This window comes from Carcharodon carcharias, chromosome 6, assembly GCF_017639515.1.
Source record: "Carcharodon carcharias isolate sCarCar2 chromosome 6, sCarCar2.pri, whole genome shotgun sequence".
In the NCBI taxonomy this organism is placed as follows: domain Eukaryota; kingdom Metazoa; phylum Chordata; class Chondrichthyes; order Lamniformes; family Lamnidae; genus Carcharodon; species Carcharodon carcharias.
This window is the reverse complement of record NC_054472.1, coordinates 100090295-100162383: the sequence shown is the minus strand read 5'-3', so window position 1 is coordinate 100162383 and position 72089 is coordinate 100090295. Positions and strand designations below refer to the sequence as shown.

General features: G+C 42.3%; 1 protein-coding gene across 1 annotated transcript; it reads right to left on the bottom strand.

Annotated features, from left to right (window-relative positions):
* Positions 1 to 22860: 22860 nt before the first annotated feature.
* On the bottom strand, positions 22861 to 50287 carry LOC121279218 (epidermal retinol dehydrogenase 2-like). Its single transcript, XM_041190257.1, has 6 exons — positions 49884 to 50287; positions 45944 to 46075; positions 38240 to 38339; positions 36277 to 36421; positions 32175 to 32300; positions 22861 to 22954 (listed from the first exon to the last, which is right to left on the bottom strand). Exons 1-6 carry the CDS (start codon positions 50202 to 50204, stop codon positions 22861 to 22863), a joined length of 918 nt encoding a protein of 305 aa, XP_041046191.1. The 5' UTR covers positions 50205 to 50287.
* Positions 50288 to 72089: the final 21802 nt, after the last annotated feature.

Below are 72089 nucleotides of genomic sequence, written 5' to 3'. Positions count from 1 at the left end.
TTTATCTCACATCTTGGTACTTGCCTGCTTGCTGGGCTCTGATCATTCTGCTGTTCTGCCTCTGAACTGCTTCGAGTCCATGCTCCTTACCTCCAGATTCTCCAATCTGTGGATTAAAAAAGAAAGAAGTTGTATTTATGAAGTGCTTTCACATCCTTCAGACGTCTCTAAGTATTTTTTATAGTCAATGAGTTACTTGGTAATTTTGCATTTAAAACTGCAGCTGCCGTTTGTAACACTACTCGTTTAAAGAGCTCTATGGCCAATAGGTGGGGTGCTTGAGCTTTTAGGGAAAAGGTCGATGTTCAATTCTGACTTAACTCACAGTTAGTGATCTCCTTTGATGTTGCCCAGTGAGTCAGAATATGTGTAGAAGTATGTAAGAGATGGGGTGAAAAATAAGCCATGTTAAGGATAGCGGTAAACAATCAAAATTTCTGCAGGGCTTCTTCTGCTCTCCCATGATAACTTAGCTGAAAGACTTGGAGAAGTGATATAAGTGGTTATTTTTCCATGTTTCCACTGATCTTGCCCTGAAATTATGATACAATATTAGGGAACTCATGGAAATTCTGTTCCCTATTCTACATAGCAGATTCTTAGAAACTTAAGGCCAACAGGATAAGCAAATGTTAGGAAAGTGCTTTCAGATTGGCTCCTGGGCCAATCAGAAACTTATGGCTGATATTTTTGTCTAAAATATAGGCATATTTAATCAATGAAATTAATATCACAACATCAACTTGCACCTATATAGCCTTTTTAAAGTAGCGAAATGTCTGAAAGTGCTTCACAGGAGTGTTATCAAACAAAATTTGACATCCACCTATATGGGAGATATTAGGGCAGTTGGCCCAAAGCTTGGTCAAAGAGGTGAACTTTAAGGACCATCTTAAATGAAAGAAGAGAGGTAAAAAGGCAGAAAGGTTTAGGGAGGGAAATCCAGAACTTAGGGCTTGGCAGCTGAAGGCATGACCGCTAACTGTGGACCAATTAAAATGGGAGAGGCTGAAGGGGCCAGATTAAAGGAGTGCAGATATCTCAGAGGGTTGTAGGACTGGGGGAGATTAAAGACATAGGGAGGAGCGAGAGCATGGGGGGATCTGAAAACAAGGGTGAGAATTTTAAAAACGAGGCTTTGTCCAACCAGGAGTGAATGTAGGTCTGTGAATACAGTGATGATGGGTGAATGGGACTTGGGGCGAATTAGGATACAAGAATTTTAGAAGGTAATTTTCCAAGATTGTGCTGTCTGAAAGGAACTGTAATGGACATAAAACCGTGAGCATTGTGCAAGTTCTCCATTGTGCTGGCTACATTTTGTTCTCATATAAATGATTTGAATTTGGGCATTCATTTGAATTTGAAGCACTGCATTGAAATATGCTAATGAAATGAAGATAGAAAGTTTGAGAAACAGTGAAGAGAACAATAAAAGAGTTTAGAAAGACATAAGCAGGTTAGTGGAGCAGGCAGATGAAATTTAATATGAAATGTGAGGTAATACATTTTGATGGGAAAACCAAGAGTAGGAGTAAGAAGTGTCTATAATTCAGGGATTATAAACCAGGGATCATAAGTGTGGAGCAGGCTTGATGGAACAGCTGGTCTTTTCCTGCCCATCATTTCTTATGCTCATAAGAAATGGGAGCATGCACACAATGGAAAGACCATGGTGCAGTAGATCTGGGATGAAAATACAAAATACTTTGTAAGTGTGATTGATAGATAAAAAAAAGAACAATATCTTGTTTTTAAATATGAACAATGTACAAAAGCAAGTGGGAAATTTGTACAGAGCAATGCTTTGGCTTGAGTTGGTAGTTTTCTGCACCCCATTATGGAAAGGATACAGAAGTGATAGAGATCCTGCAATGTAGGCCAATGTAGGTGATACCAGGGATGAGGGACTACAGTTATGTGGAGATAACATATTTGGATTACTTTCATTGGATGAGAGATGGTTAAGAGGGGATTTAACAGTTTTGTAAAACTATGAATTGGGTTTGATAGGGTAACTAAGAAAATGCTATTTCCTCTGGTTGGGGCATCAGTGATGATGGGTCATCAATTTAAAATTGTCACTGAAAAGAGAGGAGGAGGTTAGATAAACTATTTTATGCAGAGATTTGCTCGGGCATGAAATGCTTTGCCACAGGCAGTAGCAAAATTAGAAACGAGCCCTAATTTTCTGGGAGGAATGAATAGACATTTGAAGCAAGAAATGGGGATAAAGCGAGGCATTGGAGGCAATTTTTGCTTGCTCCAGTGAAGAGTCAGTACAAACATTTTGGACCAAACAGTTGCCTTCTTCATTATAAACCTCCCATTGCTTCTATGGTTCAATTCAAAAATCAACTTCCATTGGCAAGCCTACACTTCCTATGAACTGAATCTTTAATTTATGCACAAAATATTTGAAGTATCATGCACAAAATCACAGGGCAAACAGTGAATTCTTCCACTGCTGGGATATGCACTAGAATAATAGGACTTACTCACCAGGGCTGATTCCTTGACTGGTTACTCACAACAAGAAACTGCACCCACAGTTGAAGATGGTTGGGAAGTTTTAGGTCCAGAATCACTGTGTTTCCATCCATGGCATGCCCATGACGTTGTTGTTGTTTCCCTCCTTGGTTAGTTTCTACAGTGCATATTGTGGATAATCATACTCTAGCCACAGTGCTTCAGTAACAGAGGGAGGGAATATTGCATATGGTGGCAGGGATGCCACCTTTGTCCTGGTTACAGTTTATCTTGAATTTTGTTGCTGCACCCATTTAGATGAGTGATGAGTATTCCATTACACTCCTGATATGAGGCTTGTAGATGGTGGAAAGGCTTTGACAGGTCAGGAACTAAGCCACTCACATCAGAGTAAAACATTTTTGCATCTATACAGTGCCCTTCACAAACACTGAACGTCCCAAGCACATTACTGTCAATGAAATACAAAATGTCCAGCTTCTGGCCTGCTTTGTAGTCACGTTGTTGAAAATATTTTTTATTCATTTATGGGATGTGGGCATCGATGACTAAGCCAACATTTATTGCCCATCCCTAACTGCCCTTGAGAAGGTGACAGTGATCTGGTTTCTTGAACCGCTGCAGTCCATGTGGTGTAGGTACATCTACAGTGCCGTTAGGGAGGGGATTCCAGGATTTTGACCTGGACAGTGACAGTGAAGGAATGGTGATATACTTCCAAGTGAAGATGGTGTGTGGCTTGGAGGGGAACCTCCAGGTGGTGGTGTCCCCATGTGTCTGCTGCCCTTGTCCTTCTAGATGGTAGCTGTTGTGGGTTTAAAAGTTGCTGTCTTGAGGAGTCTTGGTGAGTTCCCCTAGTGCATCTTGTAGATGGTACACTGCTGCCACTGTGCATCGGTGGTGGAGGGAGTGAATATTTGTGGAATGGGTAACAATCAAGCGGGCTGCTTTGTCCTGGATGGTGTCGAGCTTCTTGAGTGTTGCTGTAGCTGCACTCCTCCAGAAAAGTGGAGAGTATTTCATCACACTCCTGACATGCCTTGTAGATGGTAGACAGGCTTTGGGGGGGGGGTCAGGAGGTGAGTTACTTGCCACAGGACTCCTAGCCTCTGACCTGCTCTTGTTGCCACAGTGTTTATATACCTAGCCAATGGTAACCCCCAGGATGTTGATAGTGGGGATTTGGTGATGGTAATGCCATTGGATATCAAGGGGGCGATGATTAGATTCTCTTTTGTTGGAGATGGTCATTGTGTGACACAAATGTTACTTGCCACTTGTCAGCCCAAGTCTGGGTAGTGTCCAGGTCTTGCTGCATCTGGACATGGACTGCTCCAGTATCTGTAGAATCGTGAATGGTGCTGAACATTGTGCAATCATCAGCGAACATCTCCATTTCTGACCTTATGATGGAAGGAAGGTCATTGCTGAAGTAGCTGAAGATGGTTGGGCCGAGGACACTACCCTGAGGAACTCCTGCAGTGATGTACTGGAGCTGAGATGATTGACTTCCAACAACCACAACGTCTTCCTTTATGTTGGGTATGACTCTAACCAGCAAAGAGGTTTCCCCCTGATTCCCATTGACTCCAGTTTTGCTAGGGCTCCTTGATGTCACACTCAGTCAAATGTTATCTTGATATCAAGCGCAGTTACTCTCACCTCTCCTCTTGAGTTCAGCTCTTCTGTCCATGTTTGAACCAAGGTTGTAATGAGGGCAGGAGCTCAGTGACCCTGGCAGAACCCAAATTGAGCATCAGTGAGCAGGTTATTGCTCAGCAAGTGCCATTTGAAAGCACTGTTGATGATCCCTTCCATCACTTTACTGGTGATGGAGAGTAGACTGGTGGGGCAGTGATTGCCTGAGATTGATTTGTCCTGTTTTTTGTGTAAAGAACGTACCTGGGCAAATTTCCATGTTGCCAGATAGATACTAGTGTTGTGGTTGTGCTGGAACAGCTTGTCTAAGGATGTGGCAAGTTCTGGAGCACAAGTCTTCAGTACTGTTGCAGGAATATTGTCAGGGCCCATAGCCTGGCAGTATCATGTGCCTTCCGTTTCTTCATATCATGTGGAGGGAATCAAATAGTCTGAAATGGGCATTTGTGATGCTGGGTACCTCTGGAGGAGGATATGGCTAAGTTCATTAAGCTTCCAATCAATAGTAACCCCAAGGATGTTGGTGGCTGGATACTCAGTAATGGTGATGCAGTTGAAGGTTTGGCCTTTTTTATGTTGAATATAGTAATTGCCTGACAGTAATGTCATGTGGACTTCGTTGGTCACTTCCCAGCACGATCCTGGCTTTGACCAAATAAATGGGCCTACATGGAGAAAATATTTTCTCTATGAAAACAACACAAATCAAGACAAGCACATGTATTAGAGGCATCAGGAATCCTAGAATAAAGGAGCATTTTATGTGATTGAACATTCCATAAATTGTGAAAGCTACATCCAGACGCCAAGCTGAGACGTCACCTTACATAGGAAATGTGATCTAACAATTGCCAGGAAAGGCAAAGCAACACTTCTGGCCTAAGTGAGAACTTCAACAACTGGAAAAGTATAAGAGGCACTTTGAAATATTATAGAATCAAAATACACAAATACTTGTAAAGTCTTGAACTTCAATCTGAGGTAGCAACTATAACTAAGTAGATAATTATTTATTTAAAAATGGTAATCAGACCACTGATTTTGGTGCCTACCCACATCCTGTATTATTGGGGACTTGAGGGTAACCTGGAAGGTTGGGCTTGTCACCCCTCAGTTTTTAAGTGCCACCCCCTGGCGAAAACACGTCCGGCGGTGGGGGCTGTAAAATCAAGCCCTATAAGTTTTTTTTCAATTCTACATTTAAATCTATTTTCAGGCATGATGGGCTAAGTGACCTTCTTCTGTTCTGTATTATTTTATGATATATACATTCTATATATGCATTCAGTATAGTTGCACATCTTCCATGTTATTCCACACAGTTCAGATTTATGTTATCCTAAGAGTAGGGATTGCAGACTGTGAAGAATAGCTGCTGTGGTGTGGAATAACAATCTAAACTAAAAGTTCTAGACCACTTTCTCTTGGCTTTAAAATACAAATATTCATCTCCTCTGTGAAAACTTGAGTTAAAGTATTTATTTGTATCTCTCCCATTCTGTCACTCCCAACACATCTTCCCCTTCATCTCTTTGTAGTCCTACCCCACCATGACTATTTTCATAATACTAATGTAATGTCATATGCCTTTTTATTGATTTTAAGTTTTATCTTGTCTTCTTCCATATTTTTCTTTTGGCCTTTCTGCTTTCACTTAATTCTTTGCATTTCCCTCTCTTGCATAAACATTTCCCATTGTTGGCCTACTACAGTTCTTTTTGCCAATATTACCTTCCAGTTATAATGGGCATGGCTTTTTTATTTTGCTAGTTATGCTGGGTTATGTTTTTTCCAAAGCAAGTACCCCTGTCCTTGACTTTCCTTTTATATTCTTACATTAAACCTAATCATATTATGGTTACAGCTTCCTACCTACTAACCTACTTAACAGGTTACAGTTTTCTCTTCTTCATTGTCCAGAACCAAGTTAAGTAGGTGGTTCCTTCCTTGTTGGAGTAACAACATATTAACTGGGAAATCAGCAATGATCCTGCTACAAGGAAGCTTTTCTTTTTTCACCACAAACATGTTCCTAACCCCAGTTTTGTTTTTGATGACTTAAAATCTCCTATAATTGTACCTAGTTTTATTTATGCTTTTCAACTTTGTCTAAACATTCTTTTTCACTTTTCAGCCATCTACTGTAGGCATTCTCTTCGTTAAATACACAAGAATTAATTTTGGACCATCTCTTGATTTCAATCTTTACTCTCTAGTACTATAATATCTAGGTCTCGGATGAATAACCATACCACCAACCACACCCCCCCCCCCTCATTTTTTTCCTTCCCTATCTGTCCTGAAGTTTAATACCCTCCTCCTCCTTCAAGTACCAACCATGGACTTCCATTGGATTGGTTCATGATTGTGTTTGGCAACCATGGACTTCCATTGGATTGGTCCATGATCGTGCTTGGCAGCCATGGACTTCCATTGGATTGGTCCATGATTGTGCTTGGCAGCCAAGGACTTCCATTGCATTGGTCCATGATTGTGCTTGGCAACCATGGACTTCCACTGGATTGATCCATGATTGTTCTTGGCAACCATGGACTTCCATTGCATTGGTCCACGTTTGTACTTGACAATGTACTGCAGTGGTTTTCCATTGCCTTCTGAGTATGGGTGACCAGGAAACTCTCCTTCTTGTATTGCCTGCCATCAGGCATATTAATTTACAGGCTGATAAACAACCTGTTTGGGTACCTTATGAAGGCACCTTCTGTTGCCATCAAGTCCTGAAATGGGTCTTAAACTCAGAGCTTCTGGCCCAGGGGCAGGGATGCTACCACTGCACCACAGGATCTCCTCTTATACCCTAGTACATTTAATTCTGAGGGAGTGACCAGTGGGTCAGTGGTAGTGATCCTGCCTGTAAGTTAAAGTGTTGGGTTTGGGCACCAATCTAGACAGCCCCGGTGAGCTAGCTTTGAATATTGGTGTGATAACCAGCAGGGGAATTTGCACCCAGTAACTGTGAGTTTCCACCCACCTCACATCGTCCCACCAAACAATTGGACATGGTAAGGTAGCTCCGAGAGATGTGAAAGTAAAAGCCAATGTGAATTTCCCAGTGCTTACAACAAAACAAGAAGATTTGAGATTTCTGGGTATGAGTGGATTTTACTGGAAGTTTATACTCAACCTTAGCAGTGTGATTGCTCTGTTGACTGAACTACTAAAAAAGAACAAGAAGCTTCAACGGGCACAGGAGTGTCAGAATACATTTGACAGTTTGAAAACTGGATTGACCACGACACCTTTGGTAGTACCCAATTATGCCAAGCAGTTTAAGTTGGTGATTAATGCATTTGATGTAGGTATTGATGCTACAAGAAGATGAAACTGGAATTGAGAAACAGATGGGAAATTTTTCACAAAAGTTGGATGTACCTCAGAGAAGATATTCGACCATCGAAAATGAGACTCTAGGTCTGGTGTTAGTGTTGCAGATTTTCAAGGTTAATGTCGCAAGCAATTCATCAAAACAGTTATTTATACAAACCACAATCCTTTAAAATTTCTGAATAAATTTCAAGGCCGAAGTGCAAGACTATTCAGATGGAAATTACTGCAACTGTTTACAGATCATACATGTGGCTAGATGAGAAAATCTAATTGCAGATGCATTGTTGAGAGTTTAAAGCTCAAAGAAAATTGAACGTTTAAAACCTGGACACTGGACTGAAATGGCCTCTGTTGATACAAAAGATTTGTATATATATTTATGCTAATGCATGCACCCGGTAATGTAACAGTTTGTGTGTATAGGTAAGTATAGTAAGTAATGTAAGATAGGATGAGAAAATGAAGCTGTTTTTTATAATTATGGTGGTTCACCTTTCCATAAAGATGGAGGTGTCACAAAACTATCATATCTTTCACAATAGTATCATGAGATATTATAAGATAGGCTTATGTGTGGTTATGTGGGTGGTTGATTTAATTGAATTGGAGTCAGATAGACTGCAAGGTTGAAATTAGCAAAACAGTTGGGTATAAAAAGGGTATTTGAAATGCCATTGAGTTAGCTAGAGTACAAGATTCAGTAGATAAGGTGTGAATGAAATTTGCATTTTAAGATAAGTGGGGAGTTGTTTGATTTTCAAAGAGATGGCAAGATGTTTACAACTAACAAGGTCTATAGGGCAAGGTTATTATGCTTATTTTTCTCAAGAGGAAAATGACTATATTGACAACATGAAAGATTTTTATATTATGGGAAAAGTAAATTTCCAAAGACATGTAGAACAATGGGATTTTATGCATTAAAGAGAGGGAAACATATATAAAGAAGGATGGAAAGCTTTCCTTTATCCTTTCTTAAATGTGGGGGCCAAAATTGCATGCAGTATTTCAAATGCGGGCTCACCAAAACCCTGTATAATTGTAGAAAGACTTCTTTATTCCTGTACTCCAATCCCCTTGCAATAAAGGCCACCGTGCCATGCCTTCCTAATTGCTTACTTTATCTGCATTCCAATTTTCTGTGTTTCTTGTATGAGCACACCCAAGTCTCTTTAAACATCGACACCTACAAGAATCACACCTTTTAAAAAACAGTCTGCTTTTCTATTCTTATGACCAAAGTGAATAATTACAAACTTCCCTACATTATACTCCATCTTCCATCTTGTTGCCCACTCACTTAACTTGTTCTCATCCCTTTACAGCTGCTGTGTCCTACTGCACAGCTCACCTTTCCACCTTGATTGGTATCATCAGCAAACTAAGATACATTGCTCTCTGTCTCTTCATCTAAATCATTGATATAGATTGTAAATAGCTGAGGTCCCTGCACTGATCCTTGTGACACTCCACTAAACACCGCCTGCCAACTTGAAAAAACTTCATTTACGCCAACTCTCTGCTTTCTATCCATCAACCAATCCTCTATCCATGATAATATATTACCCCAAATCCATGAGTACTTATCTTGCCCATTAACCTTTTGACTGGCACCTTATTGAATGCCTTTTGGAAATCCAGGTAAACTAAATCTACTAGTTCCCCTTTATCAATCCTATTAGTTACCCTCAAAAACGATAATAAACTTGTCAATTTCTCTTTAGTAAAACCATATTGACTTGTTGTAATCATACTATGCTTTTCTAAATGCATTTTAAAGACTTCCTTAGTAGTAGATTCCAGCAGTTTCCCAACAACTGATGTTAGGCTAACTGACCTGTAGTTCCCTGTTTTCTCCCTCCTTCCTTTCTTGAAAAGTGATATAAGATTTGTCAACTTCCAACCTGATGGAATCATTGCCAAATCTAAGGAATTTTGGAAAATCATAGCTAGTGCAGCCACTATCTCTGCAGTTATCTCTTTTAGAACTCTAAGTCTTAGGTCATCAGGTCGCAGGGATTTGTCAGATTTTAGTCCCTGCAGTTTCTCTGATACATTTTCTCTGCTGAGATTAATTTCCTTAATTTTCTTACTCTTTTTAGCCTCTAGTTTACCATCTATTTCTGGTATGAAACTTGTGTCTTTACTGTGAAGACAGCCACAAAATATTTGTTTAATGCCTCTGCCATTTCCTCATTCCTCATGATAATTTCTTCTGTTTCTGCTTCTAAGGGACCAACATTTACTTTAGCTACTCTCTTCTTTTTTATATACTTATAAAAGCTCTAACAATCTGTTTTTATATTTCTAGATAGATTACTCTCATATTCTATTTTTTCCCTTTATATCGAATTTTTGGTGGCCCTTTTCTGGTTTCTGAAACACTCCCAATCTTCAGACCTGCTACTGTTTTTTTTTGCAACCTTGTAAGCCTCTACCTTTCATTTAATTCTCTCCAAGTGAGCCATGGATGAGTCTTTAAAGCTGAGTTCTTATTTTTCGATGGAATGGTTTTTTTGTTGAACATTTTGAATTGTTTCTTTAAATGTTTCCCACTATTCTTTCCTTTTAGTCTACTTAGCCAGATTTCCCTTCATGCCTATGTAATTGGCTTTGTTTAAGTTTCAGTTTCTTATTAGTGATTGGAGAATGTCATCTTCAAATTTAACATGAAATTCAATGGTATTATGATCACTATTTCCCAGTGGCTCTTTTACTATGACATTACTAATTAACCTTGTTTCATAATGCAATACTACAGCTAAGATAGCTTTATACTTTGTGCATTCAGGTTTAATTTCCTTTATTTTACTTCTATTCCCTGAAATGACCTTATTCACTGAATATAATTTTTTATTAAACTCTCTGGTCCCTTCCTGTTCCACTCTGCTGTCTTCACCCACACCACTATACTGTTCTGATGCCTTTCACTGTGGATTTCTAATGCCCCCCACTCACCCTCCTGGTGTTGGTTTAAAGCTCTGTCCACAGCCCTAGCCATACAATTGGCCAGGACACTTGTCCTAGCCTGGTTCAAGTGGTGCCCATCCAATGGAATAGCTTACTCTTCCCTGAGTGCTAATGCCAATGCTCCATGAATCGAAACCTCTTTTTCCTACACTGCTCTTTGAGCCATGCAGTTAATTCTGTAATCTGCTTGACCTTATGCCAATTGGCACATAGCTCAGATAATAATCCAGAGATGATTACCTTTGATATTCTGCATTTTAATTTGGACCATAGCTCCTCAAATTCTCTTTGCAGAACATCATTTCTGGTTCTACCTATGCTGTTGCTTCCTGACAACTAGATCTGACCCCTCCCACTCCAAGTTTCTCTTCAGCCGTGATGAGTTGTCCTCAACTCTGGCACCAGACAGGCAACTCAACCTTCAGAGCTCCCGGTCGTGGCTGCAGAGAACAGTATCCATTCCCCTGGCTATACTGTCTCTTATCAATACCACATTCCTTTTCAGGAAGATCCAACCCAGGAGCCATGGGAATGGTCCTGGCAATTGGGAGGAGCAAAAGAGGCCATTTTGATGGAGGGGAGGTGCATGTGGTCAGAGGGAGAGGTCATCAAGTGATTGGGAGAGAGGTCAGCAATTGATCGACAGGAAAGGTCTGAGATCAGCAAGTGATCAAGGAGGGGTCAGAGCTCAGAAATTGATTGAAGGAGAGTTCAGAGGACAGCGTGTGACTGGGGTGAGGTGGGGGGAGGTGGTGGTGGACTGTTGTGTGTGTGGCGGGGAAGACATCAGAGCTCAACAAGTGACCAAGAGGCGACTGGGGAGAGGTCAGCAAGTGATCGAGGGAGCATCAGCTAGTGATCAGGGGGAGGTCAGATATCAGCAAGTAATTGGGGAGGGGTTAGAGGTCAGCAAGTGATCATTGGAGTAAAGTTGGTGGGGTAGGTCAGAAAGTGAATGGCAGTAGAGGACAGAAGCTTACAAGTGATTGGGAGTGGGGAGAAGTTGGCAATTGGGAGGGCTGCGAGTGGGGCAAGATTGATGATCAGAGGTGGGTGGGGGAGGTTGGCAATTGGGACTGGGTGTGGTTGAAAGCTTCTTTGAGGGGAGGAGGGGAGTTCTGAAAAAGTTAAGTTACATAGCGCAGCTTGTCACTCCCACCTCCCACACCTGGGGATTGCACTGTGGGAGGCTGCTCTAAATATGCAAATCAATTCACCCACCACTCCACTGCAGGACCCATAAATGCTCCAATATTTGCAGTTGCAAGGTGGGAGGTGAATGCATTTGCTAGTGTCATGCTTGGTGTATTTATCTGTTTGACCACTAACCACATCGCTTCACCCTATCGCCAACCTTCTGCTGTTCATTGTGGGGTGTTGATATCGAGGTCAATGAATCCCAAAAATATAAAATTACAAAATCAAAATGGACTAATTAGCTAAATGCAAATTTATACTTATATGTGATCAAAGTCAATCGTCAGGCACAACAGCGTGAGCTGAAATCAGCATTAATAAATTTCACTGGCTTTGCTATTTGTCAAAATTGTAAAAGGTCCACTAGGCAGCCTTCACACATATCAGAAATAAAGATGATATGGATGTTAAAACTGCCTATCATTAAAAGACAAGAAACTCAGAATTCATCTATCAACAACAAGAGCAAAACCTTGCATTTATGTAGTCCCTTTATTGTAATAAAGTGTTCTAAGACACTTAACAAGAGCTTCATTAATAAAAACATTGTTGACACTGTGCCACAGAAGGAAATATCAGGGAGAGTGAACAAAAGCTTGATCAGAGAGATACCTTTTTAGGACCATCTTAATAGAGAGAAAGGTAGGGGGGATTTAAGGATGGAATTCCAGAGCTTACAGCCTAGGCAACTGAAAGCAGCGATTAAAATCAGACATGAACAAGATGTGAGAATTGGAGGAATTTTGAAGACTTCAAGGGAGAGGCAAGGCCATGGTTGGGGAGTGGGGCATTTAAAAACAAGGATTGCGATATTAAAATTGAGGCAGTGTTGGAACAGGAGTCAGTGTAGGTCAGCAAGAACAGGCTGATGGGTGAATGAGACTTGTGATTTAAGATATGGATGGCTAGGTCTTGGATGATCACAGGAGAGCATTAGAATAGTCAAGTCTAAAGGCAACACATGTTTGGATGAGGATAGCAGCAGCAGATATTCTGAAGCATGGTCAAAATTGGGCAATGTTACGCAGGTGGAAGTAGGCAAAATCAGTGCAGGAGCAGATGTGGTCAGAAGCTCATTGGGGTCAAACAGAACACTAAGGTTGCGAATGGTTTGGCTCAGCTTCAGACAGGCAGGGATCTAAATAATGGTCAGGACAGAGAGTTTATGAAAGGGATTGAAGACAATGGCTTCAGCTTTTCCAATACATAGCTGAAGCACATCCCTGCTCATTCAATATTGGATGTCAGAATGATAAATCAGGGATAACAGATGGATAAAGAGAAGTCGTGATAGCATAGAGCTGAATGTTGTTAGCTTACACATGGAACCTGATGGTGTGTTTTTGGGATGATATTGCTGACGGTCTACATGTAGATGAGGAACAGAATGGGGACAAGGGTTGACCCTTGGGGGACTCCAGAAGTGTAGGAGTGGAAGAGAAGCCATTGTAAGGGATTCTCTGGCTAAAATTCACAAGATAAGAAGAGAACCAGACAAGGGCACTTTTACCCAGCTGGACAACACATGAGAGGAATTGAAAGATGGTATGGTCAGTTGTGTTGAAGGCTGAAAATAGATCCAGCAGGATGAGGAGCGAAAGCTTACCATGGTCAAAGTCACATGGAATGTCATTTGTTCCTTTGATAAGGGCTGTTTCTGTACCATGGTGGGACAGAAACTTGGTTTGAACAATTCTAATATGAAATGTAAAGTTGGGGATGGATTTGGGAGGCAACAACATGTTCAAGGGGCCAGATTTTCATGGAGTCAGGAAAACTCTGTGAACCTTTAAAAATGGTGGGCTGGATCAGAATGTAGATGATCTTCCCCCATTTCCAACAGACCCAATTTTTGCTGGCAAGGGGAAGGGCAGAGCATGATTCATACAGATGGGAAACTCAAACTCAGAACCATTTGAACAGTGCTGAGTTCAAACAGACCCCAATCTGGCTGTTCCAAGGGCCTTAACTCGCAGTATGGGGTGCACAAATTGGTGTAGTAGACATAAACAGACTTTTACCGCCATTCAAGAGCATTTTAAAAAATATCTGACCATGGGATGTGGACATCGCTGGCTAGGCCAGCATTTATTGCCCATCCCTAATTGCTTTTGTTCAGAGGGCATTTAAGGGTCAACCTCGTTGCTGCGGGTCTAAAGTCACAAGTAAACCAGACCAGGTAAGGACGGCAGATTTCCTTCCCAAAAGGACATTAATGAACCAGATGGGTTTTTACAACAATCAGCAATGGACTTTTAATTTCAGATTTTTATTGAATGCATATTTCACCTCTGCCATGGTGGGATTTGAACTTGGGTTCGCAAAGCATTAATCTGGGTCTCTGGAATACTAGTTCAGTGATAATACTGCTATGCCACCACCTCCCCGTTAAGTATCATGATCTTAAGTTTTCAATTCCCCACTCTTTAAACATGAAAAAAAATAGGCCGAAATTGTCAGAGTAAAGAAACACCATCTGCTGGACTGCTTTGATTGACAGGCCATCTGGTGTAGGTTAGAAAAACATAACCATCTATTCACAGTTTCAATAGAGTTCTATGTTGACATTTCACAAGGGCTATTACTATATTATTATGAATGCTTGGCTGAGTTTCAAAATCTACAATTATCTCAACATGGTGTCCTGAGTTCGAAGTTTGACAATTTAAAGAGACAATTAAAGGATTAGTTGTCTTTGATGTTTTTATAAGAGGTTGAACACTTAAGGAGATTTAAAAGCTTTACATGGCTTTTGTAAATGGGAGGTTTTTCACTATAATCCTGTCTGAGTGAGAGCTGTATTAGATTGTTAAAAGTTTTTCGTCTCCATATGGCTCCTGAGGTCTGTTCATGATGAATACTGAGTGAGTGGTAATAGAGATGGCATGGGGGAATGAGGGGCCATGGGTGGGGATGGAAGGGCTAGAGGGCCTAACAGATTTGTCATGAAATCACTGATCTTTGTGTCCCTGGGTGTTAAATTAGCACTCTGTGGGGATTGTAACATTTAAGGTACAGGATGTTTCAATGCTTGTTACATTGGTTTCAACCTCTGGCAATGTTCTGATAGGTCACCAGACCAGTTCAAGGGTCAGTGAACAGCTTTTCTTGAGGTGGTCAGTTTTGGGCGAGTCAGCTTGAATTGTCACAGACAGAGGGTCATGAATAGGTCCTGTTGAGTAAGTTAAAAGAATGGAGCAAAGAAATTGGCTCCAAATTAAAGAGAAAGCTATAGTTAGAAAACTAACTCCATACTGTGGGCCACTGGGACAGAAACACCCCTTTGGAGCACTGGTGTTCTGCTTTGCAGGGCCATAGAGCTGAAAGTGTGCTTGAAAGATAGTGTTGAGTGTACTCAGGAATCCAGGAAGAAGGAATCTCAGAAGATGAAATTGAAACCCTATGAGGTAGGCCATTGGTAAAGCCAAGTGGGAGCAACATTTAGAGAGGATTTCAAGGAGAGGTCTTTGAAGGTGAAGCTGGGAACCCCTTGTGAGACAAAGTTTCAATGATATTGTTTGACTTGGTGTTTACTAACACCTGGGTGGGTTCTTGAGAAATCCATGGTCTCTGTGTTTGTTGCATCTATCATTTACATTGTAGCATGGTATGTTTGACCACCGTTCATCTGTTAATTCACATGTAGCTCATGCTTACTGAATGTTAAGAGTAGAAGATGGATATTGTAAATTGTTTTATCTTTCTGAACATGTCAAGTTTGTTTTTGTTTTTTCAAAACTTGTGGAATCTTGTGGCTTTATTCCAAAAGCATGTGTCTTGAATTCTAACCTTTATCTACTTTTAACAAAACATTTTTGGCCCCTGACCAGGTCTGCCCCCCATATCCTGGGTTCTGGCCAAAGATCATAACAGCTTCTAAAACAACTGGGATGAAGACCCATAGGCCTGCTAACCAGGCCGCCTTGGCACTTGTCGACCTGTGGCTACCACAAACTGCTTCTGAGGTCAGCGGGCTCATCACCTCCGCATATCAAAAATTGGGTCAAACGGGCCCTTTAAATTGAGGCAAATCTGCCAAGTTGGGAAGTTTTCTGATTCAAGATACCTACCTCAGTAGCAAAAATCTGGCCCAGGGACTTTGAAGAAGGAAGGGAGATTAAAGATGGGGCAGTAGTTTTCAAGCAGTGAGACAAGGGTAGCTTTTTGAAAAAAGGGTTGATAACAGCAGTTGTGAAGGGAAGGGGGAAGAGTGTCTGAAGTGAACCATAAACAATAGCTGTTAACGTGGGGCCCAGAAGGGAAGTCATCAATAACACCAAGATAATATTATGCACTCTCACCATTACTCTTTTATTATTGAACTTGTTAAAATTTTGACGATCTGCTCCGTCACTGGATTAATGGGTAAAGGCCTATTTAACCTAGCATCAGGAGGTTTCATGTTCTATCCCCAGGGAAATACTTTTTTAAAATTCATTTACAGGATGTGGGCCTGCTGGCCGGGCCAACATTTATTACCCATCCCAAATTGCTCTTGGGAACGTGGTGGTGAGCTGCCTTCTTGAACATCTGCAGTCTATGTGCTGTAGGTACACCCACAGTGCTGTTAGGGAGGGAGTTCCAGGATTTTGACCCAGCAACAGTGAAGGAATGGCAATATATTTCCAAGTCAGGATGGTGAGTGGCTTGGAGTGGAACTTCCAGATGGTGGTGTTCCCATGTATCTGCTGCCCTTGTCCTTCTAGATGGTAGCAATTGTGGGTTTGTAGGGTGCTGCTTAAGGAGCCTTGGTGAGTTTCTGCAGTGCATCTTGTAGATTGTACACACTGCTGCTACTGTTTGTTGGTAGGGGAGGAAACAAATGCTTGTGGAAGGGATTCCATTTAAGCAGGCTGCTTTGTTCTGGATAGTGTCAAGCTTCTAGAGTGTTGTTGGAGCTGCACTCACCAGACAAATGGTGAGTATTCTGTCATGCTCCTGACTTGTGCCTTGTAGGTGGACAGGCTTTGGGGAGTCAGGAGGCGATTACTCGTCTCAGGATTCCTAGCCTCTGACTTGCTCTTGTAGCCGCAGTATTTATATGGCTAGCCCAGTTCAGTTTCTGGTCAATGACAACCAGAATGTTGATAGTGGGGGATTCAGTGATGGTAGTGCCATTGAATGCCAAGGGATGATGGTTAGATTCTCTCTTGTTGTAGATGTTCATTGCCAGTCACTTGTGTGATGTGAATGATACTTGCCACTTGTCAGCCCAAGCCTGGATATTGCCCAGGTCTTGCAGCATTTGGATTTGGGCTGCTTCAGTATCTGAGGAGTCGCGAATGGTGCTGAACATTGTACAATCATCAATCAACATCCCCACTTCTGATCTTATGATGGAAGGAAGGTCATTGAAGAAGCAGCTGAAGATAGATGGTTTGAGGACAGTTCACTGAGGAACTTCTGCACTGATTTCCTGGAACTGACATGATTGACCTCCAACAACCACAACCATCCTCCTTTGTGCTAGGTATGACTCCAACCAATGGAGAGTTTTCCCCGACTCCCATTGACACCAGTTTTGCTAGGGCTCCTTGGTGCCACACTCTGTCAAATGATGTCTTGACATCAAGGGCAGTCACTCTCACCTCATTTCTGGAGTTCAGCATTTTGTACATGTTGGAACCAAGGCTGTAATGTGGTCAGAAGCTGAATAACCTGGTAGAACCCAAACTAAGCAAGTGCTGCTTGAAAGCACTGTTGATTACCCCTTCCATCATTTTAATGATGATCAAGAGCAGAAACATAGAAACTAGGAGCTGGAGCAGGCCATTCAGCCCTTCAAGCCTGCTCCACCATTCATTAAGATCATGGCTGATCATCCAACTCAATAGCCTGCTCCTGCTTTCTCCCCTTACCCTTTGATCACTTTCGCCCAAGAGCTATATCTAACTCCTTCTTGAAAACATACAATGTTTTGGTCTCAACTACTTTCTATGGTAACGAATTCCACAGGCTCACCACTCTCTAGGTGAAGAAATTTCTCCTCATCTCAGTCCTGAATGGTCTACCCCATATCCTCAGACTGTGACCCCTGGTTCTGGACTCCCCCACCATCGGGGACATCCTTCCTGCATCTACCCCATCTAATCCTGTTAGAATTTTATAGGTTTCTATGAGATCCCCCCTCATTCTTCTGAACTCCAGTGAATATAATCCTAATCCACTCAATCTCTCCTCATATCTCAGTCCCGCCATCCCAGGAATCAAGCAGGTAAACCTTTGCTGCACTCCCCCTATAGTGAGTACATCCTTCCTCAGATAAGGAGAGCAAAACTGCACACAATATTCAGGTGTGGTCTCACCAAGGCCCTGTACAATTGCAGTAAGACGTCCCTGTTCCTGTACTCGAATCCTCTGGCTATGAAGGCCAACATACCATTTGCCTTCTTTAACGCCTGCTGCACCTGCATGCTTACCTTCAGCGACTGGTGTACAAGGACACTCAGGTCTCATTGCACATTCCCCTCTCTCAATTTATAGCCATTCAGATAATAATCTGCCTTCCTGTTTTTGCTACCAAAATGGATAACCTCATAGTTATCCACATTGTACTGCATCTGCCATGCATTTGCCCATTCACTCAGCTTGTCCAAATCACACTGAAGCAACTCTGCATCCTCCTCACAGCTCACCCTCCCACCCAGCTTTGTGTCATCTGCAAATTTGGATTTTAATTTAATTCCCACATCTAAATCATTAATATGTATTGTGAATAACTGGGGTCCCAGCACCAATCCTCACAGTACCCCACTAGTCACTGTTTGCCATTCAAAAAAGACCTGTTTATTCCTACTCTTTTTTTCCTGTCTGCCAACCAGTTTTCTATCCATGTCAATACACTACCCCCAATCCCATGCACTTTAATTTTACAGGCCAATCTCTATGTGGGACTTTGTCGAAAGCCTTCAGAAAGTTCAAATAAACCACATCCACTGGCTTCACCTCATCAACTCTACTAGTTACATTCTCAAAAAATTCCAGTAGATTTGTCAAGCATGAGTTCCGTTTCATAAATCCATACTGACTCTGTCCAATTCTGTCACTGTTTTCCACATGCTCAGCTATTAAATCTTTTATAATGGACTCTAGAATTTTCCCCACTACTGACATCAGGCTGACTGGTCTATAATTCCCTGTTTTCTTTCTGCCTCCCTTTTTAAATAGTGGGGTAACATTAGCTACCCTCCAATCTGTAGGAACTGTTCCAGAGTCTATAGAATCTCAGAAGATGATCACCAATGCATCCACTATTTCTAGGGCCAATTCCTTAAGTACTCTGAGATGTAGATTATCAGGCCCTGAGGATTTATCAGCCTTCAATCCCAACAATTTCCCCAACACCATGCTAATACTGATTTCTTTCAGTTCCTCCCTCTCACTAAACCCTATGTTCCCCAACATTTCTGGTATGTTATTTGTGTCCTCCTTTGTGAAAACAGAACCAAGGTATGTATTTAATTGGTCAGCCATTTTTTTGTTCTCCATTATAAATTCCCCTGTTTCTGGCTGTAAGGGACCTACATTTGTCTTCACCAATCTTTGTCTCCTCACATACCTATAGAAACTTCTACAGTCAGTTTTTATGTTTCCTGCAAGCTTACTCTCGTACTCTATTTTCCCCTTCTTAATCAATCCCTTGGTCCTCCTTTGCTGAATTCTAAACTGCTCCCAATCCTCAGGTTTGTTTTTTCTGGCCAATTTGTATGTCTCTATTCTTTGCATCTAATACTATCTCTATCTTCCCTTGTAAGCCATAGTTTGGCCACCTTTCCTGTTTTACATTTGCGCCAGACAGAAATAAACAATTGTTGCAGTTCTCCCATGCGCTCTTTTAACGTTTGCCATTGCCTATCCACTGTTATCACTTTAAGTAATGTTTCCTAATCCATCATAGCCAACTCATGCCTCATACCATCGAAGTTTCCTTTATTAAGATTCAGGACCCAAGTCTCAGAATCAACTACGTCACTCTCCATCCTGATGAAGAATTCTATCATATTATGGTCGCTCATCCCCAAGGGGCCTCGCACAACTAGATTGCCAATTATTCCTTTCACAATACCCAGTCAAGGATGGCCTGTTCTCTAATTGGTTCCTCAATGTGTTGGTCCAGAAAAAAATCCCGTATACACTCCAGGAATTCCTCCTCTACGGTATTGTTACTGATTTGATTTGCCCAATCTATATGCATATTAAAGTCACCCATAATTACAGATGTTCCTTTATTACATGCGTCTCTAAATTCCTGTTTAATGTCATTCCCAACATCACCACTACAGTTTGGGGGTCAAAAAACAACCCCCACTAAACGTTTTTTGCCCCTTAGTGTTTCTCAGCTCTACCCACACAGATTCCACATCGTCGGAGCTAATATCTTGCCTCACTATTGCGTTAATTTCCTCTTTAACCAGCAATGCAACTCCACCGCCTTTTCCTTTTCGTCTGTCCTTCCTAAATACTGAATACCCCATGATGTTCAAGTTCCCATCACTGGTCACCCTGCAGCCATGTCTCTGCAATCCCAACTATATCATACCTGTTTACATCTATTTGCGGGATTCATTCATCCACTTTATTGCGAACGCTCCTCGCGTTAAGGCACAAAGCCTTAAGGCTTGTCTTTTTAACATTACTTGTCCCATCCTCACTATATTTCACCAAGGCCCTGTTTGATTCTTGCCCTTGATTTCTCTATCACTCTTCTTATTCCACTTTCTGTCTTTTGTTCTTCTTTGATTCCCCTTCCTCTGACTCCTTGCATAGGTTCCCATCCCCCTCTGCTGGGGATGAGGTGGTAATTGGCCAGGTTGATTGGTGTATGGACATACCTGGGCAATTTTTCACATTGCCAGGTAGATGTCATGTTTTAGCTGTACTGGAACAGTTTGGCTAGGGGCGCATGGAGCATAAGTCTTCAGTACTATTGCCAGAATATTAAATTAACTACAGCCAAGTTACAGTTGCAGCCAAGGGAAAATGGGTCAAGCCTCAGTAGCATTCAGGTAGGGGGGAGAATTTTTTAAATTCTGAATGCTATCAGTGAACTCTTGCATGAAACTGCAAATAAGTTTGCATACCTGGCAAAACAGGGTCAGGCTTGATTGAACATTCTGCTGAAAGCACTGCAAGCTCATTGTTAAAAAATTGTCACTTAAGTGATGCATTAGAGGGGAGCTGTCATCCATGCCGAAATGTTCATTTATTTGCCTTCAAGTGAGGATGACATTAAGAAAAAAACCAAAACTGAATTATACTTAATACTGATTAGATAACCTTACATTGCTTAAGTGAAGGCTTATTTTGATTCGCCTGAATGTAAAGAGTCTTTTTGGTATTTGAATCTTCAGCTATTATTCAATACTACATGTGGCTACAGCAGTTAATTTAGCAATTAACATTTTTATTATTCTTTAACGAGTTAAATGCCAATCTGGATTCAGCAAACAATGTGGAGCTTCAGAAGTGAAAATAAATGTTGGATATACTTAGCAGGTCAGGCAACATCTGTGCACAGAGAGAAAGAGTTAACATTTCAGGGTGATGACCTTTCATCAGTTCTGAAACGTTAACTGTTTCTTTCTCCATACATGCTTCATGACTTGCTGAGTATTTCCAGCAATTTGTTTATATTTCAGATTTCCACTGTCCACAGTACTTTACCTTTGAGGTGGAGTTTTTGATTGCTTTAGAGCAAGGATTAAATTGTATATGGTCAAACTAAGAAAACTGATACTGGCATTAATTTAGAGTCTATTGTGTTGAAACATCTGAAATCATTTTTTGAATGCAATAGGTAAACATAGAATGGAGTCTTGGGAGGCTGCATTCTGCTTTTATCTTTCAACAAGCTGTTCTTATATAGCATTTTTAATGTAACAAAACATCCCCAAGGCACTTCACAGAAAGGTTATATAAAGTAACATTTGACACCAAGCCAAATAAGGCATATGGTCAAAAGGTTGGCCAAAGAGATAGGCTTTAAGAAGCATGTTAAAATGGGGAGAGAAAGGGAGAGAGGTGGCGATGTTTTAGGGAGGAATTGCAGAGCCTAGGGCATTGGCTGTGAAGGCACAGCCACCAACGGCTGAAAAGGCCAGAATTAGATTAGCGCAGATATCTCAGAGGGTTGTGGAGCTAGAAGAGATGACAGAGATAGGGGGATCAAGGCCATGAAGAGATTTGAAAACAAGGATGAAAATTTTCAAATTGAGATATTGCTTAACTGGGAGCCATCTAGATCTGCAAGCAGAGGGATGATAGGTGAACAGGACTTGGTGAGAGTAAGGACATGAATAGCAGAGTTTTAAATGATCTCAGGTTTACTGAAGGTAGAATGTGGGAGGCCAGTGAAGAATGTGCTGAAATAGTCAAGTTCAGAGGTAACAGAGATGGATAACAGTTTCTACAGCAGATGAGCTGAAGCAGGGACAGTTCAGGTGATGTTAAGGAGATGGACATAGATGGCCTTCATGATGGTACAAATATGTGGTCAGTATCTTATCCTGGGTCAAATATAATGCACTACATTTACTAACGCTGACTTTGCCAGTCATTTTAATCCTCTCCTGTGGTAAACTGTTGTATCTTTTTTCTCTGAAAACTCATTAAGATCAACATCTGATTTAAAAAAACAATTCTCACCACCTGCACACCCTTTGTTGGGATGGGCACGGAAAACAAAGCAACGCAGGAAAGCTGCTCGCCATTTCAGTTTATCTCTGACTTTTCTGCTAACTTTTAACATGCATCTCTGCCATCATCATCATTGAACAATGGAAACCCTCTTCCTAGCGGTCTACTATTTGGCAGACTAGCCAATGAGTTACAGTTACTGCTACTCAACAGTTTATAGTCAAATTGTGAATTTTAGAAATGGTTTTCTAAACATGTCCCGAATTCAAAATTCCTCACATTTTTATTTCATCAGTTTCCAAGATAATTAAAATGAGCGTATCATGCGTTTGCTGCTGAATTTGTCACACCTTTTATTGCCTGGAATAGAAGCATTAAATTTTTTGCAAGCTTGAAATTATCAATAGAAAGTAACTTCACCATGTAAATAATATTGCAACCTGATACTGATGTCTTGATCATAGCAAGATAAAGTGGCACTGCATAATGTATTACATTGCATGTTATTTTTGTAATAAAGTACATTTAAAACAGTTGTTATTATTAACGATGTAAATCATTTTAATCCTTTTTAACTCGGCCCCTGAAGTTTTCCATGATACCGAAAACACCGAAATAGTTTCGAAGAAGAATTCCAAGTTTCGTAGGAAGCAAACTATTAAGAGAAAAAGAAGACTGGTGACTTTAATCAGATTTTGTTAGAGCAACAACTAGCAAAGAAAAAGTAAAAATGTTCATGTCTAGCTTGCTATATATATTTACCAAAACTGTAATTAAAGCAGTACATAAATGACTGGAGAAATTAATTTAGCAACATCTGTCCTAAAAACATAGAAAATAGGAGGAGTAGGTCATTTGGCCCTTCGAGCTTGCTCCACTATTTAATATGGCCATGGCTGATCCTCTCTTTTCAACGCCATACTCCCACTCTCTCCTCATACCCCTTGATGCCTTTAGAGTCCAGAAATCTATTTCCTTCTTAAATATATTTAGTGACTTGGCTTCCACAGCTTCTGTGGTAGAGAATTCCACAGGTTCACCACCCTCTGAGTGAAAAAGCTTCTCCTCATCTCAGTCCTAAATGGTCTATTCCTTATCCTGAGACCCCTTGTTCTAGACCACCCAGCCAAAGGAAATATCATTCCTGCATCTAGTCTGTCCATCCTTGTCAGAATTTTATATGTTTCAATGAGATCCCCTCTCACTCATCCAAACTCCAGTGAATACAGGCCTAGTCGGCCCAATCTCTCCTCATATGACCGTCCTGCCATCCCAGGTATCCGTCTGGTGAACGTTTGCTGCACTCTCTCTATGGCAAATATATCTTTTCTTAGGTAAAGAGGCCAAAATTGCACACAATACTCCAGTTGTAGTCTCAACAAGGCCCTGTACAGCTGCAGTATCCGTAGCTGCAGGAGCATCCTTGCTCCTGTACTCAAGCCCTCTCGCAATGAAGGCCAACATACCGTTTGCCTTCTTAACTGCTTGCTGCACCTGCCATATTTGCTTTCAGTGACTGGTGTACAAGAGCACCCAGGTCCCTCTGTACATCTACATTTCCCAATCTATCACTATTTAAATACTACTCTGCCATTCTGTTTTCCTACAAGTGGATAATTTCACACTTTCCAACGTTTTACTGTATCTGCCATGTATTTGCTGACTCACTCAATCTGTCTAAATTACCTTGAAGCCTCTTACACTCCTCACATTCCCACCAAGTTTCATGTTGTCAGCAAACTTGGGAATATTACATTTGGTTCCCTCATCCAAATCATTGATATATATTGTGAATAGCTGGGGCTCAAGCACTGGTCCCTGCAGTACCCCACTAGTCACCACCTGTCACTCTGAAAAATATCAGTTTATTCTTACTCTGTTTCCTATCTGTTAACCAATTTTCAAACCATGCCAATATATTACCCCAATCCCATGTGCTTTAATTTTACACGCTAACCTCTTAGATGGAACTTTATCAGAAGTTTTCTGAGAATCCAAATATACCGCATTCACCGGTTCTCCCTTACCTATTCTGCTAGTTACATCCTCACAAAACTCCAGTAGGTTTGTGAAACATGATTTTCCTTTCATAAATCTATGCTGACTTTGTCTAATACCGTTGATGTTTTCTAAGTGTCCTGTTATCACATCCTTTATAATAGATTCGAGCATTTTCCCTACCTACTGATGTTTGGCTAACTGGTCTGAAGTTCTTTGTTTTCTTCCTCCCTCCTTTTTTAAATAGTAGGGTTACATTTGATACCCTCCAATCAACCAGGACATGTTTTAATAGCAGTCAGTCTTTAATTTAATCTTGACTTTGATTACTAACTATTTTGGAGTTGGGTCCTAACAATATTGGATTCTACTAGGTCTTGCTAGAGACTCATGTTTTTAATGGTTTTGGCGAAATATCAATGTTAGTTTCGTTAGTATGTGGCACTGTTTACAATCAAAAGGTTGCAACTCCATTTTGAATCTCTCCAGATTTCTGACCTGTCACAGTGCTGGAAAGACACTAATCAAGGTCACAAATGACATCTTCTGTGACCACAGTACATTATTGTTCCCTGTCCGCTCTGTAGCCTTTAACATGGTCAACCACATTATTATACTTCAACACCTCTCCTTCCTTGTATAGCTTGGTCAGTTCCACTTTTACCTATTCATTCCGGAGCATCATGAATATCTATCTTTAAACCCCTCCTCCTCTCCCTCGGTGACCTCTCCACCACCATTCTCAATACCTCCATTGCCCCTGTTATCACATTGCTTGCCTCATATCCATTCCTTAATGAGCTGTAATTTCCTCGTGCTAAGGGTTGGAAGATCCATGCCATCATCTTTAGACCTTGCTGCAAACTCCATACACTTGCTAACAATTTTATTGCCCTCCCTAGTGAAACAGACCATTCACAACTGTGACGTTGGATTCAAACCAGAGCTGAACTTCTGACTCCACACCCTCTCCATCACAAGGATTTTCTGCTTCCACCATAATAAGATAACCAGTCTCTGCTCCAATTTCCACTTAACGGTTTGTGAAACCTCATTCATGCCTTATTCATCTCTAGATTCAACTTTGTGAACACTGTCCATCATGACCTCCTGCCCTCCAGCCTCTGTAGACTTTAGCTGATCCAAAACTCTACTACCCGTATCTTCCCCATACCAAGGGCTGAATTTTATTTGAATGGAGCAGGTTGTGGTTGAGCACTGGAAGCAGGTGGCACTTCCACATAAGTGACGTGTGATGGGCTGGCCAATTAGCAGCCTGGAGAAACAGGGCCCTTCCACTTGTTGAGTGGGGGTGGGCAACAAGGCACCAATGGCAGCATCACCTGACTAAAAGGCAGGTGCTGGTGGCATTTTTAAAGGGCTGCCAGCCCTGTATACATTGCTGCCTTGTTGCGAAGAATTAACTCAGCAGTGCTAAAGGCCCCTGTAGCTCAAATGTGGAATCTTCCACTCCTATTGCTCAAATGAAGACCAACAAAGCAGGGTAGGAGACTGCTGCCACCAAGGCAGAGGGAAGTGACCCCAAGCTTTAGCGATGTCTCCCTGCACGTTCTCCTCCAGGCTGCAATGGCAAGGCAGGAGGCCCTCTTTCCAAGAGATATCTAGAAGAGAACCTCCCACCTGAACAAGCAACCCTGGATGGGATTGCAGAGGAGGTCAGCAGCTGTGGGGTCACTCCCTGAACCTGGGTGCAGTGCCATAAGCAGGTAAACGACCTCCTTTATTCATGCCAGGGTGAGTCCTCCTTACCACTCTCCTCTTTGGGGCTTGCACATGGCAACATGGGATAGTGTGCTACATGTGAAGGGAGTAACAACCCAGGCAGTGGAAAGTGGCTGTGGCAGCAGCAAAACTTTTCAATTGCATGGCTGCATCTCGGAGACAGCCAGCAGTCTGTCTTTGCTGACCCCCACCACATCCCATAAGGAGATGGCATTCATGAGCTCTCATCATAGGCCAAAGAGCTGTGACCTGCATAAAATATCTGTGCTAATCTTCATGGGAAAACTAACAATGTTCCTCCTTCTGCTTGCAAGAGAAATCGGCCCACAATAAAAAAAAAATAGTGGGTGAGGGTGGAGGCAACCAGACATTTGTGCTTTGACCCCAACAGAGGTGTTAGCCCTGGAGCTGGCTCACAGTCAGGGGCGTGGCAGCGCAATTGCCAATAGCAAAACAGGAGTGTCATCACAGAAAAATGATTTGCTTGAGTGCAAGACAAAAGAGTGAATCTGGACAACATGTGATAGATACAAAAATAGGTGGGAGGGCATGTTGCGATGAGAACCTAAGGAATCTGCAAGGGGATATAGATAGGTTGAGTGAATGGGCAAAAACTTGGCAGATGGAGTTTAATGTAGGAAAGTGCAAGGTCAAGCACTTTGGTAGGAAAAATCAAAAGGTACACTATTATTTACATGGACAGAGGCTCCAAAAAAGTGCAGCAAGTAATTAAGAAAGCAAATGGAATTTTGGCCCATGTTGCCAGGGGGTTGGAGTTTAAGGGAAGTCTTGTTACAACTGTGCAGGGTGTTGGTGAGGCTGTACCTGGAGTGCTGCGTACAGTTTTGGTCCCCGTATTTAAAAAATGATATACTGGCATTGGACGCAGTTCAAAAAAGATTCACTAGGGTGATTGCTGGAATGAAGGGGTTGACTTATCAAGAATGTCTAAACAGGTTAGGCCTTTACTCATTAAAGTTTAGAAGAATGAGGGTGATCTTATTGAAACATGCAAGATTCTGAGGGGGCTTGACAGGGTAGACACTGAGAAGATGTTTCCACTAGTGGGGGATTCTTGAACTAGGGGACATAGTTACAGAATAAGGGGACACTCATTTAAAACTGAGATGCGAAGGCATTTCTTCTCAGAATGTCTGGAATTCTCTACTCCAGAGAGAGTTGTGGAGGCTAGATCACTGAAAGTATTTAAAGAGGAGGTAGATAGATTTTTGAAATATCAAGGAATGGAGGGTTATGAGGAGCTGGCACGAAAGAGGAGTTGAGGCCTGGGGCAGATCGGCCATGACCTTATTGAATGGCAGGGCAGGCTCGAGGGGCCAAATGGCCTACTGCTGTTCCTATTTCTTATGTTCTTATGACACATGAACACTGCATCTATATTATTGGACATGTGGAGTTCTTAATCAAGCGTGTTTGGGATGAGGAGATGTGAAGACCTTAACTCCTAAATGTTTGTATTCTCTCATGGTCTCAGTATTCCCGAAGGACACTCAGCTGCAGAGAGCAGGGTCCTGCAGTCCACCTCTGAGGTGGAGGAGGGATCCTCGGAGGGTGCAGTGTCATTGCCCCATACCCTCTCAGAGTCTTGCATCAATGGATATTGCTTGTGATTAGATTCAGGGTCATGACCTGGTGAGCACAGTAGACACGCCCGAGCAGCTGATGAACAGTGTGACAGTCAAGGTCACAGACAGTTGGAGAACTATAAGAGGTCAGGCCCAAACTGAGCCCCAGGAAGATGAACTGCCTCTGTACTCAGGAACACAGCACTTGCTGGACATGAAGTGAGGTGAGGGAATACCTGGCAAGCTTCCAGAGGCTACTCATACCAATGCACTAACAAAGTCGTCCATTCAGGCCATGTGTGTGGCCATGTCTCAGGAGTGAGAGTGCATGGCTTCCTCCATTGTGGGGTTGGCAACCTTTACGAGAACCCGATCCAACAGACCAGTCAGTGGAAGCTGGAAATGTGTACAAAACTGCAAGCTATTGTCTCGTCCATGAGTTCGCTGCAGCCATGGCATGGTGAGAGGTGGATGATCCACCTGGAGCTTACACCAAATTTTTGTCCTTCTCAAGTCAGCAAGGAGGTACAAAGAGGTCTTTCAAGTGTGGAGGAGCAGCCCAGCTCGCCCACCTCCACCCCGCCCCCAACCTCCCACCCCCCAACACAGGCCGCACTGAGTGCTGCCGCTTGTGTTTCATGCTGGGGGGGGCCTTAATTGGCTTGCCAGCGTGAAACTGCTTTCTGGCTTTCCAACTGCCCCCAGTACAGCACTGACGAGCCCGCAAGCCAAGGGCAAAATTCTGTCCATAGCCCTCTTTAACATAGCATTGGTCACCTCCTTGATGGGCCACAGCCTTGGAGGTGTCACATATATTGCCAGTGGATCTCTGAAAAAATTTGGATGGGTAGAATTTGAGAGCCATGGTGATTTTCAGGGTCACCGGCACTGGGGGTCCCCCGAACACCATGGGTCTCAATTTGTCCTGAAGCATGGTGCATAGATCAATGACTGCCTCCCTGTAGAGCCTCAGTCTGCACTGACCTGCAGCTCTGACATTTGCAGTTAGCTGAGCAGTGTACAATAGAATCTCTCCTGCTGCCAGGCCCTTTTGTACCTGGCCAGCTGCTGTCACTGCCCTGCCATGCGCATCCAGAGGCTGACCTTCAGTTGCTGCTTTGGAGCCACCAGTGCCTGGCCCTCTCTCCGTCTTCACTGCTCCTTCTTCTTACAAGGTGGTCTCGAAGACTGAGTGGATCAGTTCCATGTCAGGTGGTCTCTTCCTTCCCTTACACTATCTTTGCAGCCCATCTCCACCCAGAACGTTCCCCTTGCTACTCCTTTGGGAATAAGTGTCATCGACCCTTTGTGCCCATTGTAGAACAACACCCACCAGCTCCTGCTGGCATGACCCTGATCCATTGGTAATGGCACTCTTAGAGGCCCTTCACTGTTGTCTGGCAAAAGCCTCTGGAGTTTAGGACTAAGCAGCTGATGGCATAGTCATCAGCAATGGATGATATATAAGTGGCCAGAGGTGGAGGAGCACTGAAATCTCGGAGGCTAGGACTGTAGAGCTAGAAGTTACAGAAACAGGGAGGGGTAAGGCCACATAGGGATTTGAAAATAAGGATACGAATTTTAAATATCGCAGTCGGACCAGGATGTAGGTTAGCAAACATAGGAGTGATAGGTGAACAGTTTTGATGCGAGTTAGGTCAAAAAGAATAAATCAGGTAACTTCTGATCATTCAGCCTAATATTGATTATGGGTAAGCTTCACAAAATTATAATACATAATAACATTAAAATTAGTTGTTTGGTAGTACAGAACTTGAGTATTGTTGAAAAGAGAGACATGTCTAAGCTTTTCATCTTGCACTCATCAGGGCACTTGTAAGAATACCAATATAAGGGGAAGACAACAATTTATACTGTATGTGAGGAGAATGCTGGATTGGCTGGCAAATGTTGTTGTGATGGAGAATGCACTACTGATGTTGACTGACAGTTAACTGCCAAGCATTGTTTGAAATTTAAACCAGGTAGCTTAATCCCAGTTGGCCAAGGCATTGCCCTGAGGCATTGTTGAACATTAGAAACCATTTCTGACTGTGTGGAGCCAAGCTCCACAGTGATTCTCCTGCCCCCGGCATAGATACTAGCACATTAGAACATATAATGACAGTTTAAGAGAAGTACACAACTAGAAGTTGTAGCAGGGGCTGAATAAAGAGGGTGGAAGGCTGGGAGCAACAAGATATGTCTAGTCTTTATACAAAACACTGATGTCCTACTAAACTGGCTTCAGACAGGAATTAATGTGAAAGCAAAATATACTTTTCACATTTTTAAAATCTACTGCAAACAACCTGCAGCAGCTGGCAGAGAATGCACAATGATGCATCTCCTACCTGCGCAACTCATGGGAATTCAAAGAAGCAGGGTGAATGCAAACATCAGTCAACTGAAGAGTGCAACAAAATGAAATAGGTGTTGAACAACTTGCTCAAGAAGTATGTGCCTGACTTCACTGAGACTATGGGTTCTCACTTACATAAATGTCACTGGAGTATTTGACAGACTGGATATCAGTTGGAAGGTGCGTTAATGAGAAAAGCTATACTGACAGCTCCTTTACAGATCATTAGTTAGCCAGCTGGGGCGAGTAGTGCCAGCAGGCATCTCAAAGGAGTTGCTGGAGATGGCTCCAGCTGCTGCAGAAACATCTCATATGCCTTCCAGCCAGATGTCCAAGGTGACCATTATCCCAACAGCATCACACCACCCAGCACAACTTGCCCCCCATCACAGTTGTTTCTCCCACTCAAGGGCACTTTGACACAGCCTTAGATTACAGAGTAAAACAAGCATTCTTCACCAGAGGAAACACTGGTGTAGAGCTGAGAGCACATAATTAGTGCAAGCAACACAAAACAAGTATTTTTAACATTTCCAGTCCGTGCAACCTTTCTTCAGAACTGAAGAGAAGTGGAAATGCGATGAAATTTATGCTGTATAAGGGGGTGGGGTAGGTGGAGCTGGATAGAAGGCCAGCAATAGGTGGGGACAAATGAGGGATTGATGAAGATGCCATGGAGCAAAGGACAAAGGGAATGTTAATGGTAGTGGTTAGTGCTAAAAAAGATGCTGATAGCGGCATATAGCTAAGAAAGCAGTTTGTGATAATAGCAGAACAAGAGTAGCATTGTGTGAGAGAACAACATGGAACAAGTAACAGATGGCCCTGTAGGGGATGGGGTGAGGGGAGGGGGCGGTGGTGGGGGGGTAAAAAAAGGATAGAAAATGGGATAGAATTGGGGATAAAAAAGAGATGAAACCACTGGCCAAATGAATAAAAATAAAAATAAGTGGATAAAAAATAAAATGAATGTAGAAAAAAGGAGATTAAACAAAGGGGGTGAGGATGGGAGGAGAGTATTCATTGTTGAATTCAATGTTAAGTCCAGAAGGCTGTAAAGTGCTTAATTGGAAGATGAGGTGCTGCTCCTCCAGTTGCGTTGGGCATCACTGGAACATTGCAGCAGGCCAAGGACAGACATGTGGGCATGAGAGCAGGGTGGGGTGTTGAAATGGCAAGTGACAGGAAGGTCTGGGTCATGCGTGCAGATAGACCGGAGGTGTTCCACAAAGCGGTCACCCAGTCTGCATTCAGTCTCCCTGGTGTAGAAGGGACCCCATTGATAGCAGCGGATGCAGTAGGCTAACTTGAAGGAGGTGCAAGTGAAGTGCTGCTTCACCTGAAAGGAGTGTTTGGATCCTTGGATGGTGAGGAGAGCAGGTGTTGCATCTTCTGTGATTACGTGGGAAGGTGCTGTGAGAAGGAGATGAGTTGTTGGGGGTGATGGAGGAGTGGGTGTCCTGGAGGGAACAGCCCCTATGGAATGCTGACAGGGGGGTGATGTGTGTGCGAGGGAAGATGTGTTTGGTGATGGCATCATGCTGGAGTTGGCGGAAATGGTGGAGGGTGATCCTTTGAATGCAGAGGCTGGTGGGATGAAAGGCGAGGACAAGGGGGACGCTATCATGGTCTGGGAGGAAGGGGAAGGGGTAGCCAGAGGTAGAGGTTGTGACAAGACAGAAGGGGGGAGGCTTTTATAGAGTTGGACTGTGTTCTGTTCCATTCACAACTTCTCAGATAATGAAGCCGTCCATGCCCGCATACAGCAGGATCTGGGCAATGCTCAGGCTTGGGCTGACAAATGCCAGGTAACATGCGTCATGCCACAGAAATACCAGACAGCGTCTTTCTACAACAAGAGTGTAAACACCTCCTCTCGAAAGCATTAACATCACTGAATTTCCCCCACCATCAACATCCATTCCACTTCATTCCATCTTCATGTTAGCAACTACAACATGGAGCTGTATTATATAATTGGTCATGTTTTGATTGTATTCAGTAGTGCACAAAGACAATATTCAATCATTAGTTCTTTACCATACAGCAATTTTCATGGAGAAAAATAATGTCATAAAAGAAAGCTGTTGTAAGAGACATTTTTCATATTGAAGAATCAAGACTGCTGAAAAGACGATATAAAAATGAATTGTAGAACATCGCAGATCAAGATAAATTGTACTTACTTTTTCACAGCAAACTGAAAATACATGCTTCGTGGCATTATAAGAAGAATTTGTTCCCGTAAAATGGCATCCATAATCTTTTTGGCAACATAATTTGGATCTAAAGCGGGAAGAAGATGTGGCCACCTGTACAGAAATTGAGTATAAATTGCAGGGTAAAAACCTTAGTTTGATTGTTCACAAATTGTCAGCATAAATTATGCAGGTTTTCATGAGTAAAATAAAGGTGGTTAACCACCCAAAAAACACCTTTGAGAAATCCTGCTTAAAAAAACACATATTTTTCTTTAGGATCTCCCTGCAGTTAGAAGATTTTTTTTGCCATCAGCTTAGCTAAAGAATAGCAATAAATCGGTGACAATTGCTGATAGAAGAGTCTTATTCAATGTAATAAAGGCATCTGAGTATTTGATGGGTCTCGGTGCTGGACATAGCTCAGTTGGTAGCACACACCTCTGAATCACAAGGTTTCGGTTCATGTCACTTTCCAGGACTTGAGCAAAAAAAAAAAACCAAGACTGACATTCCACTGCAGCACTGCACTCTCGTGGAAGGTGCCATCTTTTGATGAGTACTTTAAACCAAGGCCCTATCCGCCTGCTTGGGTGATGTTACTATTTTTAAGAAGGAGAGGGGAGTTATCCCCAGTGTTCTGGCCATCCCTCAATCAACATATTTATGGAAAAAAAATTATCTGGTTATTATCATGTTGTGGGAGGTTGCTCAGAGGAAATTAGTTGCCACGTTTCCTACATTACAACATGGACTTCTAAACAGAAGTGAGAAATTTGGCAAAACTAGCATGTCACCAGCAGAGGAAAGGAAGGCTCTTTCTGCAAGTCTTCAAGGGGAAGCTGGACTGGTTCTTGACTGATGCATAGACTGAAACACGATAAAGGTAAGTGGATTTACAATAAACAAATACATTGTTATTGAGATCTCCTGGACCACCTTGATCACTTGAGGGAGTAGAGGGGGAATTTTACAGATTTTCTTTCCCTTATCGCTCCTGAGTTTTTCTGCCTTTTTTGCCTCTTCAGGGGTTAAGTGGGATCTAGTCATGCTGCCTCAGGCATTATGAGTGAGAAACAGTCTTGATGGATCAGCTGATCTTTTCCTGTCTGTAATTTCCATCTGTTAACCATGCATTCATATTTTAAAGTTGTGAATGCATTTAATGCTGAAAATTTTTAGAATATACTTTGTCTACTGCCTTTAGAGTCTTAAATAACTTAAGCTCACCTCAATGCCACACCTCGCCTACCACCACCCGCCCCAACTTAACCAAGCATCCTACTGACCTGAAGCCCATTCACCAACACAGCTGATTTTCTCTGTGTTCCCTCAAAAGGCCAAAATGTCCTTTTGTGACACAGTATGCAGAACTGTACACTCATGCTGGCAGAGGGTCAATACTTTGTACAGACCATCACTGTGTACTATATTTCTCAAGCTAGACATTTGAAGATGCTACTTTCACCACAAAACATGGGGCCACTTTGCAATGGTGGGTTAGGTGTGCTTACCAAAAAAAACTTCCATATCTTTTCCTGTATTCCCACTGTTTCTTTTTATTCCCCAGCCTCATGATTTTTTATTTTTGTACATGAAAAGATATCTTCCACTTTTTGGCTGAAAGGATCCAGGGGATTTAAAAAAAATCTTTCACAGGGTGTGGGCATTGCTGGCTAGGGAGGCATTTATTGCCCATTCTCAACTCCCCTTCAGGGGCCCTAATGTCCGACACCCCAGGGTTCTAAAAGAGATAGCTGCAGAGATAGTGGACATGGTAGCTATGATTTTCCAAAATGCCTTAGATTTGGGAATGGTCCCATTAGATTGGAAGTTGGCAAATGTTACACTGCCTTTTAAAAAAGGAGGGAGCGAGCAAACTGTGAATCACAGGCCAGCTAGCCTAATGTAGTTATTGGGAAAATACTGGAATCTATTAAGGAAGTCTTAAGGAAAATCCTGTTTGACAAATTTATTTGAGTTTTTTGAGGATGTAACTAGTGGGAAAAACCAGTGGATGTAGTATACCTGGATTTCCAAAAGGCATTCAATAAGGTGCCACATACAAACTTGATAGGCAAGATAAAGGCTCATGGAGTTGGTTGTGATATATTGGCATGGATGGAGGATTGGTTAGTGTAAAGATTAACAGATAATAAGTAGAGAACGGGTATAAATAGTGCTTTTTCAAGTTGGTAGGCAGTGAACAGTGGAGTGCTGCATGGATCAGTGCTGCAGTTTAGCTATTTACAATCTATATTAATGACTTAGATGAAGAGGCAGGGAATAATGTATCTAAGTTTGCTGATGATACCAAGCTAGGTGGTAAAGTAAGCTGTGGGGAGGATACAGAGAAGCTACAAAGAAATAGAGACAGGTTAAGTGAATGGGCAACAAGATGGCACATGGAGTTTAATGTAGTGAAATCTGAAGTTATTCACTTTGGTCGTAAGAATTGAAAAACAGAATTTTAACAAGACTAAGTATTGATGTTCAAAAGAGACTGGCTTGTGCTCATACAAGGAACAAAGTTAACATGCGGGTGCAGCAAGCAACTAGGAAGGCAAATAGCATGTTGGCCTTTATTGCAAGGGGATTAGAGTACAAGTATAAAGAAATTTCACTGCAATTCAATACAATTGACCTGCACATTGAAGAAAGAATACACTTACATTGGAAACAGTACAGCGAAGGTTCACTAAATTGGTACCTGGGATGAGGGAGTTGTCCTGAGATGAGAGGGTGAGTAAATTGAGCTTGTATTCTCTGAGTTTAGAAGAATCAGAGGCGAGCTCATTGAAAAAATTCTGAATGGGCTCGATGGAGTAGATTCTGAGAGATTGTTTCCAGTGGTCAGGGAATCTAAATCACAAGGGCACCGTCTCAGGATAAGGATCTGAGATGAGGAGACATCGCTTCACTCAAAGGGTTGTGAATTTTTGGAATTTTTCACCGCAGACATTTGTGGATACTCTATTGTTGAATACATTTAAGGCTGGGTAGGCATATTTTTTGCCTCTCAAGGAATTAAGAGATATGGGGAGCGGGCGGGAAAATGGAGTTGAAGCCCAAGATCAGCCATGGTCATATTGAATGGTGGAACAGGCTCAATGGGCTGTGTGGTCTACTCCTGCTCCTATTTCTTATGTTCACCTGAAAAGAAGATCCATCATAAGTCTAACAGCTACCAGTATAGCCCTTTATTCATGGGTATATTTGTAGAACACTCTTTAAAAAAAAAACAATTACTGCCATCCTTATCTCATGATCTTCTCCCTCATAATCTATTTATTTTCTTCATTTTTTGCTGTACTCATTTCAGTGTTTTAATCATATGTGTAAATTTAAACAATGCAACCTTTTTTATCATCCCTTATCACCTGTTTACTCCTTTTATTGCTGGCATTGGTTTTCCTACCTCTGCCACACTTGGAATGTTATTATTATGCCAACCTCTGGTTATGCCTGTTGCCTTGAGCATTTAGAATTACCCCATACATTGCCTGCCAGTATAATTTCACTTAACACAATTCAGATTCATTAGTTGGACTCATAAATATTCTTTTTTATTTATTTGTTCATAAAAGGTGGGCATCGCTGGCTAGGCCAGCATTTATTGCCCATCCCTAACTGCTCTTGTTCAGAGGGCATTTAAGAATCAACCACATTGCTGTGGGTCTGGAGTCACATGCAGGCTAGACGAGGTAAGGATGGCAGATTTCCTTCCCTAAAGGACATTAGTGAACCAGATGGGTTTTTACGACAATGGTTTCATGGTCATCAGGCTTTTAATTCCAGATTTTTATTGAATTCAATTTTCAGCATCTGCGTGTTGGCATTTGAACTTGTGTCCTCAGAGCATTACCCTGGGTCTCTGGAATACTAGTCCAGTGACAACACCACTAAGCCACCGCCTCCCCCTAATTTTGTAATTCATTCCAAAATTGCTAGAAATTAATCAGAATGCCACAATACTACCACTTCAAGATTGTAAGTTTTAAGTAACACATTCTAGCAATACATTTTAAGCTTGAGTCAATAAAGTTGAAAGTAAAGATGACAAACCTAATGAATCAACATGTCTACCTACTTGGTTTTACAGCCATCAAACATGCCGGTGCGTACAAAGAATGGGCAAACGATGGTAGTCTTGACACCATTTTTCCCTGCAACAAGCAATTCTAGTGCAACAGACTCAGCAAAGCCAACTGCTGCAAACTTGCTTGAACAATAATCTGTAAAAGATGAAAGACACCCGTTGCTCACCAAAAACGTGTAGGTATCAGATCCATTAGGACAGAAGTCAGTTGTATGAGAATAAAAAGACAGTTTAAAAAAATTATCATGGTTCTAATTATGGATAACACATATAGCGGTGATATTCAATATTAAAACTATTAGATGCCAGATTATAGGAAATCTCCACTGCCAAGCCTAAAGATCAATGGGCAGCTATCAATGAGGTTTTTTTTAATTCATTTAGGGGCTGTGGGTGTCACTGGCTGGGCCAGCATTTGTTGCCCATCTCCAATTGCCCTCGAGAAGTTGCTGATGAGCTGCCTTCTTAAACTGCTGCAGTCACTGTGGTGTAATATACCCACAATACTCTTAGGAAGGGAATTTCAGGATTTTGACACAGTGACAGTGAAGGAACTGTGATATATTTCCAAGTCATGATGGCAAGTGACTTGGAGGGGAACTTCCAGGTGTTCCCATGTTTCCCCTGCCGTTGTTCTTCCAGATGGTAGTGGCAGTGGGTTTGGAAGGTGCTGCCTAAGGAGCCTTGGTGAGTTTCTGCAGTGCATCTTGTAGATGGCACACACTACTGCCTCTGTTCATTGGTGGTGGATGAAGTGAATGTTTGTGGAAGGGTGCAAGTCAAGCAGGCTGCTTTGTCCTGGATGGTCTGAAGCTTCTTGAATGTTGTTGGAGCTGTATTCAACCAGGTAAGTGGATGGTATTCCATCACACTCCCAACTTGAGCCTTGTAGATGGTGGACAGGTTTTGGGGAGTCAGGAGGTGAGTTACTCGCTGCAGGATTCCTAGCCTCTGATCTGTTCTTGTAGCCATGATACTTATATGGCTAGTCCAGTTCAGTTTCTGGACAATGGTAATCTCCAGAATGTTGATAGTGGGGGATTCAGCGATGGTGATGCCATTGAATGTCAAGGGGTGATGGTTAGATTCCCTCTTGTCGGAGATGGTCATTGCTTGACACTTGTCTGGCGCGAATGCTACTTCCCACTTGTCAGCCCAAGCCTGGATATTGTACAGGTCTTGCTGCATTTGGACGTGGACTCCTACAGTATCCGAGTCGTCATGAATGGTGCTGTACATTGTGCAATCATCAGCGAACATCCCCACTTCTGACATTACAATGAAAGGAAGGTCATTAATGAAGCAGCTGGAGATGGTCACACCTAAGACACTGCCCTGAGGATCTCCTGCAGTGATGTCTTGGAACTGAGATGATTGACCTCCAACAACCACGACCATTGTCCTTTATGCTAGGTATTACGCTAACCAGTGGGGAGTTTTTCCTGATTCCCATTGACTCCAGTTTTGCTATGGATGCTTGATGCTACACTTGGTCAAATGCTGCCTTGATGTCAAGGGCAGTCATATTCACCTCACCTCTGGAGTTAGCTCTTTTGTCCATGTTTGAACCAAGATTGTAATGAGGTCAGGAGCTGAGTGGCCCTGGCAGAACCCATACTGAACGTCAGTGCGCAGGTTATTGCTAAGCAAGTGCTGTTGATGACCCCTTCCGCCAATTTGATGAATACTGAACGTCCATCTTTCCCTGTTGAGAGCAAAATCTGTGCCTTGTAAATTATATGGTATAATGATAAAAGTGTAATACCCATACATCTTTTAAGAAAGGTAATAGTTTAACTCTTTGATATTAAACACTTGAAATATATGCACAAACTGAAATGTAGAAAACAGCAGCAATTTAAAGCTGCATATATTCTGCATATATTCTGTATAACATTCTCAGTCTAAATATTATGACCATAAAATCTCCAGAAGCCACAGAACCTATTCTTACCTGCCAATCCATTGACTGGAAACAGTCCTGCTGAACTGGCAATACTAACCAGATGGCCATGGTTGCTGGCAATCATTGCAGGCAGGAAGGCTTTATAGGTCTAAAAACAGTTAACCGTCAGAATTACTAAGTGGACTGTAACCGATAGCTTATTGTTTTTACTTAAAACTATAAGGATTACTAAATGAGGAAGAGAACATAAAGACATATTTGAAAACTGCATTGACAATTCATTTTTCCCCTAGTATAGCAAACTTAGCCAGGTTATTTACATTAATCACCGTTAAATGAAATATACCAAAATCAGTAAATGAGACAGGAGAAAAAACAGTGAGAAGTAGAAAGGAGATCAGTATATTACAGAAAGCCACTAAAAACATGTACAAAACTGAAAATCAGCAATTATAACACAAGGATATCTTGTCTGAGTTTTTAATCGAACAAAACAAGTAACCAAAATGTACATGCTTTTATCCTTTAATGCACTGCGGGCAAAACAATTTAATATAAAATTATTCATGTGCTAGTTTTATTGCCATTTTTGCACTGTCGCAAAGCAATTAAAGATGCACAATATTGTAGAAGTAATAGCATTACTCAGAATTCAGTCAATAATCTGAATGTTCAGAAGTCATTCGATAAGGTGGTAAAAAAGATGTTGTTGAACATGGTTAGGGCTCACAGGATTGCAGGTAATATATTAGCATGGATTGAGGATTGGTTAACAAACAGAAAACAGAGAATAGGAATAAATGCATCATTTTCGGGTTGCACGTTGTAACCTAATGGGGTGTTGCAAGGACAAGTGCTTGGGGCTCAGCTGTTTAAACCTATGACCTAGATACGGGGATTGGGTAATTATTTCCAATCTAGTTTTGTCTAAACTTGGATATAAACTGTGAGGTAGACGCTAAGAGGCTGCAAAGGAATAGAGACAGGTTAAGTGATTGGGAAGATGGTAGCAGATGGAGTATAATATTGAGAAATGTAAAATTATCCACTTTGGTAAGAACAGAAAAGCAGAATATCTTTAAAAAGGGCGAGACTCAAAAGTTTGTTGGTATTCAGAGGGAATTGGGTGTTCTTGTACACGTATCACAGAAAGTTATCGTACAGATATAGCAAGTAAATAGGCAGGCAAATGGCTCGTTGGCTTTCATTGCAAGGGGTTTAGAATGTAGGAGCAATGAAGTCCCAACAATTATATAGGGCTTTGGAGAAACCACATTTGGAGTACTTTGTATGGTTTGGGTTTCCTTTCCTAGGGAAGGAAATACTTGCTTTGCAGTGAGTGCAACAATGGTTCGCTGGGCTGCTTCTTGGGAAGAAAAGGCTGTCTTATGAGGATATATTGAGTAGAATGGGCCTATATTATCTGGAGTTCAGAAGAATGAGAGGTGATCTCATTGCAACATGTAAAATTCTTAGAAAGATTGACAGAACAGATGTTGAGAGACTGTTTCCCCTGGCTGGAGTGATTAGAACTGGGGATCATAATCTCGGCATGAAGTATTAGCCTTTTAAGACTGAGGTGACAAGAAATTTCTTCATTCAGAGGTTTGGAAACCTTTGGAATTCTCTACCCTAGAAGACTGCAGATTCTTTGTTTATAATATTTAAGGCTAAAATCAATAAATCTTTGGGAACTAACTGAATCAAGGACAAAATGGGAAAGTGGAATTAATGGATCAACTGTGATTTTATTGAATGGCAGAGCAGGCTGAAGGGGCCATATTGCCTTCTCTTGCTCCTATTTCTTATGAACTTACTTGGAAGAACTTATGTTCTTATTTTGCTGAAAGCAAAGCCACCTCCACAATGCTTTGAGCATTGCATCTTCTGCACAGGTCTACACGGAGCCATCTTCAGAAACAAGGATGGATTTTCCTCTTTATTGTGTCTGGGGAATATTCTGGAGGTGCAATCAGAAAATCTACCAAGAGCTGAAATTTGTGTGTCAGAAGGTCAGAGGTTTAAGCACCATTTTAGTACCTCTGCACATAATCTAGAGCGGGGCCAAAATATAAGCATTGTTGTTGCTTGAGTCTGCCGCTTCTATTAACAGAAACCTAATAATGCATAATGGGGACTCCTACACAAATTCAGACTGCATCTAAAGCTATCAGCAATCGTTCTGAGCCAAAATATGAACCTCAAGCCCAGGCTACGGAGAGGCTGAAAACTTCAAGAAAAATATTAATGAAGTTACATGGATGCAAACAAAAACATTAAAGGCAATTATTTTATTGTGAAATACGTAATTCTATATTGCTAAACTTATTTTGCATATTAGAAATTGAGTAAATAGGAGCTGAAATGGTTTTGAAAAAGTAGCCTTTAAAAAAAAGAGCCACTGAGTTTGTGCCTCAAGCAGGCAGCAAGCCATCCTAGAATCCCACCCACCAAAGCCTCTCATCGCTGGTACTTTCTCCACTGGTTTCCCAGTGGAGAAATGCACGTTTTATCATCATCATTGTGGTGGGGGAGAAATAAGCAAGGTTGAGGTGACCATAAACATAAATAATTGTAACCTGGTGATACATGCTCCATGCTCAGAAGTTTCTAAGAATTAATACAAAGAAGCCAGCAGTCTGTGGCTTGAAACATGAAAGGCTTACACAGGCTGCAGAAGTCACTGAGCTGTAAATGGCAGACTTTGATTTAAAACAAAAACAGAATTACCTGGAAAAACCCAGCAGGTCTGGCAGCATCGGTGAAGAAGAAAAGAGTTGACGTTTCGAGTCCTCATGACCCTTCAACAGAACTGAGTGAATATTAGAAGAGGGGTGAAATATAAGCTGGTTTAAGGTGGTGGTGGGGGTGGAGGGTGTGGGGGGGCAGTGGTTGGGGGAGAGAAGTGGGGAGGGGGATGGTGCCGTTGGTGGGGTTGTAGGAACAAGCAAGCAGTGATAGGAGCAGATAATCAAAAGATGTCACAGACAAAAGAACAAAGAAGTGTTGAATGTGGTAATATTATCTAAACTAATGTGCTAATTAAGAATGGATGGCAGGACAGACAAGGTACAGCTCTAGTGGGGGTGGGGTGGAAAGACTAGCAGGGCATACAAGATTTAGAAATAATGGAAATAGGTGGGAAAAGAAAAATCTATATAAATTATTAGAAAAAACAAAAGGAAGGGGGAAGAAACAGAAAGGGAGTGGGGATGGAGGAGGGAGTTCAAGATCTAAAGTGGTTGAATTCAAAATTCAGTCCTTGTCTATCCTGCCATCCATTCTTAATTAGCACATTCGTTTAGATAATATCACCACATTCAACACTTGGTTGTTCCTTTGTCTGTGACATCTTTTGATTATCTGCTCCTATCACTGCTTGCTTGTCCCTACAACCCCACCAACACCCCCCCCACTTCTCTCCCCCCTACCCCCACCTTAAACCAGCTTATATTTCACCCTTCTTCTAATATTCACTCAGTTCTGTTGAACAGTCATGAGGACTCGAAATGTCAACTCTTTTCTTCTCCACCGATGCTGCCAGAACTGCTGAGTTTTTCCAGGTAATTCTGTTTTTGTTTTGGATTTCCAGCATCCACAGTTTTTTGTTTTTATCTCTGTGTTTAATTGACTTTGATTTAATCCATCAGGGTGTTGTGGGGGAGGGGTGGGTTACTTTCTATAATTACTGCACATTTAAAAAAAATTAAAACAATTGCCAAAAAAGTTAACATGTTAATTGAAGAATTTAACTCTGATTAATTCATTGCCATTAAAGTTATGAAAAGTTTAGACAAATTGGAACCATGTATGCCTTTCTGCTGTGTATAGAATTTAAGCATGTGGAACAGATTACTGGTTGTGGAACAAAAAACCTTAATGGATTTTAAAGCGGCACTTGACAGGATTGTCAAAAAATAGAAGTTGGAATTGTTGGAAATGTAGCAAGGAAATAAGTCATTAGCTGTTCTAATTGTGCTATGACACTTCCTTACATATTACTAATTCTTTATTTGCTATTTAAAAATACAAACAGGAACTGATTTAGATATATTTGTGGACATATTTATTCTGCTGAGTTTCTGCACTCAACCATTCTGTGTAAAGAGAACAGAATGAAAACCAGACACCTCTCATAAAAAGAGGAAGGAGGAAGAAAACTAAACAGAGCTTTTCCATGGGGTTATTTTAGGATAATACATTCTAAGAAAATACACTTAAACTAAAGTAACACAGAAACACAGAATTTCATTATCATTAAAAGTTATTTCATATTAAAGAAGTGATCCAAGTTCATCACATTTCTGAATTTTAAACTTACTATCAATCACATTCTAAGGTTAAATATATTTTTTATAATATGCTGTCTCTCTCCAGGCTGTACTTTTATACTTTTCACAAGTTGAAGGTGGAATCAGCAACCAGCACAACCCATGTGGAAGATTGAACAAGGTTCAACAGACGCCGGTGTTGTTTTTAAATTCGGTTCCAGGACACAACCTGTAAAACATGCTAGTAATACGAAAGAAGAATACTGAGGATGCTGGAAATTGGAGGTAAAAACAGAAAATGCTGGAAATACTCAACAGGTCTGGAAGCATCAGTGAAGAGAGAAACAGTTACCATCTCACAGATGCTGCCAAATATGAGAATAAGGTGACTACATATGTTACAACATCTACGTTTCTCAAGTAATGTTTTTGATGTATTATCCTGCATGTGGCAATTTTGTCATGGCAAATTCTAAGGAAATCATAGGCCACTCATGATAAATGTTAAAAATTATAGAAATTACAGTAAGGACCATGAACAACCATGGGTCATATTTTATGATAACTGAAGTGCCTTTTGCCACATTTCTATACAAATATAAAGAAGCATTTGTATTGTGGATTATATTGGTTCCCACAATTGGGCTGTTTTCGTAGAATCAAAAGGCTTTGGAATTTACTAACAGCTCCAGCCTATAGACATTAATACATTGAAGAGGGTGTTTGCATTCTGTTGTGCAGTGGCTATTACACTGGGATCTTGAGAAGTGGGCTAAGAATATTTACGTTGTTGCTTTCCATCTTTGTATGGGGTTTGAAGGCAACTTTGGGACACTCAGGCTCAGCAGTCCAACATGAATTTAAAAGCAGTTTGAAATGAGGTCAGAATCAGCAGCATGCAGGAGCCCAGAGGTACATACTCTTTAGAGAATGGGCACACTGCTGAGGGAAAAGGCTATTGTGGGACGTGTTGCTAATATCTAGTTCATAATTCATAAGTTTTAAAATATAATTTATAGTTTTAGGAGGTTAAAGTGTTAAACGTAAGATAAATGGAAAATCCTGACTGAGAAGTGAATGCAATTCAAACAAGCTGGGAATTAATTACAGTTAAAAGCTGCCAATGTTTATTTTCCAAGGTCAGAGGGAGAGCTATATACTTGAACAATGAATGATACATTTCCTGACCTCTTGGCCAGGTTGCCTATTGTTATCTCTGTAAAAAAAAGCTAAAAGCTGGCAATTTTGGGAAAGGTCATAAAAATCTATTAGAGATATAAACTATGCATATGGTTTCCTAGAATCAAGGAAAACTTTGGAATTTAAAGATAGTTAATTTACATTTCTACCTGGGGAACAGGCTGGTCAAATTGCCATGCAGATAGTGGTTTCTGGAGCCATGGTTATAAGGACTTTTGCTTGTGTGCATTTGCTAACAGAAGCATGCAGCTTAGCTTGGGAACAGACAGAAGCAGTTGCAGTTGTGTTTTGGTGAAGATTGCATCTTATCAGGTGAGTCCAGTAGGATGTGATAGGCTGTTAGGCCTGCATTCAAGCAGAGAAAATACTAGCTTCATCATTCGCTGCATGGAAGGTGGGTAGGGCTCTAACTCAGTTTGGATTTTGTGAGGGTAAAGCTGCTGGAAGATTTACTAGCTTTAAGCTAGAGGAAGAAATCTATAGTGGCCCTCGCAGAGCCTTGTGGCAGAAAGCAGCCAGCAGAGTTAGCTTGGAAAGCTGTGGGAAGGCACTGGATATCTGCTGGCAACCAGAACAAGGAGCTGAGGCATCCATCATGTAAAGGGTCGTGATAGCTAAAAGGTTAAGGGAAGGACTCTCATCAAATTTAAACCCAGAAGTAGCTGGAATATGAAGGAGAATTAAAGTAAATTCTGGAGGCTGTGGCATAAAATCTGGTGGTCCCAGGAAAAGTGAATGCACCTTCAAGGTTTCATAAGATAAGGGAATTCTAGGGGGGTGGCGGGGGAGTGCAGGGAGTACGAAATAAAACTGAGTTCATAATAACACTAGTTTGCAATCATGTATAAGGTAATAGTGGTTACTTTGTTTAATTGTTTTTGATATATAATGATGTTTGTTTTTTTGTTGAAAACCATGAAATCTTGTGGTATAATCCAGTCAGTTAATTGATGCATTTTCAGATTTCTTTAAAACTTTAACAGTCCCTAACAGGATCATAACAGAAATGGGAAATACATGCCCACAATGTCCATATCTACAGAGAGTCAGAGCTACATGTATTGTTTAATTATTTTCCAGCAGATAAATTGTTTTGGTTCGTAGATTTTTTTTGAGGAATTGAATTTAGATAGACTTCAGCTCAGTCATCTGTGGTTCTGTGCTGGAACTGAAAGGGAAGGCTACTGTAGGATTTGGCAGTTCCAGATCTGAAAGTAGAGTGCAGGGGGAAGGTGAAATAACAGGTCCTCAAACTCCTATAACAAAGGTAATGTCTTGGCTGTGCCCCATTTAAGGGAGACATAAGAGATACAAGAATTAACCTTTCTTTCAGACAAACCTGCATGTACTTTGGTGCAGCTGCTGCTGTCTATTACTGTAACAGTACCAGGGTGGCCTTGTTAATACTAACAGGGGTAAAGGCAAAGCTGTGTGTTATGGTCCTTTGGCCTGACAAAATGATAGGAAGTTCAGAGATGATATTACGAGTATTGCATTTCTTCCTGAAAATTTATACACTGGTAGAAAAGGAGAATAAAATTAATTGGAAATGAGTGTTTAGTAAGAAAAATATAAAATTGCCAATAATCGTTACTAAGACATTTTTGTTTAACTGACATCTTTGAAGTTGATCAATGTTACTAAATATATCACTGGTCAGGTCTGATGAAATGGGATTTTCTCATATTGCAAGATATTTAATGTCAGAGATTGTGACATAAATTCAGAAGCTTTTCAAAGGAGGATAGAGAGCTGAATATGTAAAGAACGTAAAGAGAAAGTTCTGGAAGTTAGAATGAAGTTTTCAGAAAGATTAAAGTTGGTTTAGATCCAAGTAGAGATCCAATTGTTCCAACATGGTATCAAGTCAGATTTTAGTGCTTAGGGATTTTCGTACATAAACAACTAGCAACGTAACTCAGATTTGAAGTGCAATATAACCAGAGCCTCAGCTGACATGGTCAGATGTGAAAAGGGCTGGTGCAAACTCAGAGTTCTTTGGGGCTTTCAATGATGTCCCCTCCGATTCAACATCAATAAACTGAAAATCATGTGCATGTGGTGGTCATATCCTTCCTCTTTAAAATTTAATTTAAAATTCATGTTAGGAAAATTAAAAAACATTTTAAAACTCTTTATTATCAGGCCAAAGGTAAAATAAAATGCAAAGAATGCTTGTTTTGTAGCTTACATTTTATTGAAACTCATTAATAACAAGCTATACAAGATTGTCAACTTCCGATTCAAATCATCAACTAACTAACAGTACTGAATTGCTTACCCAAAAATGTGCAAGACTGTTCACTTCCATGGTTTTCTCCAGCATGGTATCTGGTGAATCAATGAAGTTCTTTCCTGTGACAATACCTGCGTTGTTTATCAGAATGCTGACATCTCCAACCTCTCTTTTCACCTGTCAAAAAAATTTGTATAAACAGCAACACATACACCACTAAATAGCAACACATAATCCAAACTCTTTGCCTTAAGTCCATTTTCCTATATTTACTAGAGTTATTCCATCGTTTCTTTAACTCATTTGTACTCTAGTTAATGAAGTGTTAAGTGTATTAATCATACTTCTAATTACTTTATGTTATATACTAGAAATCAGAAATATAACATATAAAATCAAAACAAAGAACCCTTTCTCAACAGCTTATCTTGGATCCAGGGTATTGAACATATCATTAGAAGTCAGCAATGAGCTAAGCATTTGAATTAGACAAAATGAAACCTTTGGTTGCTAAAATATGATTTAGAACCAAAGTAATGGTAGGAATAGGAGAAGGCCATTCAACTCAAGACTGTTCTGCCGTTCAATGAAATCATGGCTTATCAGAGACCTAATTCCATATTACTCCTTAATACTTTTGGATAATAAATATATAAATATCTTTCATAGATTTAAAGCCTCCAATTGACCCAGTATCAATTGCCATTTGTGGAAGAGAATTCTGAAGTTATATTACTACATGTGTATGTGTTTCCTAATTGGATTCCTGTAAATTCTGGCTCTAATTTTTGGATTTTTAAAAATATTAGTTCATGGGGTATGCTGCTTCTGGAACACTCTCCTGGACTCTTCATTGAACCAGGCTTGATCTCCTGGCTTGAAGGTAAGGGTAGAGCAGCAGATATGCCAGGCCATGAGGTTACAGATTGTGATCGAGTACAATACTGCTGCTGCTGATGGCCCACAGTGTCTCATGGGTGCCCAGTCTTCAATTGCTAGATCTGTTTGAAACCTATCCCACTTAGCATGGTGGTAGTGCCACACAGCACAATGGAGGGTATCCTCAATGCGAAGATGGGTCTTCATCTCCACAAAGACTGTGCAGTGATCACTCCTACTGATGCTGTCATGACAGATATTTCTGGTGCCGAGTGGTCTGTCTGGTTTTATTCTTTACAGAGTTCATAGTGGTTTGATACAACCGAAATTGCCTAGTTAGCCACTCAGAGGGCATTTAAGATTGAACCGCATTGCTGTGGATCTGGAGTCACATGTAGGCCCGACCAGGTAAGGACAGCAGACTTCCCTCCTTAAAGGACATTAGTGGCAAGTTATATTCACACCACCCAATTGCTGGACAATGACTATATCCAACAAGAGAAAATCATTTTACAGCATTACCATCACTGAATCCCGCACTATCAACATCCTCGGGGGTTACCATTGACTAGAAACTGAACTGGACCAGCCATTTAAATGCTTTGGCTACAAGAGCAGGTCAGAGGCTGGGAATTTTGCGGCAAGTAACTCACCTGCTGACTCCCCAAAGCCTGTCCACCATCTACAAGGAATGTGATGGAATACTCCCCACTTACCTGGATGAGTGCAGCTCTGACAATGCAGGAACCTCAACACCACCCAGGACAAAGCAGCCCACTGATTGGCATCCCATCCACAAATATTCATTCCCTCCATCACTAATGCACAGTGGCAGCAGTGAATGTGAGCAAGTGACCAGCTGGCTGAAAACCATCTTAGTGTCAAGGCCTGGGCCTTTAAAAGCCTTAAGTATTTGAGCCCAACTTTTCTTTAGAACATGGGAAATAGGAGGTGCAGGCCATTTAACCCCTTGAGCCTGATCCTCCATTCAAGTAGATCATGGCTGATCTTCTACCTCAATGCCATTTCCCTACACTACCTCATATCCCTTGATATCTTTCGATATCTAAAAATCTTCTAATCTCTGTCTTGAACTTAGTGAATGAGAGTCCAAAGATTTACCACCATCTGGGTGAAGAAATTCCTCATCTCAGTCCTAGACAGCCTACTCCTTTATTCTTAGACTGTTCTAGATGCCCCCCAACCAGGAGAAACATCCTTCCTGTATCTACCCTGTTGAGCCCTGTAAGAATTTTTCTAAACTCTAGAGAATACAGGCCTATCTCCTCAATCTCTTCTCATAGGATAATCCCACCATCCCAGGAATCAGTCTGGTGATACTTCACTGCACTCCCTGCATGGCAAGTATATTCCTCCTTAGGTAAAGGGGCCAAAACTATACACTATACTCCCATGTGCGGTCTCACCAATGCTCTATACAACTTCAGCAAGACTTCTTTACTCCTGTACTCAAATCCTCTTGTAATAAAGGCCAACATACCATTTTCCTTCCTAATTGCTTGCTGCACCCACATGTTAACTTTCAGTCACTCATGAACAACAACAGCTATGTCTCTTACCATTTAAGAAATACTCTGCATTTCTGTTTTTCCTACCTAAGTGGATAACTTCATATTTTTCCATATTATCCACTGTCATGCACTTGCTCACTCACTAAACCCATTTAAATCCCTTGAAGCCTCTTTGCATCCTCCTCACAACTCAGATTCTCACCTAGTTTTGTCTCATCAGCAAACTTGGAAATACTACAATTGATCCCATATCCAAATCATTGATATAAGTTGTGAATAGTTCGGGCCCAGGTACTGCTCCTTGCAGTGCCCCACTAGTCATAGCCTGCGGACCTGCGAAGGACCCGTTTATTCCTACTCCCGGTTTTTTGTCCGTTAGCTAATTCTCAATCCATGTTAGTATGCTAGCCCCTATCCCATGTGGTCTAATTTTGCTTACTAACCTCTTGCGTGGGGGTCATTTTTTATGTTTCTCACTAGTTTGCTCTCATTCTATTTTCTATTTCTTTATTAGTTTCTTGATCCTCCTTTGCTGAATTCTTAAAAAGCTCCTAATTCTCAGGCTTACTACATTTTTTGACAACTTTATAAGCCTCTTCCTTTGATATGATGCAATCATTAACTTCTCATTAGCCTCGTCATTTTTTCAGTGGATTTTTGTTCCTTATTAAATAAATGTAAATCTGTTATAAATTCTGTATTAATTCTTTAAATGCTAGCCATTGCCGTCAAACCTTTTATTGTGGTTTCCCAATCTAGTACAGCCAACATGCCACTCAAACCTTTATCGTTTCCTTTGTTTAGATTTAAGATTCCAGTTTCAGACTGAACATCATCTCCTTCAAACTTAATGCCAATTTCTATCATATTGTGGTCTATCTTCCCTAAAGGCTCCTTTATAAAAAGGCTATTGATCAACTCTTTCTCATTGCACAATCCTTGATCTAAGATAGCCTGTTCCCTAGTTAATTCCTCAACACATTGTTCTAGAAAACCATCTTGTATACATACTAGGACTTCATCCTCCACAGCATTAGTGGACTCATCCCACTTGTATGTGCCCATTGCCAGCATTTGCACGTTATTTTTCTCTGGCTATTGGGGTAGGAACCCTTGCAGGTCCTGGAATGTCGCAAATTATCCTGGATTAAAGATTGGAAAATTGACGAGAGTTCCTGCCACATTAGTCAAGCAGGCCATGTTTGTGTACAGGGGCAGGGGTGGGTTGGTGGATTCTAAACACCAATTTACCAAACAGTTCACTTGCACTCAAGTGCAATGCCTCACGTGACCAGGTATTTGGGCGTTGACCAAATAATTGGTGAGGATGGTTCAGATTTACCATTGCCTTTAAGATTTCCATATTTTTTTCCTGGGGCGAGGGGTGTGATAGTGGGAAGATTTCCAAACTAAAATCGTAGAATGACGGAGAAAAACCTGTGCTAGTGGGATTTATTTACTTGACAAAACGAAAGTGATGATACAGCCTCTGCGTGTATTGTATTTAACCCCTCCTGCCCCTCCGGGAAGTAATGCAAGTCTTCGCTCGCAGTTTTAGAATATATTTTCTTTACCTTGTCCGCTACTTCATAGACAGAAGTCCTCTTGCTGCAATCACACGTGTAGGTGTAGACCCGGGAAGCTCCGCTCTCTTGGGCCTGCCGGGCAGTCTCCTTGTTGCCTTCCTCATTGATGTCCCAGAGCACGAGCGTGGCGTGTCGACGGGCGAACTCGAGCGCCACGAGCCGTCCGATGCCGCTGCCAGCCCCGGTCACCAGCATTATCTCCCCGCTCACATTCTTCCTCCGCACCGGCACTACCAGCAGCACCAGAGCTTCCAGAATGTAATACAGCGACAGGAACGGTGTGAGAAGCGACTCCAGAAGGAAATTCATTTCTTCTTCCTTGTTTGCTGCCAACCTGTTGCGTTTGCGCGCAACCGCAGCAGAAAACCGACGACCTTTGCTCCAAACCGCTCCAGTCCAAAGCGGACTTTGCAAATCAGCATCTCTTGTGTTGCAATTCTCTGATCTTGGGCGTATAAGCTAAAGTTCGCATTCCTGTTTTGCTTGTAATTTCATTGATTATCAGTGTCCCAATGTTGCCATCTACTGGTTTAGGAGCACTGACATCCCACATTGGCTGATAAAAACACAAAAACTGCGGATGCTGGAAATCAAAAACAAAAACAGAAACAGAAATACCTGGAAAAACTCAGCAGGTCTGGCTGCATCGGCGGAGGAGAGCACAGTTGACGTTTCGAGTCCTCATGATCTGTTCTGTTGATGGGTCACGAGGACTCGAAACATCAACTGTGCTCTCCTCTGCCAATGCTGCCAGACCTGCTGAGTTTTTCCAGGTATTTCTGTTTCTGTTTTTCTCACACATTGGCTGCTTCGTGCTGCTGTGGTGATAAGTGTAAAAAGCTTAACAGCTCCATTGGTTGGTGATATTTGTAATAGAGCAGTCTGTCACATATAGGGTTAACGTGGCTGAGTACAGTACCACCCACACAATGATGTAAAAGAACACTTGAACTGCGCGCAGATTCGGTCTAGTGCTGAACAGAGCTGAGGCGACAACCCTAGTTTATACCCTTTACGGTATATTTGTAACTTGTTGAGTCAATACAGATTTTTAGTTCTGTTGAAGAGTCATTCAGACTAAAAACATTATCTCTGTCTTCCTCTCGACAGATGCTGTCAGACTTGCTTAGTTTTTCCAGCAATTTTTGTTTTTGTTAAAGATTTATAGTTAACCTACATATGACTATGGAGACTTCTTCAGGCCTACTGAACTGTAACCAACACCCTACAACTTGTGGAAGATGCCCAACTGCACAGAAAGTGAGACTAGGATGCTTTGGTAAAAACTGTTTACTGCTTGCTACAAAGCTCACTTCTCAATTCAAACAGTCTCACCCAATGTTGGCTGACTCTTTATATACACATCTGAGTACAATTAACTAACTAATACTCAACACTGGTTTCCCTTATTACCTTAAACTACTGGGTATTTAACATCCATCAACAGATACTTACATTCACCTCAGTACTAAATGGTTTGTCCCTTATTCTGAGACTTCATCCCTATGTTCTAGACCCCCTAGCCAAGGGTCTACCTCATTCCTGTATCTACCCTGTCTAACCCTATAAAAACTTTCGATGTTTGAATGACATCACCTCTCATTCTACTAAACTCCAGAGAATAAAGGCCCAGCCTATTTCAACTTTCCTCATAGGACAATTCCTCCACCCCAGGAATGAATTTAGTGAACTTTTGTTGCACTCCCTCTATGGCAAGTATATCTTTCCTTAAGTAAGGAGACCAAAACAGCACACAGGTATGGTCTCACCAAGCCTCTATATAATTGCAGTAAGATATCTTTACTCCTATACTCAAATCCTCTTGTAATAAAGGTCAACATGCCATTTGCCTTCTCATTTGCTTGCTGCACCTGCATGTTAGCTTTCAGTGACTCATGAACAAAGATAACCAAGTCCCTTCCTATCTGATGAAGTCTAAAATAAACAAACCCTGCAAACAGAAAATGAAATAACATTGGAAAATGTTTGCATCAAATCTGAAGTGGAAGATTTGAACCACAAAATTTAAGCTGAGTATATAGCTTTGAAAATGCAGGACAAAATGAAGTCTTCAATGAACCAAACTGTTTGAGATTTGAACAAACAAGTTTCTGAGGTGTCACAAAGGTACCAGGAGGAAATATCAAGTATGAATTCCATTGTTGGCAAGTTGAAGCAGGAGTTGGGAAAACTCATCCAGCTGTCCAGCCAGGTAAAACAGCAGGCATAAACTGCACTCAAAGAAATTGTAGCCTTGAAAGACTCCTTGAGGAATCAATATATGCCCCTGGGAAAACACGAGGAGTTAAAAAAGATGTTGAATACTACTTCAGAAAAAGCTTAATTGGAAGCATCAGTAGTAACAAAGTAATGCACTGAAGCACGGAGTGAGAAGGCAAGGGTTGAATGAGAAGTAAACAATTGAAAGAACAGCTAACACTCCTTCAAGTTCAGATTCAAAAACCATACATAACACTTCAGCAGCATGAAAGAATAAAGACCACCTTGAACAGCAGAATGGAGGGCCAGTAGAACAAACTTGATGGAACTCTGTTAAATTACAAGAAAATGCAAGACAAAGTAATTGCACTTTGCAAAGAAAAGGAAAACCTGCTAAAGGACCTTCACATGCTACAAGGATCCCTCAGGTCAAAGTTTGTTCCTCTGGAAAATTATGAAGTGAAGCAAGGGACCTGGTGAGTGCAGCTCCCACAACACTCAAGAAGCTTGATACTGTCCAGGACAAAGCAGCCTGCTTGATTGGCACCACACCCACAAATGGTCACTCCCTCCAACACCGATGCACAGTAGCAGCAGTGTGTACCATTTGCAAGGTGCACTGCAGGAATTCACCAAGGCTCCTTAGACAGCACCTACCAAACCCATGTCCGCTACCATCTAGAAGGACAAGGGCAGCAGATAGATGGGAACATCACCACCTGGAAGTTTCCCTCCAAGTCTCTCACCATCCTGACTTGGAAATATAACGTCATTTCTTCACTGTGACGGGGTCAAAATCCTGGAACTTCCTTCTTAACAGCACTGTGGATGTGCCTATACCACATGGACTGCAGTGGTTCAAGAAGGCAGCTCACCACCACCTTATCAAGGGCAACTAGGGATGGCCGATTAATGCTGGCCCAGCCAGCAAAGCTCACATCCTGTGAATGAATAAAAAAAATGTTCTATATTCCAGAAGGAAGTGAAGAGGTACCAGAAAGAGACTACAGAGCTGAAGAAAATGGTTGAACATTTGGAGAAAACTTGGGAAAAAGTTTCCAAAGATGTATATGCAGAGATGAAAATTAAGAAACTAGAATAGCAAGAGCAAGCAGAAATTCTCACAAAAGAGCATGAGGAGTCTCAGATACAATTGGCAGAAGTGCAATTACAGAACATAAACTTGAGGCACAGAGGAATTATGCTCTGCTTAAAAAAAACTGATCAGCATAGAGAACCAACTTTCACATACGAAAGAAGAGCTTGTAATAGAAAAACGAGAATTGATGACAACACTGGAATGTCCCTCAAAGGATATAGAACACTGGAAAGATAACTTGAAATGCTTAAATGACGAACTTGTAGAAGCACATTCAACAAAGACAGATCTTCAGTTAAAACTTGATGAACTTCAAGCATCCGAAGTCTCCAGTAAGTATTGTGCCGAATGCCTGGAAAAGCAGAAAATACTCAAAACCATGGGTAAAATTGTGAAACAAGTGGAAACTAGGGTTCCATTTCTGAAATGTAAATTTCCACATATGCTGTGATGGCCCATACGATGACAGAAGAAGCGGAAAAAGTGACAAGGAGACGAGCACAACGTTCATCCACCCGCAAGAAATGAGTTAGGGGAGCAACCACCAACCAGCACAACAGCCAAATCAACCAAGTGCGGTTCAGCATAAAAGAATCGTAGAAAAAGGATGAAAATATAAACACATGCCAGAACAGCCTCTGAAGCTACAAAAAGAGCCAGCAGTGACAGAGACTACCACTCCTCTGACAGTAGTGCGAATGAGATATGGAAGGGTTATAAGGCCTCCAGACTGCCTGATCCTTTGAATTCAAGGGCCAGAATTCTCTCATTGGCGTGCGGGGGTGGGCCCTGCATGTCAACGCATGAAATGACGCTCGGTGACGTCGGGCGAGCATCCCAACGTCACTGCGCACCATTGCAATATTTAGGTGGATAGTTGCATGATGTTCTCGGACCTGAGGCAGCAATTGTCTGTAATTTTTCAGGGCCCATGCGAACTTCAGGATGTTGCACAGGCGCAATGGGCAGGCAGGTAGGAGACATTTGTATAAACCTCATCCATGGGTGGGAGAAGAGGGGTGAGTGGGGTCGCAAGTGATTTCTGTTAGATATTTAATTGTGAAAGTTACTGCTACTTGCCTGTGTGAGCAGGAATACGTCAAAGCTCATAATGGCTGCTTGGACAGGAGTAACAGCCTTCAGGTCAGGACTCTACAGTAAATATAATTTTTGGGGCCTGCAGGTTTCAGGAAGCTTTCCCGTAGCTTGGGAATGGGAGTTATGCTATCCACTGGAGGCATCTCGTCTGAGAAGGAAGGGAGGGCCAAAAGAAGGAGGAGGCCAGGAATCCACATTCAGCCTCCGGGGAGCCACCTTTGGGAGGAGAGGCACAGGCACAAGGGGCGCAGGGCCAACAGGAAGTCCAAGGCAGAAGGGTCTGCAGAAGATGCCACTATCCTGCTGCCAGGGTGTACAGGAGGCAAAGCTGCTACCTCAATATGTCTGAGGTGCAGTGCTGAAGGAGGCTCCATCTCTTAAGGGAGATAGTCACCTCCACCTGTCAGATGATAGTCTCTGAGATCTGCACCAACTGTGCGGGTGAGCACGCAATGCCATTGGTGTTGAAGTTCACGGCTGCCCTCAACTTCTATGCCTCTGTTTCTTTCCAGGGGTCAGTGGGTGATCTTTGCAGAGTCTCATAGTCAGCTGTCCACACTTGTGTCAAGCAGGTGATAGATGCTCTGTTCAGGCGTGAATTGACTTTCATCCACTACTGCTAGTGTGAGGCCAGCTAGACAGAGCGAGCCAGAGGCTTCGCAGCCATTGCTGGCTTCCCCCGCATCCAGGGTGCGATAGACTGTACACATGTGGCCATCATGGCGCCAGCAGGTGAGCCCGGTGTCTTCGTCAACAGGAAGGGCTTCCACTCCAGAACGTGCACATAGTGTGTGATCACAGGATGCTGATTCTGCAAGCCTGTGCAAGGTACCCAGGCAGTTCCCACAATGCCTACATCCTCAGACACTCCCAGGTGCCGAGGCTCTTCAGTGCTCCAGCCCAACTGGATGGATGGCTGTTGGGAGACAACGGCTATCCCCTCAGAAGGTGGCTCATGACGCCTCTCCGCCATTCAAGAACAGAGGCTGAGCAGCGGTACAATAGGAGCCACGCCTCCAAAATGGCTGTGGTGGAGAGAGCCATCAGTCTTCTCAAGATGCAATTCAGGTGCCTGGACCGCTCGGGGGCGCACTCCAGTACCCCCCAGATCATGTGTCGCTGATAGTGGTTGCATGCTGCACTCTCCACAATCTTGTGCTGGAAAGGGGAGACGCGGTGGGTGAAGAAGATGTAGATGCAGTCGCTCTGGCTGGACATGATGAGTCCAGCAGTGAGTCCGAGGATGAGCACGCAGAGGAGAATGCTGAGGGGGTTGACACTGACCTGGGCTTACTCCAGGGAGGCAGGGTCAGCTGGGAGTCTTTAATCCAAAGAATCTTCAGCTAGTTCACCACAGATGGACCTCCAACACATGCCAGGGCTGCAGGTTCCACATTCAACACCCGAGTGCTAAATCTGCCTGGATAGGAACATTAACTAAGGCTCTTGTCAGTAAAGCTTAAAGTCAAACAACTCACTGATAACTTCATCACCGTCCACCTGCAGAAGTAAGGAATCACCCTGAGCCATCACATATCAAAATTTACTGATATAACAAAATGAAATTCAGAAACCAAAAAAAGAAAGGTATTGCACATCACACCAAGTTATTGAACTAATAGTGGGGCAACACAAAAGCACCATGAGAAACCCATGGTGTGCCTAAGGTGCCTTAAATTTACGCTTACAGATGCTACATCTAAGTGCTGTCCCCTCGCTGGCACTGGCATCTGAGACAGCTGCTCACTGTGCTGTCCTGTTGGCCTCGATGACCTTGGCTGCTGTCCTCTGGCCCGTGGAGCCTTTGATGGCCCAGCCTAGGAGGGAACGGCCAGTTCCACAGCTGGCTTCTCCCCAGTCGCCGCAGCCTCATCGGATGCTGTGGTCACTGGCAGAGGAGCAGAGGAGCTGTTGCCCTTATCCAGAGCACCCTGAGAGGAGCCCGCAGAGATGACAGGCAGCTGCTGCGCCGATGTGAGGTTGCTTCGGACCTCCCTGCTCACCATAGATGGATGGGCATTGCGCTGGGAAACTTGGTGCCCAAACCATCTCCCACACTGGCACTGACCAGCTGAGGTCAATGCCGCTGTGAGGGCTTGCAGGTCCGAGTACATCCCCAGGACGCCCTGGTTGGTCCCCTGGAGAAGCATCTCCACTAGGGTCGCCAGTCTCTCCATGGAGGAAGGATGGCACTCGGCCATGAGGCTCATTGCATTCGTGATGCTCCACATGGACTCCTCCAGCACGGACACCATGCCACGCATTGCCTCATGTATCGCTGCCAGATCCTCCCGCATATCCTGCTGCACTTCCAGTGTTTGCTTCCTCGTGGACGACTCCAGAGGCACATCATCTGCCACCAACCGAGCAGGTGCCTGGTCCCCAGCAACCCTCCGACTGCCGGTGCCCTGTGCACTCTCTGTCTTCACCCGCACCTCGAGCAAGTGTGAAGTGCCCTCACTGCTGTGCCTTGGGACACTAGCCAAAGATCTAATTCCTACCGAGGTGCTAGTATCTGCGCTGGTGCCTGCCTGACAGAGATGGTTTGATGCTGGTGAATCAATATGCTCAAGGCACTCAGGTGTGAGAGGTGACCCCTTTGCCTCCTCCTCCTGGCCCTGCTTCAGTGATGCTGAAAGGAAAAACAAGGACATTTGATTCGTTAACATGGAGGCAATGTCAATGTGCATGCTTGTTCCCCCAGATCATTATGCGCTCATCCTTCCATAATCAATGGTCAACCTATGTTGCAATCTTCAATCACTGAGTATTCAGCAGTGCCAGGGCTTTTGGGACACACGTGGTGACCTCGTGCTTGGCAAACGTACCTCCCCATGGCACCCCAGCCTCACTGACACCAGTGGACCTGGGCACATGGTGCCTCTCCATGTTCTGCTGCGCACAAGGTGTCAGGATGGCCAACTGAGCCTGCCCTCCGCCAGTCCGTTCGGTGGAATTGTGCGCAGTCTTTTCTTGAAAAGGAGAGAAGAGCATTGATTAGACCAGCCTGTACTTGGATTCCCATCGCATCCCTGCCAACCCAGTCAGAGTGGGACATTGCAGGGCTCTTGTTCTTTGTCATCCAGCACCCACCACACACTTAGAGGGCAGATCCCCCACTTGCCCATATGCTGCCTCCATCACATTTGGCAGCACACAGTCTAACCTTGCAAAGCAAGGAGGCACAAACACGTGGAATGCAAAGGCAGCAGATGGATTGGTGCCCCACCACCTGGAAGCTCCCGTCCCAGCATGTTAGCACCCTGACTTTGACATGCTTCCCAGTTCCAGTACTCTGCCTAGGTGTAGATCCTTGAGTTTGCCCCGGAATCTATACTCTGGGTGTCAATATCACACATGCTACGGGTGCAGAACCCATCTCAGCACTACCCTCTCAGGGCCAACTAGGCATGGGCAATATCTCTGGCCCACCTAGTGAGAGAAAGATGCCGTGAAGGATTTAATGCTGTAACTGCACTCAGAGTTGTTGGGGGTGGGAGGGCGGGGTGCATTGGGGGGAAAGGCTGACGGCTGCATTAAGTGACCTCAGCCAACATTTTACTCACCCTTCCTGAGCGCACGAGGTCGTTGGATCTCTTGTGACACTGAGCCCATGTGCTTCGCACCACATCATGGGAGCTCACATTCTCGGCCAAAGCCATAATTTAGTTAATATATTTATAATTAACATTAAGTAACCACTCCCAAATAATTAAACAAGGTAAAAAAACTAATGAAAATGCCAGACAACACAAGTTCACTTAACCATTATTCACAAATTGTCCACCTTACCCGCCCACCGGGGATCAGGCGTTAGGCCTCCCACCCTGGAGATATACAATACCCATCTCGTGCAGCCTCTCCGTCCTCCGTCTTGGGTCTTGTGACATCTCTACGGGTGGTCTCTGTGAGACAATTCTCTGACTACTGGTCTCCGAAGATCTGTTAAAGTTCCAATGTCAGAGATATTGTAAGTCTCGAAGCAAGCTGGGCGCAGGATTTGTATTTATCGATCTTCAGGAAACGCAGGTCGAGCCACTTGCCACGAGCTCCCATAACGAATCGCACCACATCATGGGAGCTCACATTCTCGGCCATCTCTTCCAGGCACGTTTGGTCAGATTGTTGGGGGGGGGCTCCGCCTCCTGTCTCTCGGAAGCAGGACCTCCCGCCATGCTGCCACCTTCTCCAGGAGGGCAGCTAGGCACTCATCCAAAAAACGAGGGACACGCTGCCCTACCCTCCAGCCTGGCCTGTCCCGCTGCCCTACTCTCCGGCCAGGCCTGCTCTGCTGGTCTATGCTCCGGACTTGCCTGCTCACCAGAAACCCGCAAAGGCTGCCAACATTTCATTTAAACAGGCCGCCAGGTCGTCATTGGACCCGCTGGTCAGTGCACCCCTGCTGCCGCCTGCCCATTCCTGCTATCCTCGGGAGTCAAGAAATACACCGAGCGGGCCTTAATTGGCCCACCCGCATAAAATGACGTCAGTGACCCAATCGTGGGCCCACCCGACATGGGAAAATTCTCCGCAAGGACTTGAAGGGGGAGATGTGATAATGACAATGTAAAATCTTTTATTCTTTCGTGGGATTTGGTTGTCGCTGGAAAAGCCAGCATTTGTTTGCTCATCCCTAATTGTCTTTGCTAGGTAATTTCAGAGGGCGGTTAAGAGTCAACCACATTGCTGTGGGTCTTGAGTGACATGTAGGCCACACCATGTAAGGATGGCAGATTTCCTTCCCTAAATGACATTAGTGAATCAGATGGATTTTTGTGACTATTGAAGATAGTTTCATTGTTACTATCACTGAGACTAGATTTATATTCCAGATTTATTAACTGAATTCAAATTCCACCAGCTACCATGATGGGATTTGAATCCATGCCCCCAAAGCACTAACCTGGGTCTCTGGATTACTAGTTCAGTGACATTATCACTATGTCACCGTCTCCCCTATGTATGATAGTAATAACAGTGTAAGACATAAGGTAACCTATAGTTACTTAAATAATTGGAGAAGGACTTGTGGGTGGTGTAGTATAAGGGTCTGGCACCAATAGGTTTAATGTAGGAGTGCGTACAGTACTGTCCACACAGTGATGTAAGAGAGCACATGACCCTGCACCAAGAATCAGTTGAGGGTTGGACAGAGCCATTGGTACCAACAAGCATGGTGACAGCTCTTAGCTTGTACGCTGTAGTGTATATTTGTAAATAGTCCTAAGAGTCAATAAAGACTTACAGTTAACTTACGTAAGACTATGAAGACTTCTTCTGACCTACTGAACTGTAACCAACACTCCACAACAATGTGGTTGTTTGATTTTAGTCTTCAGATCAGTAGATGTGACAGAAAGACTAAAACAATACATTGACCATTTTTACATGGATAATAGTTGTTCTGGACCCAGTGCCTATTTGTCAGCATTTGCTACAAAAGTTCAACACAGATTTTGGGGATGGAACCAATATGAAGAAGTGGTAGGGATGTACTAGATGGTGATAGATCAGGCTAGATGTTTTTAGAGATGTTGGCTGCTCCCAGAGATGTTGGCTGCCTGGATGACCTAATGTTACTAGGGAGGAAAGTGAGCACATCAACAAAAGGTACATAGGGTTGTAGAGATGGACGATCACTACATGGATCCCTTGTGATGGCTGTGTAAATCCGTCATGAGGATCGACAGCTGTACCTGGCTTCCTTTCTCCTTAAAGACCTTGAGGAACTTGAAGAATGCAGCAACGTTTATAAGAGGCTCATCTCAGTTCTCTGGGACTTCATCCCAGTTCTCAGCTGCAGCCTATTTTTTTCTATTTTTAAAGGGCTGGGGGTGTAAATAACTTCACATTATGACAGTTATACAGACCTTATCCACCCTTCACCTACTCTGTATTCATGATTCCACACTGCAGGTTAAGGTCCTTGAACTCAGCACTGAGTTTAAATGGTTTGCTGCGTTCTGGTTTCCCTTGTGTGAATTATATGCTGCCCCCTTTTCCTGACTGGCAAAAATTGCATCTTGTTATGGATGGGGAGAGACGTGGGATAATTATCCCCCTTTTCTCACCTCTAAACTGACTGCAACAAGATGTATTTTTTGAGAAGGATTGTCTTTCCCTTTTTTAGTGCTATGACTTTAAAGAACCGGCACAAAGCAAGCTTTCTTGTAAGTTTAATCAAAAGAAAGAATAAACATTTATTTCTCACAACACCTGACATTTAATCCCAACAACACTCACTCCTCACACATATTAGATGCACACAAACACGGATGTAACATACACTTAATTTACTTAAAAGTTTAAAAAAAAGGTCACTTTAAATCAGTCCCCAAGATTGTAGCTGAAATGTTGCAGGGCTAAAGGATTCCCTCTTGATGCAGTGAAGAAAAATGAAGGTCAGAGGTTTCGGGTGATGAATTCACACTGATTCGCTGTAAGTAACAGAAAGCCCTATAATGTAGGGTAACTTGACTTCCAAAAAGTATTGCATGACAAATTAGTGGGGATGGATAAGAAATTTGTTGAAGAGTAAGAAACAGTACTTTCTTTCAGACAAGTTATGTGGTTTGGGAAATGCTTAGTGGGCCACCCAGAGCTCTCTGTTGAGATCCTAATTTGTATTAATCACTTGGATTCACAACTTTGGTCAAATTTGCAACTAACATTAAATTAAGGGAGACAACTGAGTGTGAAACAGCAGATTGAGAACTGCAAGATGATTTCAACAAATTAGCATCATGGGCACGATCATGGAAAATGAAATTTATAGGTGCCATAAGTAATCCAAAATTTGTGTTAAAATAGCTAACAATGAAGTGGAAAGAGATCTGGAGGGCAGCTACAAAAACAGGTGATTATGAATCAGCAGTTTATTTTAGTAAAACAGGCTGAGGATGAGCTATCATCCATTTTGCACTACCACCAAAGTCAAGTTTCACCCTCATAGGGTTTAAATACGCTTGATACACAATTTTTTTTTATTCATTCACGGAATGTGGGCTTCACTGGCTGGGCCAGCATTTATTGCCCATCCCTAGTTGCCCTTGAGAAGTTGGGGGTGAGCTGCTTTCTTGAACTGCTGCAGTCCATGTGGTGTAGGTACACCCACAGTGCTGTTAGGAAGGGAGTTCCAGGATTTTGACCCAGCGACAAGTGAAGGAATGGCAATACATTTCCAAGTCAGGATGGTGAGTGACTTGAAGGGGAATTTCCAGATGATGGTTTTCCCATCTATCTGCTGCCCTTGTCCTTGTAGTTGAGAACTCAACAAAGCAAATAGAATTTGAGCTATATAGTTGAAAACAATGGTTCAAACTTTGTGGTCAGCAGCAAAGGAATAGCACTCGTTCACGACACAGATAGCTGCCCACAGAATTTATATAGGCTTCTGAGTGGATGTCTGTTCTCACATCTAATCCAGCATTCCCTGCCTGTAATCTGTGATGTTTGTGAGCAGAGCAAGAAACAGCAAGGCTTTTCACTTCACCAGATTGAAGAATCCTCATTGAGATGTGCAGAATATAAATCAGATTTAAAACATATACAGAAAATAGAATAAAAAATGAACAACAAAGATGGGATGAAGAGAGAGATAAAAGAGATAAAAAGTAAAAATAAATATTTTAAAATCATCAATACTAATTAAATTGGGAAGCAATGAGTCTCCACAACTGTAAATTTTAATTTTCAGTGCTAGCAAGGTTGTTTGGCAATAAATATCATTTATCATACCACTAAACTTTCACATACTCTTGGATGCACCATCCTTAACTTTTTCTGATTTGTTCAGTGGGTAAGTACTGTAATTTCATTCTATGACATTGATTGGCAAGGACTATAAGCACTGTGATGGGATCTGTGCTTTCAAGGCTTGTATTTTTTTGAGGCAGACCCTAACTGAAAATGGAAACTGAAAAAAGAAACAGAAAAGGGAAACCAAAAAAGGAAACAGAGAAAAGAAACTTATCCTTCCAGTTTCTGAGGGAATAAACTGAAACTGTGATTAGAAACAAAAACTTCCAGGCAGACTGAAACTGATTGAGGCTGTATAAAGGATGCAGAGCCATCCAAGCTAAGTAGTTGTAGTTGATGACTCCAATGGTTCAGGACAGGTAATCTGACAAAGAAAGAGGCTAGATCCAGAAATTGAGAATAAGTTGCTGCAGCTGTTTCTGTTACTTGAAGACAATATTGGTAGATCTACACCATCCATACCGAGTTGAGGAGCTCCTGCAGGTGTGTGCCTTTTCTGGTGAAGACTGTGCCCATAGAACTTAAGTTGATTGTGCACTGCTGTCAGCTGGAGATCAGACTACCTCTTAGAAGAAGAGGAGCTGAAATTCTTCATGAAGAGATATAGGCCAGAATTTTTGACTCATTGGAGGGGCATGCGCCTGACCTGAACGAGCATAAAATGATGCGCGATGACATCAGGCGAGCACTTGCGCACTATTTTGATCAGCGGGCACATGCAGGAGTTGGCAGCAGGCCCGCCAACAATTAAAAGGCCTATTAAGGCCATTAAAGTAATAATTAAGTTCAATTTTTCACTGCCCGTCCAAACTTACAGTTGGTAGGCAGGTGATAAGGCCAAGTGGCCTTTGGATTTTTTAGGAAACCTCATCCACAGGCGGGATGAGATTTCCAACAGCAAATAAAAATGTTTAAATTTAATTAGTAACATGTCCCTGCTCATGCCAGAGGCACATGAAAGGACATGTTTTTTTAACATTTTTAAATTCTTTATTTTTAATTTTAAAAATTTTCAGCTCCCTGAGGCAGCTGTGTGTCTCAGGGAGCTTTTCCTGTGCACAACTGCGCCCATGTGCAAAGTTCCCTGCTTGCCTTCCTCCGCCTCCCCCCCCCCCCCCCCCCCCCCCACCCCGGCTACACATGCAGTGCTGAGCAATGCAGCATGTGTTTCATGCTGGGCGGGTCTTAATTGGCCTGCCAGTGTGAAATTGTGGTCATGGCCCAATTATGGGTGGTGGTTGGCTTTCTGACCACTCCCGCTCGCCGAGTCTGCCTGACGACAGCAAAGTCCCGCCATAGTTTTGAAGGACCCTTTGTGACTGAGTTTGATGACCTAAATGTTGTGCAGACCGATCAGCCAATTCATAAGATATGTCTAAATTGTATCTGGCATCTAATGTGTAATTTATGATTTATAATCAACTGCTATTTGCCTGTTTATTCATATTTAACTTATATTGATTCTGGATGTTAGAGTATAGGAAAGTATTTAAAATAGAATTTAGTGTTTGCTTTCTTTGACTCTTGGAAAGTGAAAATTCTTCCGTTTTATACCATGGAATCTTGTGGATTCATTCTTTTAGTAAATAACGGGGACTTTGGTTTCTTTTCTTTTTAAAAAAAGTTAGTGGTCTCTCCTGAGATCATAACAGAGCATAGCCTGTGGAAGAGCGTTGTATCTCTGACAGCAACCTAGGAAGTATAGGAACTGTGAAAGACCATTTAGCCTCTCAGTCTTGTATCATCATGCAGTGAGATTATGGCTAATCTGTGGCCTAACTCCATATAGCCATTTCTGCCCCATTCATATCTTTAGTTAACATAAATCTATCAATCTCAGATTTAAAATTAACAATTGACCCAGCATTAACTGCTGTTTGCTGAAAGGAGTTCCAAACATCCATCCATTCAACGTAGAAGTGCTTCCTAACTTCATTCCTGAAAGTCAGACTCTAATTTTGAGGCCATATTCTCTTGTTCTAGATTCCCTAACCAACAGAAATAGTTTCGCTCTGTTCATCCCATTTATTCCCCTTAATATCTGGACAGCTTCAATCAAATCAGACCATAATATTCTAAATTTCCATGAATGCTACCCAAATTTAATACCTTCTTGTAATTTACCCTTTGGAGTCCAGCTATCATTCTGGTAGATCTACACTGCACTCTCTCCAAGGCCAATATATCCTTCCTAAGATATGGTGTTGAAAATTAACCACATTACTTCAGGGTAGTGCTTTCTATAGCTGTAGCATGACACTTAATCCTTTGTATTCTAGCCTTCCGAATGAACAGGCCAGCATTGCATTAACTTTCTTGATTATTTTTTGTATCAGTCCTTGGTATTTTTATGATCTATGCACATGGACCCCAACTGTCTTTGGAGCGCCATTGTTTCTTCCATAAGCTTCTTCCTCTAATGTAAATACTGGCACAAAGTAACTATTGAACATATCTTCCATTTCCTTATTTTCATTTGTTATACAGGAACATAGGAATGGGAATAGGTCATTTAGCCTCTCTAGCCTATTTCACCATTTAATAAGGTCATGATTGATCTGCAACTAAACTCTAAGGGGGTGGGGGGAGTGGGGGGCAGATGTGCTGGAGTGGGCACGTGCAGGTGTACCTCCGATTGGCACCCCCAATCGGGGGCGCACCGCCATTTTACATGGGCGGGCTAATTATGTCCTGCCCAGCTTGACATCCACCAGGAAGCGCTATGCACTCCCTGTGCGGGCGGGGTTGGGTGGGGGGGGGTGGCGTGGGGGGTGATTTCCTAAGCCGGGAGTGCGCATGCACATGAAAGAGCACACTCATCTCCCTGGGGCTAACTGCTGCCTCAGGGAGATCGGCACCAAAGTTAAAAATGGTCACTGGACAAAAATAAAATTTCCCTGACATGTCCCCTCATGTGATATTGTCACATGAGCTGGGAAATGTCCATTACTTTTATTCAAACTTTTATTAAATTTTTAAAAACCTTCATGAAACCTCATCCTGCCCGTGGATGAGGTTTCATGCTTTTTCTGAAGTCCGGCAGGACTCCCGGCCTGCCCGCCAACATTAAGGCTGGGTGGACAGGTCCATTAACTACTTGAATTAGTTTTTAAATGGCCTCAATTGGCCGCTGACAGGTCGGCGGGTGCACAGCTGGCACGGCTGCGACCCCACCAACCTGAAAATTGAAATGACGCGGGGTGATGTCGGGAGTTACGCCCAACATCATCCCACATCATTTTATGCGTTGGTGAGCAGGCCCCACCCCTCCCCCCGCTCGTTGACCTCAATATCCTGGCCGATATACCCGTCTTTTCCCCATATTCCTTAATATCTTTGGTTAACAATGATCTATTAATCTCAGTTTTTAAATTAACAATCAATCTAGCATCAATTACCGTTTGCTTAAGTGAGTTCCAAACATCTATCCCCCCTTACATAAAGGAGTGTTTTCTAATTTTTAAAATATTCATTCCTGAAAGGTCTGGTTCTAATATTAAATTAGGCTCCTTAGCTTTAGACATCCCACCAGCAGACATAATTTTTAACATTATTTTTTCCGTGGGATTTGAGCATCGCTGGCAAGGTCAATATTTATTGCCCATGCTTAATTGCCCTTGAGAATATGGTGGTGAACTTACTTCTCGATCCACTACAGTCCATGTGGTGTAGATACACCAACTGTGATGTTAGGGATGGAGATCCGCCATTTTAACCGAGTGGCAGTGAAGGAATGGCAATATAGATCCATGTCAAGATGGTGTAGTGCTTGGATGGTAACTTGCAGGTGGTGGTATTCCCATGCATCTGTCGCCCTTGCTGGTGGTAGATTTTGCAGGTTTGGAAGGTTCTATTGAAGGAGGCTTGGCAAGTTGCTGCAGTGCAAATGCATTGGAGATGGTACACAATGTTGTTACTGAGTTCCAATGGTGGAGGGGAGTGATGGGTAAGAATGGAAGATTTTCCTTCCCTAAAGGACATTTGTGAACCAGATGGGTTTTTATAACTCTCCAGTATATTTTTAGTCCAGATTTTTTAATTCAATTTCAATTCTACAGCTATCATGTTGGGATTGGAACTCTTGTCTCCAGATCATTAGTTGGCCCTCTGGCTGACTAGTCCATTAGCATTACAACTATGCTACCATTCCTGTAGTGAGAAATAATCTTGGTTTGGAGCATCAGAATGTAGAATTAGTTTGGGTGGAGGTAAAGAAATAACAAAGGAAAGATGTCACTGCTGGGGGTGGTTTATAGGCCCCCTGACAGTAGTTATGCTGTAGGACAGCGTATAAATCAATAAATATTGGGAAGTTGTAAGAAAGGTACTGCAAAAATCGTGGGAGATTTTAATCTTCATGGAGATTGGATGAATCAAATTGGCTAAAGTAGCCTGGAGGATCAGTACACAGAGCATATTTGGGATAGTTTCTTAGAACGATACATTCTGGAACTAACCAGGGAACAGGCTTTTTTATACTTGGTAATGTGTAATGAGAGAGGATTATAATAAAGGATTGTCTAGGTAAGATTAACTAATTGGCCAACTAATGGATAGCCAGAGTGAATCGCGCGCTGCAACACTGGGCGCTGCTGGGGTGGGGGCGGCTGAGGGGGAGCGTGGAAGTTTGTGCAAGTGCACACTGAAAGCTCCCTGAAGGCACAGAGCTGTCTCAGGGAGCTGAAGAATTTTAAAAACATGAAAAATTATTTTAAAATGTTAAAAACATGTCCCCTCATGTTACTCAGTCACATGAGCAGGGACATATTATACACAGGATTTAAGCATTTTTATTTTATTTTTAATTCCTGTGGGAAACCTTATCCCGCTCATGGATGAGGTTTCCTAAAAAAAACCCAAAGACCACCTAGTCGATTCACTTGCCCGCCAACCAGAAGGTTGGATGGGCAGAGAAAAATTGCATTTATTTATTGTGTTAATGGCATTAATAGGCCTGTTTATTGTAGGTGGACGCGCTGCCGACTCCAGCATGCGCCTGCTGACCAAAATATGATGTTGACATTGGGACATTCGCCCAACCATAGTAGGAAGGTGGTGAGTTGGATCCAATGTTGACTCAGTGACAGGAAATAAAGGGTAATGATCGATGGATGTTTCTGTGAGTGGAAAGGGGTTTCCAGTGGCATCCCTCAGGGCTCAGTGTTGGGGACCTTGCTGTTTGCCATATATATTAATGATTTGGACTCAAATGTGGGAGGCCTGATTGGGAAATTTGCCGATGGCACAAAAGTTGGCCACGTAGTTGATGGTGAAGAGGATAACTGTCTCTGGAATGATATCAATGATTTGGTTGAGTGGGTGGGAAAGCAGCAAATGGAATTCAATGCAGAGAAGTGAGGTAATGCATTTGGGGAGGGCAAACAAAGCAAGGGAATACTCAATAAATGGGAGGATATTGAGAGGTGTTGAGGAAGTGAGAGACCATGGAGTGCATGTCCACAGGACCCTGAAGGTGGCAGGACAGGTGGATAAGGTGGTAAAGAAAGCATATAGAATGTTTTCCTTTATTGGATGAGGTGTTGAATACAAAAGCAGGGATGCAATGATGGAACTGTATAAAATGCTGGTTAGGCCACAGCTGGAATTTTGTGTACAGTTCTCGTTACCACCTTACAGGAAGGACATAATTGCTCTGGAGAGAGTACAAAGGAGATTTACAAGAATATTGCCAGGGCTTGAAAATTGCAGCTATAAGAAAAAACTGGATAAATTAGGGTTATTTTCCTTAGAACAGAGGAGGCTGAGGGGTGACCTAACTGATTTGTACAAAATTGAGGAGCCTAGATAGGATAGACAGAAAAGACCTATTTCCCCTAGCTGAAAGGTCAATTACCAGGGGGCATAGATTTAAAGTGATTGGTAGGAGGATTAGAGGGGACACGAGGAAAACATTTTTCACCCAGATGGTGGTGGATGTCTGGAATTCACTGTCTAAATTGGTGGTTGAGGCTGAAACGCTCAACTCATTTAAAACGTACCTGGATCTGTACCGGCAGAACTGTAACCCGCAAGGCTATGGACCTGGTGCTGGAAAGTGGGATTTATGGGTGTAGTCATGATGGGCTGAACAGTCTTTTTCAACTTTTCTATGGTTCTTTCAACCTAGTTTGTAAAACAATCTCTTTTTTTTGCTGAACTCTCATCTGTTGAAGTGACAGGTGAATCCATGATCTCTTTGTAATATTATTTTTCCATCTACACTGTTTACAATGCCACCTATCTTTGCTACATCAGCAAATTTGAATAAATGGCCCTCTATCCGACCACCTAAGTTTTTAATAAATGCGGTGAACAGTTGAGGCCTCAACACAGATTGTGTAGAACACTTATGGTGTATTCTGTCAATTGGAGTTAGTAACCATTATCCCAACTGTCTCCTGTCATGCAGCCAATTTTTGTAACCAGGAGGAGAATTTTTTGAATGCTGGGCGAGCCGGTCAGGAATGGGCACAGAGCTGTTGCTGCCCACAATCGGCTCTGCGCTGCCAGTTAAGGCCCGCCCAGCATGACGCATGGCCGGTAGCACTCTACCTGTGCAGGCAGGGGAAAGGGGAAGAGTCGGAGCCTGCGCTCTTTCGCGCATGCGTTGGGCCCGCCCCTGCATGCCGACGTCAAAATTCTGGCCCAGGACAATAATTTGCCTTTAATTCCAATAATTCAGTCACCACTTCAAAAGAGTCAACCAAAAGTATGGAATGCAAAAATACAAAATTATATCACTATTATCCATTTTTAAGGGGCCAACGTTGCTCTTAACTACCCGCTTTATCCTAATATAATTGTAAAAGTTCTATTTGTCTTGTTTTCAAATTCCCTTTCAAGTTTATTTTCACAACTTCCTTTCTGTAGCTTTTACTAACTGTTTTGTGACCCGTTGCTGTCCTATGAATTAATTTATTGTCATGACAGTGGATTACAGCCCCAAATTACTTATGGACATGTTGAATTTTTAAGGAAGCCATGTGTTTTTAAAAAAAAAGACATACAAGCCAAGACACTGAACAAAAGATGGCTGAGAATGTAAAGTAACCACTTTCTGGAAAATTACAAAATCAATTATACTTGACCAACTAATCCAGAGAGAGCATGGAATGTCATACCTAAAAAGGTGCCAAGCCCTACTTCAAGCAGAGACAAGGAAGAGATTAAATGGAGAAGACTGAACTTTAATCTAATGTGGTTGCGGAGGCAATGGAGACTGATTGCTGCATTTCAGCAAAACATCCAAAACCATCTCCTGTTGAGTTATATCTCAGAATGTAGAAATGATCTGAGTTGCAAGAAAATGGATTGTGGGTGAAAGACATGTTTATTTTTTTCCCTTCCAGGAATACACAAGATAAGGGGTTAAAAAGCTAGCTGCAGACCTGAGCTGTGTTCTAGTTCTGGTGTGCTAATGAAAGTCACAGCAGAAGAAGATCGACTATGCACCACTGTGCAGCTTGTAGGCTAAGGCTCCCTCCACCCTCTTTATTGCTGGGGGCAAGTCAGCAAAGCCACAATCATAAAAGTAAATAAATAAATATTAAATAGGAATATTTAAATAGGATAAGTAAATAGGATATTTAAAAATATAAATAGGATATTTATATAGGATAGATAGGATAGCTTCTTCAGCTAACCTGCAGAACCCAGTGTCTCCAAACCAATTGCTAAACTGCCAAAGTCAGCTGTACTGGAATCGCCCAACTTAATGGCCACAACATTTCACCATCTACACCTCACAGACAAGCCAATGACTGATTTTGTATATCTTTTTTAATTTTTGTTTTTGGACTCAACTTATCATTTCTGATCTGTGTGAATGTGTATTCCATTTTATTTCTTTTCCTTGGGTTTTTAGTAACTAATAACTTACACATTCTTGGACTCAAGAAAGCCTGGTTAAATTGGCTCCTTCTAAAACATAAATACATTTGGACATTTGGTGGACAAGTGAAATGGCTAGGCGGACTTTGCATTTTTCATGAAACCTCATCCAAGGACAGGATGAGATTTCCATTATGAAATAAAAATCTTTGGGCAGCATTTTTATCATCTGTATGTTCAGGTGCCTGATTGTAATGCTTGGACATTTTCTTTTCCTGATTTTCAAAACTTTACTTCCATGGTATTAGGGTTTGCAGCTCCCTGAGGCAGCTTTCTGCCTTCTGGGAGCTTTCTCTCAGCGCTCACCCACAGCTGTGGAAGTGTCATCTCTCGCTCCCATCCCAGCTTTTCAGTGCACATTTCACATTGGCTGGCCATTAATTGGTCGGGGGCCGACCGTGGCCGGGCTTGCTGATCGCTCCCGCCCGCCGAGCTGAAAATTCAGGCCATTATGTACATGTCAGCATAGCTCAACTGGAAATACTCTTGCCTCTGGGTACAAGAGGCTGTGGGTACAAGTCCCACTCCAGGACCTGAGCACACAAACCAAAGCTGATACTTCAGTGGAGTACTGAGGGTGTATTCTTTTCTGAGCATCTTCTGTCATCTTAAGCAAAACCAGATTTGTCCAGTTTATTGCGGGGAGTTTTTGCCACATCCATTTGCAGTCTGTCTTATCTAAATCTAGAATCTTGGTAGTTGTTTTGTATTTCTCACGTTAGAAGGCAACATTGAACTGGATAATATTATGGATGCTACTTGATAAATGGTCATGCACCTTAGGCTGTTAAATCAATATGACTCAATTCTCATTATTAAATCTAATAGGGCCTGCACTTATGTTGGTATTAGGACATAAATGGGCTGCACTTTCCCAGCCCCATGGAAACACAGCTGGAGGCAAGGGAACCAGAAAAATGGGGAAAGCCATGTCAGGACGGCTTGCTGACATATTCTCATGAGGCGGGCAGCCAAATATGTCATTTAAGAGCCAAATTAGTGGCCATTTTCTGATGGAGATGGAAACTTCCCAACTAACAGCCCTGTCCATTGTGTACGGAGTCCGACAGCTCTCTGGATGTGTCTTCTTGACAACAATCTGGGGGAGCCATCAACTCCTCCTTTAAATCTTCCTCAGTGATCATTGGGCTACGGCTGTGACCACAGGCCTTTCTGTGGAGGCCAGTCCCCTCTACAATGATGGGCTGGCAACTTACTTTTCACAATTTTAGAAGTCTTCAGGAGCCCGCCTCTATCTTGAGGTACCTTTGCAATCCCCCACCCACATTGGAAGTGTCGACCTTTTTCAGTGGGACTTCCAGCTGACCACAGCCTCGGGAACTCCAGTTGGCTCCCCCACCACTAACACCCACCCCCACACCAAACAGCCTCTGCTGCTGTCCCTGCGCGTACCTTTGCCGCCAGCTCTCTGTCGGTAATTGGACGAGGCTCCGTGAGGCAGCCTGTTAATAGGCTGTCTCCTGCATTACTGCACACTTGGGCGGGACTTCGACAACATTTAGGTTGCGACTTGCGTATGGACTCAATATTGGGGTCCTGATACCCATTGGAAAATTCTATCCAATGTCGCAGAAATCTATCCTGAAAACACGAGAAATTTTCTATTTTTCTGACATGAGCTTGTGTGCGTATTCCAATCTACATGGAAGTTAAAAAAACCCCATTAAAATCACTTTGATTTTACAACATGCAACATCCGGATTTCCGCATTTAAATGTGCATGTGCAGACAGTGGAAGTTGCTATCTGACTTACTCCATATTAAGGGCGAGCACTGTTAGCCTCACTGTTATTATCATTCAAAATCCAGGCCAATAGAATTGAAGTCAAAGGAAGTCATATTCAAATTATATTATGCTCTGGTCAGACTGCATCTTGAGAACATAATGCAGATTGTGTTGTCATAACACCTGGGCCAGGGTCTTTGAGTCGATGATGGTTCCCGCTCAACAATGCGTAAAATGACGCACCATAACATCGGGTTTGCATCCCGACGTCACCGCGCGTCATTCAGACCTTGGGTTCGGCAGGCGCACACTGAAGTCAGCTGCATGCCCGCCAAACTGTCAACGGCCTATTGAGGCCATTTAAATAGCAATTAAACTAATT

Coding starts and splice junctions, on each gene's coding strand:
- LOC121279218 (XM_041190257.1), bottom strand. CDS start 50,204: ATGAATTTCCTTCTGGAGTCGCTTCTCACACCGTTCCTGTCGCTGTAT. Junction 38,340..45,943: donor ACAGTCTTGCACATTTTTGG/GTAAGCAATTCA, acceptor AACTGTTTTTAG/ACCTATAAAGCCTTCCTGCC. Junction 32,301..36,276: donor TTTGATGGCTGTAAAACCAA/GTAGGTAGACAT, acceptor ATTTCTGTACAG/GTGGCCACATCTTCTTCCCG.